Below are 72,089 nucleotides of genomic sequence, written 5' to 3' on the forward strand. Positions count from 1 at the left end.
AATAAAGGGTATTCTGTGTTCGGCTATTAATGAAGATAAATGAACGACTCTGGCTGTACTCTGTTGAACATGAACAGGCAAAGAAGAGCATTTGATAGTCATTGATAAATTGGCAGAAGTTAATGTTCAAAAACAGAAATTGTAATTTTATTCTTTCCTGTGACAAAGCAGTATGGTTATAACTTTCATGCATTATGCCACTTATGCATATCCCAGATCAATATACATTATTGTTTTGTATATTTTAAAGCTTTCTATAACTTGCGTCACACCATATATATTATTCTGCAACTATGTTTGTTCATTCAATGTTGTTTGTGAGTCATCCACTGTTGATATATATAGCGCTAGTTCATTTAGTTTCACTGTTGTATCATGTTCCATGGCATAAATACAGTATTTTTTTTTACACAAGCCCCCGTGGATGAATATTTTTTGTTGTTGCCAGATTGTTGCAGCTGTGAACATTCTTGCTTGTGTCTCCCTAGGATCATTCTCATATACCTATGAGTGGAGTGACTCAATTAGAAGATACGCATTTCTTACACTTTACTAAATATGCCATATTGTTCTTCAGAATACTTGACACAGATTTATAATCCCACACGCAATGACTCAAAGTTCCTGTTGCAATCCTCAACAATAATCGTTCCTCTCAGAGTTTTGAATTTTTTCAAATATGAGTGCAGAGTGTCTCATTACTGGGGTTTGGTTTTTAGCTTCCCGATTACTAGTGAGGTTGAATATCATTTCATGCTTCTGTGAATTCAGCTTTTTAAGCCCTTGTTCTATACATCTCACTGCTACTTCTCCAACCCCGTAGAAACCATTCCATTCTTGATAGTGTAATTGTACAAACTGATATTTACTTATTTGGTGGCTGTTCTGCAATCAGTGACCAATAACACTTAAAAATAAGAATAATTCATTCAAAGTTAGTTATATATTAATTAATCATGAGGTTATTAATTTTATAATTGGCCATACAGATTTTTACCATAAGATTTAATATACATTTTTAAATTATTTTTCCTTTATTGAGAGTGATTTAGTGTGTTACAATTTCTCATTAAGGCAAAATAATTGAGAAATATCCATCTTTGCCATATTCTTCAATGATACAGAGAGAACTACTATCCTGGGGTATAAAATAACTCAACAACAAAAAATCTAAACAATTTAAACATACGTGAGGATTTGTGAAAAATACAAGTCAATGTGCAGATCTGTGTTCTGTGTTCTACAAAATCCTAAGTTCTGATCCTGGATCAGGTCTTACTTTTTGGACCTCATTTCCTTCCAAGATCCCTTCCTCACATGGAGGAAGCAGTCAGTCTGAGTGTGCCTCTCTTTAGAACTACCCAGCGCATGCATGTCTGCCCCCATGGGACTCCAGGTACTCCCCCGGGGCCTCCCTTTTCCTGAAATCCTCACCTGGCATTCCTTGATCAAATTAACCCCAAACTGACTAACCTCTCCCTATCACATTCATGTAATTTTCTTCATAATACTTTTTCATCATCTGGTACTGTCACTTTTTCCTTTTTCTGGCCTGTGTCACCATACAAGACATCACTCCAGGAGACCAGGGCCTCTGGCTATCCCTGGTGCCTAGAAGAGCACCTGGTATGCCACACATGGTAAATGTACTTAAATGTACTTATTAGTTCAAGGTCATATTAGAGAGCACGCACTTCTTATGTTAGTATATTATAACCCATCCAGAGTTAGGGGTATGTACCAGTGACGATCACAGTATTGTGACGTTGGCTTTTGTGACTAACAATGCAATTCTCTTCCTATATTTGGAGTGCCGGGATTGGCTCTTAAATTGAAGAATGGTGCTATGGGACTTGACTAATTGAAGGGTATTTGAATTACAGACACACGACTATGGTCTTTGTATGCGGTAAAGAAACGCGTATGGAGATAACACTGTCTGAACCTGAGATTAGATCTTTCAGAGGTCTCCTTATCTGATGATGATGCCTCCGTGGTAGCGGCTCAGGCACGGCCCGCAGGAAAGAGAGCCCAAAGTCACAATTATTCAACAAATAATATTCAACTATTATTCTAGCTAGTCTAGAATGTGGATGCTGCAGATACTCTGGGAACAAAATCATCCCTGAGGTGGTTTTCTATTCACATGTCAAAGAAATAATTCAACAGAGAGGCTTGGGAGATGGTCAGTGGATTTGGACTTTGCGGGTATTTTTTGAGTGATAAAAATAAATTAAATAAAAATTGCCATCAGAGATTGATTGTTTATTTGGATGCCGTTCAGAATATGTAAGTGTCTCTTGCTTTAAATGGTACACATTAAGGCATTACTAATATGAACATAACTTGCTATAGGATCAAACCGTGTTTTTTAGATCTACTAATTCAAAAAAAAAAAACACCTCATAATTTGGAGAACTGTATGTTGACTCTTATCTTTGCAAACACTTTATTCCAGATGTGACTAATTAGGAGTATAAACAAGTTTGCTCAGGGAATGTTTATATTACTCAGAAAAATCATAATTAGGAAAGAAGCTACAAAGGACGTGTCTCTGGGAAAAGTTGCAGATTTGTGTGATTAACATCTTATTCTGAACATCCCCCCCTAAAGACCTTTTGTGGGGATTATCTATTATCACCATTTTTTTTTTTACATTCTTAGTGTTAATATACAAGTATCTCTATAGTATTTTGCCTTTATTTATATATGTATATAAAATGATATATAGTATTTGTTTAATGTCACCAATAACACCACACATTTATCAACAAGTTCACTGAGCCTCTGAGAAGTTAAGTAACTCAAGAAGGGCATGTTTTCTATTAAACCAACTAACTAGAAGTCATGACTTCAAACTCTAAAACCTGAAATATTTTTATACATATTTCTGAAGGCCCTTGCCTGTATGTAGATTTTGTTGTCCATCTAAACTCATGAGAAATTGGAATCTCTTGGTATTTTCATTATTATTATAAAAAGAAAGCATAAAATTAATAGTTTAATCATGTCCAATATTGTCAATGTCAGTTGAATATAGGGATGCTCATAGGCTATATCTAATTAAAGAATTATTCAGACCAAGTCGTTGCTGCCTAGTTGGCAGCATCTCATCTATATTTTGGAAACCTCACTAAATACAATCAATTTTGTAATGGTAAATTGGTGGTAATTATCTATTAGAGCATCTCTAGGTATAATGGAGGTAGATGTTTAATCTTCTAACCTGAATTCATTAGGGCTTTCGTCTCTCTATCCCATGAGTCAGATAGCTCAACCCATGAATTGTAACTGATGGAGTAGTTGAAGGAACAAAGTCTTCAGGAAGAACTGATCATTCACCAAAGAAAGTACTGTTGTCCAAACACTTGATGGAGAACAAACTTAGCTGTATAATTAAGTAAGGCAAACTTTGCTTCTGATTAACGGTAATACATATTTTAGATTTTGGATTATGCACGGAAATGACTAAAAGGAAAACAAAAACGAAAACCCTTTTGTTATGTTTTACACACACACCCCAAAGACAAGTATATCCCACATGTAATCCTTATCTTTAGCCAGGGCTTCAGAATTTGTTTTTGTTTTTGTTTTTTGCTTTTTGTTTTCAGTTCAAAGCCACTTTCATTTTTCATGCTAAGAATTTGGTAAAATTTTGAACAAGCTTCCTACATTACTTATTCCAAAATTTCAAATGAATAAACCAAAGACACTTAGTATGTTGTTTCAGCCAATTGTGTGTTTGAAGAAAAGAAAAACAAAGCCACCCCAGGGAGACATAGTAAAATTAAGGGAGACAGATATTATATTATTTAAATGTGCAGTTTAAAACTACATATTGAAAGTCACGGCCCATTTGTGTAAATTATTTTGCAGTGGAACTATCTAATTATCTTTTCCAGATAACAGAGATAAATGAAAATGTTTCAACCTAATCATAACAACCTGCCGCGAGAGAGGCTGCATGATTAGAAATCCAGAAGGTGCCCCAAAGTTGAATTGTCTATGAAACTCACCCTTGGTGTGTCTTGTGTGCTGTTCCTGGGCTCCTCTTCTATAAAACAAGGAAATAAAAATATGTTTGATTTTTTGTTTGTTGAAATTACATATTTTATAAAAACAATTATTTGGTGTGATTAATGACGGCAGTATTTTTTACCCTGCAACTATCATGGTTCTCAGTAAAACGCATCCCCCAAAGTGAATATATGCCACTTAGTTTCAAGGATTTTTTTCATCCACTGACTTCATGTCAGAATTGTTAACCTTTGTGCAGTCAAAGGCAAACAGAGTATTTCAAGGCTCAGACCTAAAATATATACTGAATAAGATAATTTCATAATACAAATAAGAATTAAACATTGTTTAAAGGTTGTGACTTGCCCATGTTCATTTGTAGATATTTCAGACTAAATTTATTTATTTTTGTGTATTTATTTTGCTGTATTTATTTTTCTACTTAGACATGTCTGAACTCTATTGTCAACATCACAGCAGCAAAACAGACTACCAAGAAGGCAAGTCCTGGACAGGGAGCCGTGATCTCAAGAGCAAGGTTTGGTTAGAACATTTTTTACTGTTACCAGATGAGGAGCCTGAAAACTAAGGGTTTTATATATGAGAGTAGAAAAACTTCCTCTGTAGGTGGAAGAAATTGAGTATATTGTTTGCCCTCCCCTGCCCCATTCTAGGACACACTCTTTTGTTTAATTTATTGAAAAACACAAAGTTAACATGTATTTTTCAATACTGTGCTTTAGAATTTTTCCAATGTCTTCATGTTAACGTGAAGACTATGGACAGACCCGTGCCAGGCACTTAAACTATTGGAGTTCCTTCAGGCAACAAGACCCAGGGCCCTTCTAGAGTGACCAAAAGAAAGGATTTCATAGTAAAGATTAATGATGAAAAACAACAACTTCATGTGCGCAGCTGAGATAATAGGAAAGGCACACTGCCTGCTCTCATGAACACTAGAATATCACCGGGAGAATTGCATGGTGGCTCAAGACAGAGCACAGCTATAGTAAATACATTGTTGTTACTCCTGGCTCTAATTTCTGCCATTATGATAATTTAACTCTTCCCTCTTTTCTTACTACTCCATCTGCTACTTAGTAGTTGATTCCCCCTCTGGAGTACTGATCTGACAGGTATGACAAGTGACCATCCTGCATATGGGTATCCGTGGGAGAGAGGTTTTGTCCCAGCTTGTCTTCCAATCAGAAGCCCATCTCATGTCCATTTGACCATGGCCAATTGGATCACAAGTGGGCTCAGAGCATGTGGATCCATAGGTCATAATTCTTCAGAACAGGGCTATACAAAATCTTCCCCAAATAGTACTGAAATTTTAAAGTATTCATATATTTGGCATGCTTAGACTTCTCCAAAAAATTACTCAACATCTGGGGTTCCTGGGTGGCTCAGTCGACCTTTGGCTCAGGTCTTGATCCCAGTGTCCTGAGATCGAGCCCCGCATCGGGCTCCCTGCTCAGTGGGAAACCTGTTTCTCCCTCTCCTTCTGCTGCTCCCCCTGCTTATGCTCTCTCTTCTGTCTGTCTCTCTCTGTCAAATAAAAAAAAAATTACTCAACATGAAAGTACTTGACAGCTCATCATGATTTGACTAAACACCTCTGGTCTTTTAACTTGCTATCTACCCACCCACATGTTTCTTACCATATTGAAATAATTTTGAAAAGTACCTGAAGGTGCCATCTTTTTTGATAGCTCTGTTTTTACTTATCTACCACTTTTGCCTGGAATGGTTTTCATTAACCCTTCTATTGGCTAACTTCTATTAATCTTTCAAGATCCAGCTCTAGCCCTAGAACAAATATATTTTCTTTCCTTCCTATTTAACACTTCTTCCTCCTTCTTTTGGCAATTATTCCTTGGGGAACCACTTTTGTCTTACATCCAGCCTGCACTGTTCTAGTGAAGCTTACCCCATGCTTTAACACTAAGGTTGGGAGGATGACATGGATCAAGCAGTACTTTGTATTCTCTTGGCCAAGTGTTTGGGTCAAGATTAGATGTGCAACCCAAGCAAGGCCAAGAACTCTCAATAACCTGGAACCATTTTATAGGATTATTAGGAAAGAAGTTTTGTTTGTTTTTATAAAATTGATTAACTAGGACAATGTAAGCCTGGAGATTCTAATGTCAGTACTTGTCACCAAATGGGAAAGGCTGGTTATGGGAAAGCCAACACAAACATCAGTGACGTTAAGAGGGGAAAAGCTAGATCTGGCAACAGTATCAGAGTGCCTGGATAAAACTATAACTGGATGTGAACTGTTCCTGAAATGTTCCTTTATGTGTGACAGTAAGTTTCTTCTCCCTGCCCCTCCCACCTTGGCTCAAATGAGATTGGTCTGGGTTTCCTACTCCCTGCCATGTAAAGAGGCCTAATACAAGTTGGTTAAGCCCAGCAGCTTCTCATAGCACCTGCCACATGGTGTTATATATCTTCTTTTGTCTTTTCCTGCCACAGATTGAGCTCAGGGAAGGCTGCAACTGTTTCTCATCTTAGTGTGGCAGTGTCTGAGGATTTGTGTGTTACATTGCTGGCATCTATTAAATGTTTTCTGAGCCAATGAAAGAAAGATGGATACACTTTTTAGTTGTTTGATTAATAGCAATATTTTCCAAATTGCTAAATGTGTTCATTTCAGTTAAAAAAAAAAAAATCAGATTCCCACAATAACTAACAAAAGTTTGTTTCTTAATCAAACCTAAGATTTTTCTCACTTTAATGTGTTTCTTTAGAACAATCCAACAAATTTAGCACTCTTTTCTCAGTAGAATATAAGCACCGTTTATAAAACTTCAGTCTATAGACCCCATTTCGGTGGTTCAATAACAGTGAACAATTTAATAGAGAAGTGAGGTTGATGAGGGAATCAAGGTCCGGATCATGGAGGGTCTCAATTTCTATGCTAAGCAGTTTGGATTTTATTGTGTAGGCAATTTGGAGCCACTGAGGAGTAACCCTGCAAAATTCGCATTTTAGAAAGATCATCTTGGCAGGTTCAGGATGTGGGGAAAGCGCCAAGAGATCCCCTGATCTAGAGAAGACACAGAGCCCCTCTGAGCATATTTATCAAACCAGAGCAGTGGTGGTGAGACCCGGAAGAGGTGGAGGCCGGAATTAGGGGCCAGAGGTAGGGGACGGGAAGAGAGGTTAAAGGTGATCCCAGTTTTCTGGTTGGATGATGGCTGTTCATTAGGATTCAAAAATAAATAAATAAATAAATAAATAAATAAATAAATAAATAAATAAATAAATAAGACAAGTAGATCTGGAAAAGAAACTAATTCAATTTTGGCCATATTAATTTAAAAAAAAAAAAGGGGGAAAGACCTTCTAAAAAAATATCTGTGGGCTTTTTGTAATCTTTGTCTTTTCTGCCAGGAGCTCTTTATTGGGAAGCTGGCTTGGGGCAGCTGACTCTTCTGCCTTATGCATCCTGTCTGCTCAGCCGCATCCTATCCTGGCTTGAGGGCAAGGGGTCACCTGGTTCCCCCCGGCCCCGGACTTACAACACTCCCTTTGAGCAGGATGCACATCACAAACATCTCGAAGGTTCTCCTATGCCAGAGCTTTATGGAAGCTCTTATTTGGCAAATGTGGATTGCAGAAATTGGGCCATGGAAAACCACATTTCACTTTAAGGTATTCTTGTATGGGTTTTAAAAGAAGTTGAAAGAACGTCGAAAAGTGTTTTATTTATGAGGCTCCGCACTGAAATTTCCTTCGTTCCCAACAAACATCTCTCATTGTAACATTTTCCCTTCAGTGTTTAGTCCCAGCCACTCAGCACCTAGTGGGATGCTACGGACAAGTGAAAAGCACGTGTTCCACAAGGATGGGCATAGGCTGGGGGCAGACCCCAGATTGCACTTGATTGCTTGTATCTGATTTCTTCCCCTTTTGCCGATAGATGTCCCTGTAGCAAATGAAAGAATTTTGAAAAGAGTCCAGGGATGTAATTAAGTGAGACAATACAGATGCCAGAATTTAAACACTGCCAGTTTTATGTAATTTAATTAATACTGTGGAGAGGAAAAAATGCTTGCCTGTGCAGTATTTCATGAAGTGAGGAGCTGCTGATGGAAGGCAGTGATTCTGACAGAAATAAGGAAGGAGCTGCCCCATAGATGGCTCTATTTGATTAGAAAGAACAACCACATCCAGAGTTTTGTTTATTATTTTATGTCTGACATTTTACAAGTCTGTGTAAGGTAATTATCTATAGAAATTCCAACAGCTTGCCCATTGTGCCTTACAGGTGCACCTGTCTCTTCAGACAACCTTCCTAGCCATCGATGACTTATAGCACCTGATTCCTTGGTACGCAGCTGGGCACTGTGAGGGGGCCTCCCTCACATGGGAACCGTGGGAGGAAATTTTGCAGGGAAAGAATGATTTTCTTGCTTAAAAACTCCAATATGTCGGTATTGTTATTACTAGCTTTTACTTAATCTTTTATTCAGCCAGGACATTTTGATAAATATATATTCCATCTTCCTCAGAGAAGTAGCGGGTAATGCTTCAGATGTAGACTCAAAATCAATTTTGGTAATAACTGTGGGGATAGCTCACAGCTCCCTCAATGAAAACCAGGTAACGTGAAAAGAGAAAGAAAGTCTATGATCAGCAAAACACTCAGATAAGATCTTGGTGTCTCAGGTGGCTCCTCATTTACAGCTTACGGATTGTGAATAAGGGAAAACTATCTGAAATTTCACTTTGCGGTGTGAGATTTGTCTTTGCTTAGAATGTTTCCTTTTTCCTCTGTACCTTATAGCCCTTCCCAAAACTTCCATCTGCAGCACATGGTAAACACTGTGTTCTGTAAATGAAAAACAGGATGATGAATAAAAAGAGAGATGGTGGTGTCAGTGAAGGTCAGAGCGTTGCCATCCCTTCTGTGGTGTGAACCATATTTCTGCCTTGGGACACACCATCCTAAGATTGTTTCTTCTTGGCTATTTGTCTATTATCATCATATATGTTCATAGTTAATGTGAGTGTTATAGCCAGATGAATGGATTTTGTTAAAATACAGATTCAATAGGACCAAGATAACATATGGGGGAAATGGATCAGTTCTTGATAGTTCAATATATGTATGCCAAAAATTCAAGTTTAATTACATTAAAACATGTTCCCTCTATTTTAATTAAGTGAATTTAAAATCTACCCTTTGATCATGTTCAGTATGCCAGACGTTTCAGAAAATGTAGTCACCTGAGAGGGGCCATGACCAAGGTGTGAGCAAAGCCCACTGGAGGTTGTCTTGTTTAAGTGTCTGTTTGATTTACCCACCGCTGAGTGACAAACTACTCCCAAAACTTTGTGGCTTCCCAGTTCTGTGCATCAAGATTCAGGTAAGGCTCAGCCTGGCATTTCTTCTGCTCAGCAAGATGCTGGCTGGGATCATAGAATTCCAGTCAGAGGGCTTCCACCCACATGTGTCTCCTTGGAGGGGGCACTGCAAAGCAGGGACCCCACTCTCTCCCTCCTCTTAGCCAGCTCGGGCATGAGAGGGTTCTGGGAAGAGCTACAGCAGAAGCTTCAGATAATGGCCCAATTGTGAAAGTTACACAGCATCTTCCTACTTCATTCTCTTGGCCTGGCCAGATTCAAGGGGAGGAAAATAGACTCTGTTTCTCAATCACAGGAGTAGCAAGAATTTGCAGCCATCTGTTGTCTAGCAGAAACCCTCCCCTGGCCACAAATTATTTATATTCTCTGATATGCAAAATATGCTTACCCCTCCCAGGGCCCCATAACCTCATCCCATTATGACATCAGGCTCTAATACAAAGACCATGATCTTGTCATCTGTGTCAGACATGGTGTCAATAAGACTTCTCCCAGAGGGCTCCCCAGGTAGGGAGACCCATGATTACAAAGACAAGTCATAGAGAAGACACAAAATGCTTAAGGAGACAGGAACAGAGTAACTACAATACACTCCAAATCGAAAAGAGGAAAATGGAAAGCATATATACTGTGACTCTGAAATCTAGCAACGCATGTCATCAATTTCCCTTGCTCATTGAAGAGGACCTAGATCTTCTCATGAGTATTTCTATTTAGCATTTGGCTTCTCCCTCTGAATGACCCTTCCTTTTCTATAGGAAATGGTCTATGCTTGCAACAGAGTAGCTTTATGATTGCCCTCAAAATAGGAGGGGGAAACGGGCACCTCTTTCCATTTTGTACTTTGGCCCAAACTGATACAGCTACCTAAACAATTTGGTGGGATTCCAGTGTACACAATTATTAATTCAATCCATTGGCCAAACATCGTGCTCATATTTTTTTGAGGCTGGACACTCTCTACATGGGTTGTGAGTCAGGGAGCTGTTGGGCAAAAGTCCTTAAGTTTCTTAGAAGAAATTTGTCCAGCTCAGAAGGAGAAATAAGCCCCTGTTAACATTTTCCGAGATCTTAACAATGGGTTCCACATTCACATCTTTGACTTGACCTTAACCTGGAGGCCATGTGCTCCTAGCAGCCTCAGTCTTCGACCTTTGCCTGAGTCACCTTTTACCTTGAGAAACATTTGCCAACTGGACAAGTTAGAAATGAGAAAATTTTTTATTTTCCAACCTACCAAGACTGTAGTTGGAATATTTCCTTTGAATTCTGTTTAAAAACCAAATATTTTATTTTCAAATCCCTCTTTCCCCACATGTTATCCTTGAGAGTTAAAAGGAGGCTTCCATTACTTCCAACATTCTGCCTGGACCTCTCGTGTTCTACCTCCTCTGTTTCTCAAACACCAGTTTGCCAAAAGCTCCACAAGCAGAGCACAGATCACTTTTCCAGGCTTGAATGGCAGTTTTCTCACTACCTTTCCAGTCTACACCAACAAATTTTTCAATACTCTTCAGGTTTCTACCCATTAGAGCCAACACCATCTGAAGCATTCCACTGCTAATATTATATTCTATTTCAATGTTTCTCTTGCTGTTTGACAAAGCACTTCAAAAGGCAATTGCTTAAACAATATCAATTTATTAAGCTACAATTCTTTGTGTGACCAAATAGTTCTGCTTTACATGGTGTCACAGGGAGTGATGGGATGGCTAAGTTTCCAAAATGTTCTCGCTCGAATGGCTGGTCATTGACATTGATCTCTGGCTTCAGTTCAGCAAGGGCTATGGGCTGGGGCTTTGGTGCTCTTTCATGATGGTTTCTCCCTGTAGGATCTTGAGCTTCATGGTGCCATGGGGGCTGGGTTCCAATAAAGGACATTCTAGGAGGTGAAAACAGAAGCTCTAGATCTCATAAGACAGCCTCAGAAGTTACAAAGCATCATTCCAACCACATTCTCTTGACTGGAACAAATTGGGAGCAGCCCAGAATCAAAGGAGTTAAGCTAGAGTCCACCTCTTAATGGAGAAATGACAAGGGCAAATTACTAAATTATGCACACTGGAAGATATGGCATGGCCATTTTAGTAACACATGGGGATTTTCGGAGGGGGTGATGGATTTGTCATGGAAGAAGACATGAACCTTGAGGGGCAAAGTGTTATGGGTTGAACTGTGTCCCTCCCTAAATTCACAACCTTCAGTAACTCAGAAAGTGGCCTTATTTGTGAATAGGGTCATTGCAGATATAATTAGCAAAACAAAGTCATATTGAAGGAGAGTGGGCTCTGTTCTTATAAAAAGGGGACGTTTGGACACAGACATGCTCCAGGGGGAATGCCATGTTCAGATGAAGACAGACATCAGAGCAAAAGAACAGAAGCCAAGAAATGCCAAAGACGTCAGCAAACCACCAGAAGATAGGAGAGGGGCCCAGCCCAGGCTGTCCCTCACAGACTCAGAAGGAACCAAGCCTGCTGACACCTTGATCTTAGACTTCTGGTCTCCATAACTAGAAGAATAAATTTCTGTTTAAGCCACCCAGTCTGTGTACTTTTCCTGGCAGCCCCAGGAAACTAACACGAGCAGCCCTGGGCCCTTTGTTGAGCCTCTACCCTGGTAGGTAAAACAAGAATAGCAGAATTCCCTTCAGTTGGAATCCTTTGAATGCTTCAAGGATCCAGGCTAGAAGTAGCAGTATTTGCGCAGAAAAGCAAACACTCAAATACTTTCTTTTCTGAGGCAGTTTCTGCCACCTTTTATTCCAAAATTTCATGTAGTGTTATCAGGAAACAGGGGTGTGTGTGTGTGTGTGTGTGTGTGTGTGTGTAGTGTTTTCCCTCCAGATCACAAAACATAGCCATTCTCAGTGACCCACATTGGAAAGACTTTTTTCCTTGGCACTACCGGTATTTTTGTTTTAATGCTGTATGTTGCGGGACTAGTAATCAGATCTCAGTGACCTCTTCTATAGAGAAAACTCCGGAAAGCTGGGATTAACCAAGCAGATGCCATTCACACCCAAATCTCTAGGTACACAGGTAACTGTGGTCAATGTCAATTTTGCAAAGAACAGGAATTTCAGGACTGTTTTATTCTGGGTTCCCAGGTAGCTGCTTCGCTAGTTTACCAAAGTGCTGTAGCTACCTTGCACCAGTTCAACGGCTCAGACTCCAGTATAGATGCTGGAATGCCTACGAGGAGATGACGAAGACAGATCTGTCTATGGAGGATTGAAATGCGAGCGTCTGCTCTAATGGCACTAAGAAGAATTAGACTCATCAACTGTAGTGATTCATAACGACGGCTGTGTTTGCTCTTAGAATATTAAGGGAATCAACCACCCACTTAATGGCCAAAAAGGACTCTTTTTTTTTTTTTTTTTTACACCATACAAGTCTTTCTCGTTCTCTCGATATATAGATTTTTATATAGATAGATATATCCCCAAATGGTCTCACTGGCTCAAACATAAATGTAGCAAAGAAAAATTAAAATGAGCTAATATCTTTGATTAATGCTAGTTTCTTTGTCTGAACTTAGGAGCATAAATATCCCTTTATAAGTAATACTGTCTGCAAATAAGATCAAATTAAATTTCAAGGCACTTTGTTAATGAAAAGTATCGATTTTTATTGTGTTTGGGTGAAACCATTGCCAATTTTCCATCTAGTTGACATCCTTTTTAGCAAGCAGTGCTTTGTCCTTGAATACACAGATGTCTCCTCTTCCTCCTTCGCTGGCTTCTCTCTGCCTCTTCTCACGCTCTGGGCCTCTTCTCTTTTCCCTTTCCGTTCCCTTCCCTCTTGATCTAATTCATTCCTACACTGTCAGTCGTCACTTCGAGACAGATGACTCCTAAATCATCTCGATTAAGTTGAGGCCACCCTTTCCAAAGTCCTTGCTCAGACAATCTACCCTTTCCAATCAAACTCTTTCCAGAGTGGGCTTCTTTCACTTTTTTTTCTCTTTCTGTTCTGACAGCTTGCAGCCTCCCTTCCCCGAGCAAATGTTACCATCCTTAATGGAACAGAAGATTCAGGTCATCTCTCCTGAATCCTCCCAGTCCATTCTGACTCACATGCTTTCTTCCTCTTGCACACCAGAAGAGGTCTGCTCTTCATACAGACTGGCCCTGCTCTGTCCTGGGCAGGAAAGTTCAGTGACTGGACGTGATATTTTGAGGGGGTGCATGAGGTGAGGCAGGGTAAGTGAGGGCGTGGGAGGGGAAGCAGACGTGGCCCACCCAGTATGACCCATCAAATCAACTCTAGCAATGATTGGGGTGACACGTGTCTCTGAAAGATCACACAGATGCATTAGATTTAGCTTCACCATTCAATTAAATACTAATCATACACCACCATGTGACACCTCATGTCTTATTGAAAATTTCCATTTAAATCTTGTGCTCTTACTTAGCTTCTATGGGTTTATATTTGGTCTTTCCAGCTACACTGTAATTCTCTAAAGATAAGATGATATCAAAGTTTTCGAATACCCCTAAGAGGGTCTAGATCTGTGGGACCAGTGAAACAAAGAAATTCACCCGGAAGATATTTTAAACAGTTGCTACTTTGATTTCATCAACCACTAGAACCTTTTAATTGATTTGCAATCATAACTGAAACACAAATAGTACCTTAGACTAAATGAGTAATGGAGGTGAGCAAAAAAGAATGAACTGGAAAAACGACCATTTGTGAATTTTGAGCCCAATAGTTAAATGAGTGTGCAGAAACCAGGAATTTCTTTATGGTCATAAAAAAAAAAAAAGTGTCTAGAAATAGCTCAGATTCTCCTCTTGAGGTACCCCTCAGGAAATGCCCTTGGCAACATGTGACGAAGATAGTGGTTTAACCTCATTTCCCAAGTAGAATATGATTTCTAAAGAAAGCACCTTCAAAAATGTAATTTGTATTTGAAAATAAAGCACAGAAGTAACTTGCTTGACAAATAGCAGAGCCCTTGTGTGCTCTGGCCGCTGATGTCCAGAAACAAAGAAACAAAAAAGTTTTTAATCAGCTCAAAATGGAGACATTGTATCCTTTGAAAAACCTTCCTCTAGAGATCATTGTACTAGGTTACAACTTCCGTTGCTCTCCCAGAGGACAGGGAGCCTTTGAAAAATAGACATGAGAGTGAATTTCACCGTTTCTGCATATTCTCTTTTTCCATTTTGTTATAATATAACTCATTTTGTTAAACTGACCCCATCACATGGTCAGTTTAATAAAATGAGTTATATTATATAGTCAGCATAATAATAGCCTACTTGAAATTAATTATTATTGACCTACCTTGACTAAATAATTTAGAAACAGGGGCCCAGCGAGGGACAGTGACTAAAATCAAAGGCTTTTTCAAGAAAACAGAGAGAATGGGAGTGAACCAGGAGGTGCTAACCAAATCGAAGTCCCTGGGGTTGGTTCCTAAAGCTGAGAGCGGCCCTGCTTCTGTTTCTCCTCTGCTGGCCTCCTGGCCTCCGGGCCTCCTGGACGGACGAGGCCAGGCTGGGGCCGCGCCTCTGACGCCTCCCTCAGCCCATACTCTTAATACAGCTGCCAGCACTTCTGAGGTCATTTCCTGTTTTTGTTACTTGAGAACATGAAGGATTGCTGAGTAATTATGCAATGAACATGTACAACTTGGCTCTTTTATTATTATTATTTTTTTTTTACTTTGACCATCTGTTGGGCTGGAATTCCTGCTGTAATCACAGGTTCAGTGGGCGGTGCCACAGGCCAGAGAGTCACGCCCCATCTCAGAGGCTCGCTGCATATCAGGGAAGCCTGCCTGGAGGAGAACCCCACAGACCGGCCTGTAGGCAGCCTGAGGCCCAGGGACTGGATCTTCCATTTGAAGTCTCATAAAACGTGTTTTGGGACCTGGACAGTTTTGATGCATAAATCTCTGGCACTGAAAGTTCAATCTTATTCTCTTGACTCTGGAGTTATTTCAGGCCATATACCACTGCTAATATTCTCAGTATGACAGATGACGTGAGTGAGGGGCGAAGGAGGGGAGGACAGCAGTGAGTTCACACGTATGAAAAAATTGTAATTCTACCTTAAGTTGCTACGCTTTCACCTCAGGGGTTAATTACTCTAACAACCAAAGAACATGCCCAGAGACCGAAACCACATCAGTGGATCGTGAAATCATCGCTGGAAACAACCAATGCTGGAGCGCTCTCCACGCCAGTACTCGGGGCTCTTGTTGCTGGAACCTCTGCTGGAAAACCTCCAGAAATAAGGAACTTACCACCTCCCAGACCAGCTTATTCCCACTGAAGACAACACTCCGCCTTCTAAAAATGTTCTTCTTGTGTGAAAACAAAACCTCTCCCCTCTTCAAATTTCACTCCTCCACGAGACAGGGATAAATTCTTTATTTTTTTTTATTTTTTTTTATTGTAATGTTAATCCCCATACATTACATCATTAGTTTTTGATGTAGTGTTCCATGATTCATTGTTTGTGCATAACACCCAGTGCTCCATGCAGAACGTGCCCTCCTCAGCACCCATCACCAGGCTAACCCATCCTCCCACCCCCTCCCCTCTAGAACCCTCAGTTTGTTTTTCAGAGTCTGTCATCTCTCATGGTTCGTCTCAACAGGGATAAATTCTTAATGAGAACATGAAACTTTCTTGAAAACACAAAAAATAAAATTTGGTGATAAGAGAATGAGTAAATGGCTACCGTAAAGGAACTCAATACCTTGCTGTTTTAACTGGAAATAGCATTCCCAATGAACATCAATATCTCCTAATGAGGATTTATAATTTTTTTCAAAAGACTGGTGTCAGAAATAAAGGCGGGTGAAAGAAACATCTCATATCACGCATGTTTTATGGAAGACTTAAGTGCCCCTGCTCATGTATCATACCCACAAATTTAGGAAAAGTGCATGAGGAGATTTTTACTCTCTCACACAGGGCTTATTAGCTAGTCCTTGCAGAAATTGCTTTCCTTGATTTACATATTAGAATAATACTGTTTCAATATTATTGAAATTCACCTGAAAATGTGTTCTTCCTCCCGGCTCCTTTAAAATGTCTATCTTCACTCTCCTGGCCATGAACTCTCCCTTTTACGGTTCCCACTCCAAAGGGGCAAAGTCAGTATCTATAAAGACATCCTCAAGGGTCCCCGCCACCAATACAAATACCCACAAAAACCCACTGTAAAGGGAATAAAGACAAGAGGTAGGGTCTAGCAAATTTCTTTTATTCCAGCTGTCTAATTTTCATGAGTTCTGCCAAGATTCCGGCTAAGTGTGGCCCCTTTATGGCAACTGCACATCTTCAGAACTCTGTGAAAGTATGATCCAAATGAACTCTTGTTGCCCTCCTTCTAAGAACATCCTGTGCTTAATGGTTCAGTCTTTTAAGTACACCCTAAAGAGCACATCTTAGGTTTACAATTACAAAGGTGGGAAATAGGTTTGTGAGTAAGTGAGGTTACTGTAAGCCGGTAACCTCCATACCAGCATCAGCAGCACATGGAAACGCAGGAGAGATGCAGAATCCAAGAACCTACTCTGGACCTCTCACGTCAGAAACTGGGTGCAGCCCAGCTGTCTGAGTTTAAACAGACTCCCCAACCCCCCCAAGACTCTGATACACCCTGTCTGGGCCACAGGGAGATTGCAAAAAAAGGCTTTTCAAATGAAGTCTGAACCACCCTTTCCCCAAAAGGTAGGAGTCATGAAACTCACAAAAGCGCAGGATTCTCCATGGAGGGTGCTAAAATTGAAAGTTGCAAACCTCACCGCCAATTGCCGAACTTTAAATTTAAATTCTCAATCTTAACTTTATGATAACAAAGCTTGCTTTCTGTGGGAATAATAGGATGTAGTTAACTGCCCTCAGTGACAATACTTCATCCAGGCTTGATGGGGCAATTTGAAAATATCATTAAAGAGACAAGTTGCACAATAGAGATGGCAAAAGTGTGATTATCTTTGGAGATTAAATCCCCAAACACCGTGTGGCTTCTAAATGTGTGTCTCTTATTGATTTAAAACTCTTGACTAATAGCTGAGTTTCCCAAATACTGTTCAGATACACAGTTGTCTATTTCCACACACACTTTGTAAAGAGTTTTAAAGGCATCTCAAAATCTTGAATATTCTTAAAAACTGCTGTCTGATTCAATTCTCTTCCAAAATGAATACAGCTCTTTTCCTTTCTCACTTTAACACAAACTAACAGCAGCCGCAGAAGAAAAAGAAGACAGAAGAAGAGAAGCAGAGACAGGAGGAGGAGGAGAAGGAAAGCCAAGAAGGAAGCGGTCTAAAAAATATAAAAGTACAAAGAAGGTAAAATTTACCTGAATTCCCATAGTTTAGAGAAAAGCACTGTTTCTTGTTTTCACAGCTTCCACACAGAGAACTAGATGAATAAATTAGTGATAAATGAGTAACACAACAAGTGCTCAAAATTGGAGTCATCTTATACACGCTGTTCTCGAATCTGCTTTTGCTTTTCAATACATGTCAGAGACATACTTTAAGTTAATAACTGTATCTACATTATCATTTTTAATTGTTACACAGTGCTCCATTTTCTACATATGACATATATGCCAAGATGTATTGACTAAATTTTATAATTGTTTTGCTGATGTAAACAACACTGCCAGGACTGTGCCCAGCTACTTCGGTGTACCTCTGCACTGTCCGTGGGAAACGTCACTAGAAATGTGACTTCTAGGTCAAATGATACGTTACCTTTAAATTCCCATGTATGTTGCCAAACAAATTTTCAGAAAAGCATACAATATCCACTCCTTCAAAAATACAAAAGCATACACATTTTTCTAAGCGCTCAGTTACATTTGGTTCTGTCAATGTTTTAAATTTTTAGCAATTGAATGAGCAAAATTATCTACTTTCTTGTTTTTTGGATGATTACTAATGCAATAGAAAATATTTTTCACCCATTTGCAGATCCTCTTCTGTGTTCAGGTGTTCAGTCTTTAGTTATTAATTTGTCAAATCTCTTTGTTCATGAAGGCAATTATTCTTTGTTACGTGTCCAAAATATTATTATGGTAGTTGTCTTTCTATTAACTTAGTTTAGGGTATATTCTGTATTAGAAAAATTTAAAGTATTTACATACATTAAATTTTAAATATCATTATTTTCACTTTATGGTTTCAGACTTCTATGTTTTTTTTTTAAGTTTTTTTTTCCTAATTCACAGTTTCTTTCCTTTTCTTTTTTCTTTTCTTTTCTTTTCTTTTTTCTTAAGTCTAAAGCTTTGACCACCTATGGTATAATTTTATTATAATGATGCTGTGAGCTTCTAGCTTTAAAAAAATAAAATTTAGGGGCACCTGGGTGGCTCAGTCATTAAGCGTCTGCCTTCAGCTCAGGTCATGATCCCAGGGTCCTGGGATCAAGCCCCGCATCGGGCTCCCTGCTCCGCGGGAAGCCTGCTTCTCCCTCTCCCACTCCCCCTGCTTGTGTTCCTTCTCGCTGTGTCTCTCTCTGTCAAATAAATAAAATCTTTCAAAAAAATAAAATAAAATAAAATTTACTCTGTTGTATCAATACCATTTGTCAAATAATCTGTTCTTTTCCCCCATAACTTGAAACAATATGTGTTTGACCATCTTCTCTATCTATGTGGAGATTAATGAAACTGTATCCGGAAAACCACCTATCAATTCCTATGTGAGAACCACACAGTTTTAAATACTCTGTATGTCTTATGTAAATAACTACAGAATATATTTTATATATGCCCAGATTCCCACTCACTATTACTCTTTTTTTTTTTTTTTTTTAGAAACAGCCAGGTTTTATTATATGTTTATTTTTCAGATGAAATTGAGAATTGCTTCATCAATAACAACAAGAAGAAGAACAACAACAACAACAAAAAGATTGATCTTTTGATTTGGCTATAACTGAATGTCCTACAGTAGAGCTTAGTTATCAGAGTGGTATTACATAATTTTATTTTAAAATATTCCTATGTTCTCAGGTTTTTTTAAGTTGAAATTTATAAATGGGGTATTTTCTTCCATAATGTTCTATAACTGGTTATATGTATATAGGAAAGCTGTTGGCTTTTTAATATTAATTTTCTAACTCCCTATCTTATACTGAAATTCTTACTTCTTCTTTATGGTAGTTTGTCTGTTGATTTCTTATTTCCCAGCTACACAATCATATAATCTACAAGTAAAGATAAAGAAGCCTACATCTTCTGTCATCTGTGCATCTTAGTTTTATTTTTCCTCTAATTGCCTTAGTTACTTTCCTTATTCTTGACTTTAATGGGAAAGCTGCTAGTGCTTTAAAACTCTGTGTGATGCTGGCTTTCAGTTCAGATGTGCGGTTTTTATCACATGCTATCATCGACTCCTTTTATCATCTGAAAAAGATGATTGTTTTAAAACATGGAGTGTGTTTTTGAAAAACATGGAATAGATACAGAATTTCATCAAATACTATTTAGCACTTATTAGAATGAGCATATAACTTCTAAAGTTAATTTTATAAATGTGAATTCACTGTTAGTGAAAGAGCCATTCTTTCTTGCAGTGACTCATATTTGATCATCCATTTACTACCAATTTCTTTAAAAATATTAACTAGGGATTTTATTTCATGTTTTATGTGAAATTGTCTATATTTTTCTTTTGGGTACTGACTTTGTAAAGATTTTGAGTTTGATATTTTGTTGAATTCATAAAAAATAAATGAGATTTTTTTTTCTGCCAATGCGTATGTAGGAGATATTTATTATTTGGAAATCTGAAAAAAAAAATCACTTGTGAAACGATCTGAGCACAGCACATTTTTCTGGAATGTAAGCTCCTGGGAAGTGTTTTTAATTTCTTGGATGTGTTTTGACTTATTTGGATTTTGCATTTCTTTTTAAGTCAATTTTGATCATTTGTATTTTCTGAAAGAGTTTTATATTTTATCCAGATTTTAGCTTAGAATCTTATAGACCTTTTTTCTGCCCCGCCTCCCATTTTCTAGGTATCTTATCATTTAGTATTTTTTGTTGTTTTGTTTCCCCTAAGGAACCAAATTTTGTATGTGTATATCCATTTTTCTATCCCTCTACATTTCAACTCATCCATTTCCCCTTTTATCATTATAAATCACTTGTTTTTCTACTGAGGTCCCCTGAGTACAGCTGTGAGGCTATTCTCTAACTTTTATATTTATTTTTTCTCATTTTAATTATTTTTTACATAATCTGTTATTGCAGTTGTATTTCCTTGTCTGATCTAATTTTGTTTTTTTGTTCTTGTTTTTTCGAAGGGGGAGAATTTCAACACGTTCAAAGCGTTGAGGACATTTCGTTTCTTCTTTTGATAATTATTTACAGACTTACGACACTGCGGTCCGTACCCTACACCTTGTTCAGGCAGGAGAGAGCCTAGGTTTCCCCTCCTCATTCCCTGTGATAACTCCACCGCCTCCACGGTGTCACTCAAAGCTCCTGTCCTGGGGTCCCTGGCCAAGAAGGGGCCCTGGGCACGTCAGACAAACTGCCCCTCTGCCTCCAGGGCTGGACCTGGAACTGGGAGTGCTATGGGTCCGGGAGGAGAAGTGGGAACAGCCGCAGCCCAGCTGGGGAACCCCAAGGAGACAGTCCTGAGCCCCGCCCACAGCCCCGAGCCCCGCCCACAGCCCTGAACCCCGCCCACAGCCTTCGGCCCCGCCCACAGCCCTGAGCCCCGCCCACAGCCCCTGCGCCCCTGACATCTGTCTCCCGAGGACCATCAGCTCCTTCCAGGGGCGGTTCCATGCTTCACGGTGCTCACCCATTTTCCCTCCCCTCACTCTTGCTTCACCCTCCAGCTGGACTACTGTACCTAGTACTCCACCAGAATGGCTTGTTTTTGCCTGGTTTGTCTTTACCTATGTGTTTTTAATATTCAAAGTATCCCAGGCATCATGACTCAGATTATTGATGGGAGCTGGGTGGAGGAGGATAAAGTTACCTATATTTTACTCTTAAATTTGTGGATATTTCTCATTCTTTTTAGAATTTAAATTTGTTCAGAAGTTTATGGTTAGGCTATTTTTTTTTTTTTTTTTAACATTTGTAGCTAATCTGCATCGTTTGTCTGGTGGCTTTTGGAATTCTTTCTGTAATCTTCAAGTTCAAAAGCTTCACCAGAGCTAGTCTTGGTATTGAAGAACTTTCTCATATTATTTGGGAATGTAATAAGTCCCTTTGACATACATATGTTCATGTCTCTATTTCAGAAGAATTTGTTTTCTAATATATGTTGGAATTCTCTCATCAGTGGATTTGATTATTGATCACTGGAAAGACCACTCTTTAATTCTGTATTGTCTGTATTCTGCAGGCGCCTGGGTGGCTCATTTGGTTGAGTATCTGACTCTTGATTTCTGCTCAAGTCGTGATCTTGGGGTCATAAGATCAAGCCCCACATCAGGATCTGTGCTCAGTGGGGAGTCTGCTTGAGATTCCCTCTGCCCCTCCCCCCTGCTCTCTATTTTTCTAAAATAAGTAAATAAATCTCTAAAAAAATAAATAAATCTCTATTGCCTATATTCTAATGATCATCCTTCTTTGCATCTCCTGTGATTTCATCAGGAGAACTCCCCTCTTTTCTCTTGGTTTCACTACTTGCCATTTGTAATTCATTTTTAAATCCCATAATATTGTTATTTTTCTGCATAATTTCTTAACTCAATTATGCCAGACTTTGTAAAAATATTATTCTGTTGTCATCTAAACTCTTTAAGAATCTGTTATAAGTGAATGTTTTTCTTAAAAAGGCATTTCTTCAGCTCTCATTTTAGATCTTACTCATTTGTGTCTTTTTAATGTAGAGTTTTTTAACCTATCCTATACTCTTTTATTTTATTTTTTGTTTTGCTTACTTACCTTTGATGGGAGAGCTCCACTGGTCCTGCTATTTACCTAAACAAAATGTAAGTAAAAGTTCCTGGGTCCTCCTCCTGCTTTTCTCTAAGCACCATGTGGGTCTTCCTCTGAGCTGCGGATGCAGAGGACTAGTCACCCATGTTGGTGGTTTTCTCTCCAGTGGACCTGCCTGAGGCGACTGGAGAGCAGGAGGGCCAGGGTCAACAGGGGCTTTGTTTTGCAGGTTTTCTCAGAATCATTAGAAACCCTGCTCCACAGGTCAGCTCCCAGGTGAGAGGAGTGGCCTCTCCCATGGAAAGCGGACCCCCCACCCCACATATGAATGAGTGGCCCTACTTCTGTGATGCAAAGCTGATGACAATAAAACAAATCATGGTGATGCCCAAACTTGTGGGCATTTGCAGCTGTGAGTCAGTGTGCCCTTTTCTGAGTTCTTTGCCTGAGGACCTAAACCCCTTCATTGGGAAGCCAAGTCAGAGGAAACACATTCTGTGCTATTTGGCTATTGTTATTTTCTTCCTCCTCTGTCTTTGCTGCCAATGTGTACAGGGAAGTCAGCGGTGCCAGGTGCCCCTATCCCATGATCCACACATCTCTCCATTCTAGCCAGGGATCCATCAGGTTCTTTAGACCTACACTGCAATCCCCACCTGTGTGTCCAGAACACTCTCCATTTCATCCTGATTTTATGCTCTAGAGGTTTTCAGTGTGAGAGTGAGAAATTTTGCTCTATTCTTAGTTCTTTGTATTAATTTCTGAAGACATTATTTTCGTGGGCTGAAGAGAAGAGCCAGAGGAGTTTGTAAACATATAATTTAGCTGACATCTTTCCCAGAAGTTCTTGTCATATTCATTTAAATTAACTCAGGGTAAGCAGATTTGACTCCATAATACGTAATCTGAATATATGCATGACCATACTAATGACATGTCCTCAGGGTCCTTTAACATAAATATATGACAACTTCTCTAAAGTCATTTTAGAAAGAACTGGAAAAGAAATTCATTTGGCTGAAAGTCTAAAATTTAACAGGTGAAAACGAACGTTGCTTACTTTTTCTTAATCATGCAGTCACAGACATTACTCTCATGTTTATCAAATAATGTCTAACAATTATATTCAGATAATTGGATTTTCTTTCAGCATTTGGGTAGAAGAATTGAAACATGTGCTTATGAAAATAATTGGAATTTTTAATGCAGGATTTAGCCTTAATTATGTACATATATTTACATTGGCCTTATTATTACGAACAGCACAAGATCCTATCACTTCTACCTGTGCACAAAGATGCAGAACAAAGAAGAGAAGATTCGCCCATGATTTTTCACTCTCTGTGCTTCAAGGCAGAACTACCAACTTAACAGGTGATTGGGTAGCTTATGTTCGATATCATCCTTTTTAGTCACTATTTGGATATATGCCTATGCTTCAAACATGTAAAATAAATACCCAATTGCACAGGGCATCGAAGAGATATCTTTGCCTCGTTTTTGGCAAATTGTTGAACAAATGGTTTCCCAAGGACCCAGTTGGCTTTCCAAATCTTCTCTCCAAGTTTCTTCCACAACCCCCATGTATGACAAATTCAAGAAAATGAACAAACTGATGCCTTATCTCTGTCTCTAAATGTTGGGATTGAAATAGGCAGACTTTAATAGCAGCATTAATTTGATATGCTCCGGGAGGGTAATGTAAATGCACCTGCTTCACAAGGACCACGGCAATTAGGTAAAGAGTGCGGGAGTAGCACGGTCCAGGTGAGAATGACTCTCAGAAGAGTGGCCTGCTATCGTTCCCCCCCGGGCACAACAACTGCAGATGCTGTCCTCCCCCTGGTCTGGAATTCAGATACCAGACCAACCCTCTAGCCCATGTGTGGGTTTCTCAAATGTGGAGGAGATACCACTTACCTCATAGAAATGATAGGACTATCAACTATATGAGCTATAGAAAAGATGTTTAAAGTCTTGGATTAAAGCAAAACCTAGAAGGCAGTTAGGTGGTGTTTGACTGCCGGCCTCGTGTATGCATCACATCAAGGACAGAAGCAGTTCTGTGTAGGAGCTGCCACATTGACGTGTGGTACGCGCTCAGGTCTCTACTAAGCAATGTAAGCAATATAATGGATTGCAATCCATGAAACTGTGTACAAACATTTCTCCTTTCTCTTCTGAGCCCTCCATTGGGTTTTGAAATCAGTGGATTCTGCATGCACTGAGAACATCAATGAATGCAGAAGTCATCATTTTCGTCTCATGTAACTTCCTGAATGGGTGCGTCCAGATGAAAACAGATTTCAAAAACAAAACCGTACACGCATCTCTCTTTAGGAGTTTTATTGGCGGGACCAAGATGTTTTGTACTGTCGTTACAATGCTGTTCCACATCTGTGTGTGTGCACGTCCTGATTCCATCTGGGGCTGGGCAGGGCTGGCTTTCTTGCTTCGATGCACAGAGGAAGCACCCGACACAAGACCTCCTGGCTAAGTAAATGGGAAGCTGCCAAAAACCAGAGGTTCTCTGGATGAAACTTCATGCCTCATTCCACCAAACCTCAGGATCTTCCCCGGCTTGACTGCCCACATCTATAAAACCTCCCCAAAGAGCTTCTCAGCACTGCGGGAAAACATAATCTATACTCTCTCTCTTGTGATCTCGTGTAATACTCTTCTTTAAATACCAAGGTATTAGCAGATAAACCATGTGGGAATGGGTGAGTAGATGAGTTGCTTTTCATACTGCATTACACGATGGATTGGAATGGATTAAAATTTCATCATTCATCCCCCTTGGCCCCCAAACCCCAGTGTTATTTTTACCATTTTAAGCCAAGTGGATATGCTTACATGACTTATGCTCTTCGGCTATGAAATCTATTTGTTTTATCCATTATACTTTCAGAATGATTGATGCAGGGCAAATACATAATAAAAACTAGTTATTACACACAAAAAAGTCTCTGGACTAGTTACGGCTAACTTAAAGTGGAATATGGGACTCATATTTTAAGAGTCTTACTCATACATTTTTTGATTAATATGTTAGAGTCTTCAGGGCTTTTCCAAGACCAATGCGTGATCTGACTGGCTGACTGAATTGCATGCTCACCCTTGAACAAGGCCATCTGTGCTCATGCTGAGCTCCACACTGACTTCTCTCCCCTGTCTTTCCATTGAATAAGTAATGTGTTGGGGTATGGGTGGGGAGGGAGTATCCTTAGGAGTCCTTTAGGCAAAATGACTTCTCCACTGTATCAAAGAGAAAGCGTGGACAGTTACCTCTGATACTACTAGAATAAAGATAATATGAAGAGATCAATGAGCATCACACAACTGAATATATGTGCATTTTTTTTAGATTTTCAGAAATCATTTTCAGGTTTGGAAGTGGAGAAAAAACAGGTGTTGCTTTATATCTTTCAGTGCTTTCTTTTAAAATAACCCCCAAAGATTAATGACTCATGCAAGTGAAAATATGTTTTTTTTCCTAAGAAGAACAAAAGTGAAGGATAGCAAATGGTATTTCTCATTTATACTGATGAGAAAATGATTTTAAGTAAACTCTCCATTTTCAGACAATATTACGTGCAGATAAGAATGCAACCGAATGTAGATGCAAGTGAGGTGGAATTATGGAGTCACTGCACTAAGAAGGCAGGTAGAAAAGTCCCTCTTGCTTTGTCACTGTTATGTTATTTCTCTCCAAATTCACTTGCATTTAGGCATTCCTAAATGTCTTGAGAAAATTACTTCCAATTTCTAAAATTCTTGAGAAACCACTCCTAAGGTAAAAAAAAAAAAAAAAAAAAAAAAGCTTTCTTCCTCTTCCTTCCTAAGTGCAATTTGCTTTCAAGTATTTCATAGTTTGGTAGCCTTGCCACTTGATCTGCAGTCTGTCTTTTTCGTAAATGTTAATTTCAAGTATTCGCGAAAGTTGTGTATTTGGGAAAGCGCTCATACATTTTTAAAGCAGCTGACAACAAGAAGGAAATCACCTGCGTCTATAAATATAGCTTCTGTTGCTGTCACAGCTTCGGCAACAAAAAAGAAGAAAATAATAACTCCTTTTTATTCCTGCCGGAAGAGTTGCAAGGCTTGAGCATTTCTTTATGAACATTATAATGAGTTGCAGTAGCTGTCCTTGTGCCCAGACATTGGGTCTCCATGGCACCTAGGAATGAAGGCACCCCACAACAATCCTCCGAAAGTACCCAGAGATCTGCTTTGAGTTCTTTGTGAGAAAGAGCTCCACTGTCTCTTTCCTTCTCTTACCCTGAATGCTGGGGAAGCAGAGGGATTGAAGATAGGACACGGTTAATTGGTAGAAACCAAAGATCCAGATACCATCTCCTTTGCTAGAGTTAAAATATAAGAAGTGGAGTTATGTGCTCACAAAAGCATTAGCCTCCGGCCTTGAATTTGCAAAGGCACTAAAAAGAGAAGTTACTATTTTACTGCCATTGATCCAGTGCACTGCTGAGATTCAGAGTTATTGCCAGATTTATTATAAGGGGTAAACTCACTAGTAGCTAAATTGAGAGAGCTTTCTTGCACTAATTTAGCATTTATGACCTGTCACAAATATACTTTGTTCATCTCTTAATGCTTCACCCGGAAATATAACTTCTCATTAAAAAATTTATTTATATCACTACATAGTAAGATAGTTGAAACAGAACAAATACGAAGTATGTATAAAGTGCTGGGGAGCTGTCTCCCATTGAAATACCCCTGACATTACTATTGTTTTCCAAGTCAGCGTCTCTGCCGTTAGGTAGGTTTGCTGGGGCTGCTTTTAAGGATGACTACTCTTTTGCCTTGGTAACTTTATCTTTTAATTCACCAGTCTTTAGACTCCAATAAAATAAATATTACCGCATATTAAGTGTGGGGCCACATGATGAGGTAGGAGGACTCTTTTAACTTGAAGACCAAAGGAAGTTAACACCATTAGTTCCCCTATCAAGGCCTAGCAACTGCAAAAAGTAAAGTAAGTGCTCAATAGCAAGTAAATATAAATATTATGCAGCTATTTAAAATGAAAATAATGAAATCATTGTTAGTTAACATCAGGGATTTTTTTAAAAAGATGCTATCATCAGGGTGCCTGGGTGGCTCAGTCGGTTAGGTGTCTGCCTTCGGCTCAGGTCATGGTCCCAGGGTCCTGGGATCAAGCTCCGTGTCAGACTCTCTGCTCAGCAGAGAGTCTGCTTCTCCTTCTCACTCTCCCTCTATGCTCTCCCTCTCTCTCTCTCAAATAAATAAATAAAAATAAAATCTTAAAAAAAAATAAAGATACTATCATCATTTGGGTGAGAAAGCCAGCTGCTGGGAAGGAGGTGTAATGCATCCCATTTTGGCGGGGCACTGGTCCTCACCTTGGATGTGCATTTGTACACCTGCATGTGAGGATGTGAGCAGGTGCAGGTGCAGAGACAAGGAGTTCACAGGGGTGTACTGGAGGGGATGTGCTGGGCAGGGAGCTGAGTGAGGAGAACAAGGAACACAAAGAAACCACACAGGAAAAAGAAGGTACGAAGGACAAAGGAACATGCATGATGCAGTGTTATTTGTGTAAAATTGTGTATTTATGCACATTTGCATAAAAAGGTGTATGAAAACGTATTTGCCAAAATAGTAACAGTAGCTGTCTTAAGGTGGTAAATACCCAGGTGATGGTCCTTTCTTTTTACGTGTTTCTATATTTTTTACATGAGTACATATTATGTATTTTAAAAATAAGGTAATTTCACCATGCTAAAAATAATCACTGTAATAAATATTCCCTTTTAGCAAAATTCTGTTGATTGAGCATCTTTATAGATGTAATACATGACCAAACACATGAAAATAGAATATGGTTCTATAGCCCCAAATATCCACATCTTTAGCAAAAATATGCAGAAGTCTTCAAACTATTATAGCACAAGGGCTTTTCCTTGAAATGTACCTGGGGGCACCTGGGTGGCTCAGTGGGTTATTCGTCTGCCTTTGGCTCAGGTCATGATCTCAGAGTCCTGAGATCGAACCCCCGTTGGGCTCCCAGCTCAGCAGGGAGTCTGCTTCTCCCTTTGCCCCTCCCCCTGCTCATGCTCTCTCAAATAAATAAATAAAAATCTTTAAAAAAAAAATGTACTTTAAGTATATAGTTAGTATCTGATTATTTTGATCATTAAGAGGTCAAACTGTTGTTTAAGCAAAATAAAAATATGTAAGGTAGAACAAGTGTTTGTGCATATACATTTTTTTGTAAAAGAAACAGCAAAATACACACGTGCACAGACAAGCACACACACGTGCATTCATACACATATGCATGAAAACATTGGCACACATGCATACACACACAGGCAGCCGTGTATGCATGCATTCCCAGACACACATACAAATGCAAGAGCATGTACATACATGAATCTGTACTTGCACACAGAGACATGTCTAGACCCATGTACACACCAACTTGCATGTACAAAAAGACAGTCATTTCTGCAGACATATGCATGCATACATATCTGCAGGCATACGTACATGCATGCATACGTGTGTGCGCATGAGAAACGCTGGTCCAAAAACTAGGACCACTGGACTCTACGTCTTCATATCTCAGATGTGTATGTGAGCTTTTACAGGCCTGAGTTGCCTGATCGATAAGCTTGCAGGTGAGACCAAGGTCAATGACTTTCACACCCAGCAGTTTCATACAGGTGCTTAAGGAGTTTTAAAGATGTCTCATATGAAGAAAGTTTGACTTTTCAAAAACAGAAATAATAAACATGATATATACAAAATGTTTTATTTCCTATAATTTGACATGCTGAAGGCTGCTAATACCTTAATTTGTACTGGTCAATCCACGCAATTCTTACAGGAATCAGAAGCACAGTTTTTCCAAATATTTTCCTGTGAATACATCTGAAGTTCTTGTAATCATATCCTTGTTAGAAAGCCTAGAGCCCCACACTAGTCCTTTTCTCCCCTCCATTATTACAGGCTTCAAACAAAAATGTGTAAGAGTGCGTTACACATGCCAGGGAGTCAGGCGCTAGGGGATGGTGGGTGCTGGTCCACACTCTCCATGGAACAGCGATGGATTGTGTAATAACCATCAAATACAACATGTGCACTGTGATCAAAATTTTAGAACTTAGAATAAATGTGGACACTTGAAATATGAATTTTAATAAACCAAATTGCATATACCCAATTTATTAAATTATTAGCACTCTTGGAAATTCAGTTCAAGTATTAATAATGAAACTAAAACTTGCATAACAAATACAATAAACGTGAATGATTTAAAGTATCAATCAGTACTACAAAATAAGCACAAAAGTGTCTGCGATTTTTTAAAAAAAGAACACTAAACGTCTCTAAATGTTGTGATATACTTTGAAAGCTATTCTCTGCCAAGTAATACGAATATTTTAAGTGGTTAGAGAATGTAGCCGCTGACTTTGTGCAGTGAACACTTTACAGTTAAGGAACGCAAAAATTGTTTTCAAACACTGTGTTCGTTATGCCAAGGTACACTTCTCCTTTTCACACTTGAAGATCTTTGTCAGCAAGCTGTGTCTCACCAGTGATGGCATGAAGACATAGCTGTCAGCCTGATGTGGGTTGTGACAACCTCCAATGCCCGTCGGTGCTGCACGTGAGTTTGCTGGAGTGCATCTCACTGGTGATCACTAACGTTTCCAACAATTCCACTCAACCCCTTCTTAGAAAGTAGGAGTGGCCGTGAGACTCACTCTGTCCAGTGGGATGTGAAATGAAGCAGCATGTGCCAGTTTCAGGTAGAAGCCCATAATCATGCTTTTCCAGCACAAACTGCATTTGCTCGGCAGCCAGCGTCATGCATGCAGAGGAGGTCCATAGCGTTTGGGTGACTTTGAAGAGGAATGGCTTCATTTGATGACCAAATCCCAGAATTCACTCTCCACAAAGCTTATGGGGTTAATCTATCAGACGTATAGGTTCAAAATTAGTTAATATTACTGCCTTATTAAAGTTAATAACAAGACAAATATGACTGTCTTGGAAAGAGAAGGGGTGAAAAAGTAGGGGATAATGACAGAGCCACGGTTTTTCCGAGTGAACTTGGATACTGAAGGTATGTCATACTATTTCCCTAGATAAAATGCAGTTTCAGATTCAGCAAGTGTATTGGTGAAGTTCCTACTATGTGCCAGGCACTGGATTGGAATATAGTGGTAAGAGAGATAAACAGTGGGTTTCCCTACAGAGCAGAGAGCTTATCCTCTGCTGGGAAGGGGGTGCCATGGGGTGAGTCCTGGGGGAAGTGGCAGTTAAGACCTGTAGGAAGAGTGCTCTACCATGAAAGAGGAACAGATTATTTCCCTCAGCAGGAACTGGACATATGAATGCCCAAGGAAAAGAGAGCACAGCACATTTAGGAACAGACTGCGGGAGCCTAGAATGTAGAGGAGATGGGGAGGGTGTGTTCAGTGGCGCAAAGACAAATCTGGTTTAGATGCAAATGACCCAGGTGTATTTATGCTATATTTTCTAAAACTACCCATGAGCTTCAGATTTCAAAGGGAAAAGTTTGTGAATCATATTTTAAAAGAAGAAAAATGTATCTCTCTAGGGAATTTCTCAAAGACTAGTGAGCATTAAAGTTTCTTATAACCCACAAAGAATGAAAGTATATCATTTCCAAAGCTGGAGTTGAAGGTAGGGTTTTTTAATAACTTGCAATCAAAAGTAAGTCACGCTGGAACAGCATCGACCTGCCTACTTTAGTGCCAATTATCTTAAAATTCAGAAACAGGTGGACACCATAATTCTAGGAAACTTTTAAAAGATAAGATGTAGCAACTGAGTAGTGGAACCCTATTTTCTAAAACCAATTAAAAACAACTGCAACTACTAGGAATCCGAACTGCTCCGTGGATGGTCGTGAGTTAACTATTGAGGACACATACCTCTCCCACACGAGTCTGTGAATATGCCAGACCCTGGACAGCATCACCTTAAAAATAGGAAAGGTGACTTCTTCTCTATGTCTTTTGTGTCACTGTCAAAATGTCCTTAAAATCATTAACTACTAGAAAGTGTGAACCAACTCAACATAATTCCTTTTGTAGATTTTGATATGATATTACACACTTAATGATTACCTTTTAAGAGCAGATGATGAAATTAAATGCTAAAATCATAACAGATCTGAGGAGAAGCTACTCAAAATAAGCTGCATCCATCAAATAATAAGTGTAAAGGGATCGACAGATGTGTGGGGAGCTGGGTAATAACATAAGTAGCAAGTGATATTGACAACTGTCAGTTTCAAACTTCTGCCAGCAGAAGTATATTTTTGCGTACTCCACAGGGGTGGACATCAGCTCAGCAACATTCAGTAGGACTCAAACTGCTTTATTTAGCTTTTCCCATACTTGTCTTTTATCTATGGTGTAATGCAATCAAGTAGATTGAAGGGTCTCCAAAGCCAGAAGTCCATCTGAAAACACAGATTAAAAACAAACAAACAAACAAACATTAAAACATTTCAAATAGATCCATATATCAATAATGGACCAGAAATTGGGGTATTATCTAGTCATTATAAGTAGCCAAGCTCAAACTGAGAAAGAACAGAAGTCTTCCTGTGGATCTTCCCATGGAAACCCCAGAGAAACTCCAAGTTCAGACAGAGCCAACAATATAAAGGAGAGGTGGACTGTCAGGCAATCATATTTCCATGAAGAAACTCCATTCCCTCATGTATCTCTCTCTTCCTGTGTGAAGTGAACAGCTGGTGTCAGGAGCTTTTGATACCAATCCCAAAAATGACTCCATAAATAAAGTCGTCTCTGTCTGAGGAGCGCTTCCAAAGGGCCAGAGAGGGATGAAGAGTAGCGTCTGAAGCACAATAATGCTCTCGTTCTCAAGTAAAGCTGCCTTGCATTGGTCAGTTTGGAAATTTTGGGGTGAAATTCCATCCAGAGGAACAGAGCTTTTGGGTCAAAGTTTAAGCCTTGCAACCAGTATAAAGGAAAGATGATAAACCAAATACCAAACACTACCTGAAGTAGAATTCATGGAACAGACACATCAAGAATTTAAAATAAGATAATAAGTATCCTCAAAGGCCTAAGGGAAGGCAGTAATAGTATAAAGCAGAAATAAGAGACCATGTGGGAAAATAATTGGTATGAACAAATATAATAATTTAGATAGAGAGGGCATCGATGTGGAAAGCAGCAGATGGATAGAACCAAGAATGAGCTGGCGCGCTGGAAAACCAGATGGAGAAACTGTCCCAGGATGCAGTAGGATAGACTAGAGCAGACGCCATGGAGAAAAGTGAAGGCACGTGGGACATGGAAATAGATTTGCCACATCAAGATAATAAGAGCTTGAGAAGGAGAGAAAAATAGGGGACGAAACTATATGAAGACGTTGTGGCAAAAACTTTTCCCAGAATTTGAAATGAAATTTCAGATTTCAAGACTTCTTAAATTCCAAAAAGGATGATATACCTCAGTGAAGTTTAGAGCAGCAAGGATTTAAAAAATCCAAGGCTTTCCACACGAAAAGCTGATAGGTGAATAGAAAGACAGATTGATAGACACATGATGATAGATACATAAAGATGATAGGTGATCGACAGATGGATAGACACAAAATCCGTACACACATGCATGCATACATAAATTTACAAAAAACAGAAACCTGTTTGACATCAAACTGCCCTCATCCACACTAGATGCAAGAAAACAATAAAAGAGTATTTTTTAAAAATTGCAGGAAAAAAAATTTTGAAACAATTTTGAGCAACAGTGAGGACACATGTTCCCAAAGTCTCGTTCCCTCCTTCACCCCCACATTCAATATCCAATCCCTTGTCAAATCTCCTGATTCTGCCTCTAGGAAATATCTCAAACGTAATTCCCCTGTTCTATTTCCAGTGCTTGCACCCTATTTTATACCCAGATAATGAATCCTCTAACCAATCAATTGCAAAGGTCTCCTAGCTCATTCTCCTGCATCCAGCCTCCCACCCTTCCAGTAAGTCTCCTGAGTTGTTCTCAGAATTATCTTTCTCTCAAACAATTCCAAGAGACTTCCTTATTATCCTTCAGTATGCTATTTAACCCCTCTTCCCCACTCTAAGGGGTCTCCCAGAGCCCTCTAGTAGCAATTTATCTCTTCCTCTCTTCCTCTCAGTAAGCTTTCTACTTCTGGTTAATACTGAGCATAATGACCTTGTATTATAATACTTGATCCCCAACTAGATTGTGAACCCCAAATGGGCAATATGAAGGTTCATTTATTTTGGATTTACTAAAGTGAATGAATCCCCTCTGTATTATAGCACAGTTGGTTCTCAATAAATTTATGGAAATGCTGTTGAATGGCAACACATCCAAGAAAGATGCCAGGATTTTCCCACTTGGGCACCTATCTCCATTAAGTCTTGAGCAAAGATAAGAGTATTTCTGTAATAAACAAGGCCCAGTGCATTTGAAACAGGAAGATCTGCTGGGGTGGTCACTCATTTGCATGCAGGGGACATGAGAACATGGCAAAGGAGCTGCTGTAAATCACCCGAGAGCTTGGTGACGGGGCCTCTAGGAACGCCTGGCTCAGAATTATTAATTAAAGCTTCCTCAAGGCTGGTTTGTTTGCACATCAGTTGAGCTAAGCCACACTGGTATCCCTGTAAATAATAAGACAGCCCGATTAGGCCTAGTCATTAATTAAGTGTCTTTGCTGTGGATAAACAGTGAAATCTTTCAGTCTGAGAAGGCCTATGGCACAGTGATAAATATGCAGCTGTTGACACTCGTGGAGCACAGTCTGAAATCTTCATCAGTTAACGGAGCTCCCTCCCCAGGGACACAAGCCTCATGTCACAGGGAAGATGACACATGCTACACTTGGCCCCTAAAGTTATATCATATGCAATTTTAAAAATAATCTGAATCAGGAATAAGCAAAGGGGGAGGGTTTCCACCCTTAACTGTGACCCTTAGCTGTCACATTTAATTGTCTGAGGCTTTGGCTTGCTTGTGGTACACAAATTTGGACAGAAATAATCTAATGCTCTTACTTGTATGAGATTGTACCACACTGTATTGAAAAACAAGAATCAAAACCTCACTTGGGGTCCAAACTCTTCCAAAACTGTTGGGTTTTTTTTTACTTTTTTTTTTTTTAGAGTTCAGCAAATGCCCTCAAACTGATGAAGAAGGGAAGTAATGTGTACATGTTTATACCACTTGAAAAGACAGTCATCGCTACAACAAATGCTCATAGATTTCCTTCCATTCTTCTGTCTGTGGCAGTGCTTTGTAAACTGTGAAATGCATGCAATATGGAAGGAATCGACTCTTCTTCATTCTGATTTCCTCATGAAACTCTGCTTTGTAATCAGGGTTAGATTATAGTGTGGGTGCATCTAGCCAGCCTTCGAGAACTGAGGAATTCTCAAATTCTGCTATAATCACTTGTATCTCAAGATTGCCAAGGAAGTTATAAGCAGGAGCCAACACAATGTGGGATAAGCACTGTTGCATTAGTACTTACTCAGCGGACTGTTGTTCCAAGTGGACCCATTGAAAGCCTTTGCTAGGGCAGCGGGCCTCACTTGCAAAGATTGCATGGCCTTCTCCTCCCTGGCCCCCAGAGCCTAAATCTCAAATAAAGTCTCTGGGCTTCGGTGTGGAGAAAGTGGGCAGAGGCAAATGGGGGGTGCAAAGGACACACACTCCATTTTTGGCAAAGAAATGGAGAAATGAGAAGATGACCGACCAACCAGGCCTCTGAGGGTTTGTCTACCAGATGGGACCAGAGCAGGAAGTTCAAGGACAGGAGATCTGAATCTTCCTGATTCTCTAAATTCTTGGACTTGGCACAGTCTGCCTCTAAGATTCTGCCCAACCAGATTAGCAGCTCTTCCTGGCTTAGGAAGAAGACGATTCTGGGTAGGTAAGCTGGGTCTGATATGGCCAGCCTTGCTGAGAGCGATTTGCATGAATAAATCTCCTCACCCTTCCCAAACTCTAAGTCCCTTGAGAACAAACTATATCCTATTCATCCTGTATCCCCTGTGGAACTTTCCATGGGCTTTGCCCATGATGATGCTCAGTGCACACCACATGAGTGGGTGAAGTCAGGTCAGGATATAGTGTTCTTTGTGGGGACACTGAGCAAATAGCTGGCCATGGGGACAGCTGAAAGGAACTTCCTCAGGGTCACCAAAAACTGCCTTTGAGGCTCACTTACCGTACTGTAATTGGGAAGTCTTGCTTCTAACTGAAGACACATAATGAAAAAGTAAAAGGACAACATATTGAATCAGGAGACTTTATTACTGAATAGTTGCATAACTTTGGGAGAGGCTGTTACTGCCCTGGGCAATGAAGAGCCCCCACCGTGAGCCAGGAACTCAGCTAGTCCTTGCTGAAAATTCAACCATGGCACACTTTTCTGCTCTCAAGGTCGTCTACAGGTTAGCCAGGGAAAGGCTTCTATGATACATAAGAACCCAAGGATTCATCCGAGAGCACGTACTGAGACAGTTAGGAGCAGAGGCAGCACGGTTTCTTGGCCTGAAGTGGCCTGAGATATTTATGGTGTTACTCGTTGGAAATGTAGGGATTCTGTCACACTGGGAAGGGGGGTGGAATTCTGCCTGGGGTCAGAAGTAATGTAAGTATTGAACAGAATATGGATGTCACATTAGGGAAAGAAAGAGAGAAAAAAAAATTGCCAGCCTCACTTAGTGCAGAATAAAGGATCAGATAAAGGTGTACAGAGTCTAAAGGATCAGATAAAGGTGTACTGAGGTCAGAGGGACAGAACCTCAGATACCAGGTTAAGGTGTCTGGATTTACAAGTTAGTAATAAAGTGTCATCACTGATGGGTTTACTCGAGGGGAATGATACAATCAAAATTAGCTGTGGTGTGCAAAGTAAAGCAGGAGGGAGAAAGACTGGCACCAAGGAGACGAAAACAAGTCACTACAATGACCCAAGTGTGACTTGATTACAGCAAAAACCAAGCTCACGGCAACAAAGTTTAAAGGAAATTATGAAGTCGGAGCCATGAAAAAGAAAGCATCCTTGGCTGGGAGAGTGAGGAGTGAAGCCTGGACGGAGGGGCTCACGTCAGCTGCTGATGAAGGGAAGAGCGCGTGGATCAAGGTCAGCACGCTCAAGAGTCTGCATTGCTGAAGCAGCATCTGAGCAGTGCACAGAGTGCCCTGCCGATGCTTGCTTGGCGGGTGTCGGGATGGAATCCAGGAAAATGTATTCTAACAAAAATTCCCGAGTGGCACTTGGACCTCACTTTGAGAAATTTTAGCTTAAACTGTGAGTTACAAACCAATAAATTATATCCTCAAGAATCCTAAGACTGTGTCTGGTTGACACATGGTGCCCACAGGCAGTGGTGTGGACTCCAGACTTTTCAACCCCCTCCATCTAAATTCAATGCCCCTGTATCTCATCCTGATCATGGCCATCCTTGTCCTGATTTCAAAGTGGCAACCCAGAGGCTAGTCTCTCCTGACAAGCATTGCGTCCTAGCCCCTCCTGAGAAACCCATGCACTGTCTTGCCTTTTCTTCTCCACTTCCCTGAGACAGCCTTATCTTTGTAGACAATGATACAGAGGAATACAGAAGGCTTTTCACTTCAGATTCCTTACACTTGCTGCCCAAATGTGTTAGCAAGAAGAGTAATCATCTGGACAGGGGCTTTCTAAAGAAAACAGCCCCGTTTCCTGACCCAGGGGTTCTGCCCTGATGGTGGCAGAGACCGGAGGTATGCGGAGCCTCGCGGCGCCCTTCCCCTGGCCATCCTGTGGGGCCCAGAAGGCCATCACGCTCGAGCTGTTGCATGCGAGCCCTCCTTCCCTGCAAATATCTAAAGCAAAGAGAGCAGCTGGGAGAGCTCAGCTTTCAAGGCTCCAATTTAACTGAAATTCAGAGTGAAGAAATATGAATGAACAAACAACACAGAAAAAGAGACACCTGCTAGGTGAGGTGGACTGAAGGGGCTCGTCATGTGGAGAACGGATGACTTCTCATCTTCTCCTACCTGCTCTCTCAAGGTCCCCCTTCATCCCAAACCTCAACCTCATCCTACAGAATATTGGCTGGAGCCTATATGCACTTTGGTTAGATTAAGGACATTCCCCCCTTTTCTGTAGTAAACCACATTATCTTAATGATCAATAAAAATGATAGTAGCTCTTATTTATTGAGCATTTAATATTGTCCGGGTCATTTGCTAAGTGCTTGCAATCTCTCTGCGTTGGGGGGGCTAGAGTTGGGGGGGCGGCAAGGATGAGGTTGGTAGTTTATCCTTTTTATAAGTGAATAAACTCAGAGGTTACAGTTGTTCCTTGATCTCAAGAGCAGGACTGGAGTCCAGGCCGTTCGACTGCACAGCCCGCCTGCCTGCTTACACAGCACACATTACACAGGAGCTGAACAAGTTGAATGACTTTATTTTAATTTCTTGGACAATAGAAATGAATTAGAAGCATGAATGCTTGGCGTTTGATTTTGAGTTTGAATTTTGGATTCCACCCAAAAATGGGATGGTAATTCAATTGCATATGGAAGCTTTATTCATACTTTCTTTTTGTCCATAATTCTTTATAATGACCTGATAACTTACTGTAATTCATGGAATTGAACTAAAAAAATTTGAGTTTATGTCCTGTGTCACATTCCGCTGCAATGACAATTGCTCCTTGACTCAAGGTTGTGAGCAGGAGCCCTTCACCGCAGGTGCAGAGGGCACGTCAGGAAGGACATAGCTCCCTGATTTCACTAACCCAGTATCCTTTCTTTGCTAAATACTTCAGGACAGCCGCACTGCATTTTTGCCATAAAAATCTTCTCATTGGTAGGATCATGGAGTCCAAGACCAAAATTTCAGTCACCATTCCAGACATCTGGAAGTCTACCACTCAGTATATCCCCTCTCTGGTTCTTCTTGGCAAACTTCCTTCTGTCCCACTGGGGCTGTGCTCTACCCTTTTTGTATTTTGCCCTCCTAGTGGTTAGATAAGGGCTTCTTAGCACTCTTCTATAATTACAAGGATCTTAAAAAAATATTTTTTACTGTGGTAAACCCATATGAGGGGATGAAATTCCTTTTCCTTAAAGCAGAACATCTCTGCTGCAGAGATTCCTGAAGTCTCCATCTAAAGATGTGACCTAACTTTTCAAGCACTGTGTCATGTTGGCAGAAAAAAAAAAGTCACCAGTTTTTTTTTCTTTATTTTATATTTTTCCCATGTACATGGATGTCCATTCTCTTCTGGACAAATGTCTGTGTGTGTGTGTACTGCCTGTGAATCACAGGGCTGAAGCAGAAGCTATGACCAGCAAAAACCTCACAAGGAAAGGGCACACACTTCAAGAGGAAAACAGAGACTGGCCCCCAAGTGCTGTCATTTGTTTGCACTAATAGGATTCTCCTTTACATGGCCCTTTGAGAGCCAGTAGCCCCAGACACTAAAAATATCTCCACTTCCTAAACACTGTGACTCCCAGATTTTATTCTTCATGCAGCATCCTAGCCATGTACCACCAGCCTGTTACAGTCTGCAATATTTAATCTGCAGATTTTTCCATTTACAGAATGGATATTGGAAGAAATTGGATCTCACAGCAAAGTCAGACAGTTTATGAACTCTTTTTAAGAGACAAAATTTCTTCCCATAGAACCTAGAAAGAATAGAATAGGAGCTGGGCTTCTTTTACCATTTAGTTTGGGTTTGCATTTCACATCTCAAAATGCAGGAAGAAAGGGGTTCCAATGTTATTTGACCCAATCCTTCCTTCAATTCTCCTGGCATTTATCTCTCTTGTGTATGAAAAGCTTCTTTTGAAGTCAGAACTCCAGGCATGGAGGAAGGAGAAATTCGTCAAGAGAATTGAACTCAGAAAGATTAAAATGTAGTTTTAATATAGCTGTAGCTGACACATGTCAAGGAGATAAAAGGAAGATTCTGGATTCTAAGAACAGTGCCAGAACTATGAACCACTGCTTTAAAAATACATATTATTTTGATTGAAATTTGTAGGGAAAAAAATCAATATAATCAACCACTCTAGCAAATGGATGCATTGAGAAAATGTACTTGTCCCTATAGAGTTCATTTTTTAAATGGAAAAAAAAAGGCAAGCTTTCACTGAACACATTTCTGATATGTTTTCTAACAGGTGATATTTCTAAGTGTACTCAACCTAGAGAATCTTCTCTTTCCAATTTTATCCAGAACTACTCCCACACAAACCACCTTATTAACTCTAAATGAAAGTTGATAAATTATACCCGTATCCTAACAGAGCTGCAATAGGATATCAGAGTCTATTTAAAAATGATCAGTTAATCTCTCTTCAAAAAAGGACAATTATACTAAAAATTCACCCTTATGTAGAAAAAAGGAAAAAATTCTGAGAGATTCATTTCAACATGTACCCCTTCTCATTAGTATTGTCTCTCACACTCAACGGTGTAAACCACAGAATGCATTTGTATGACTTTTGCCATCAAACAAAAATTCCCTTATGAGGATCCTAGAAAATGGTTGCCAACAACACAGGTCAGTCTGTGTCTCCCAAATTCTAAGATAATCCCATGGTGTTTCGTGACAGGTTTGCCCTAAATTTTCTGATTTCTGTATATGTAAGGGAAGGTCAAATTCTAGAAAGAAAATTTTTACATTGCAAGTGAAATGTTTATTATGACTATTATTAACTATAAAAGAGCTGTTGGAAGCATGAAGTTCAGGCTAAGTAAATATGTTTTAGTTGCTTCATCAGCTCCCTGCTTCATAAATTATGATTGCCAGAAAAAAATCCCAAGGTTGAAATTTTGCTTGATTTAGTCTCAGGAAAAAAAAAAAAAACAGGGACAAAGATTTAAGTCGCTCTCTTCTTTGCTCATTATATCTGTATGTAAAGGACGCCAAGGGAGAAATGCTTTGGCGAAGACATGATGGATTCTCTTTTGCCAGACAGAGTTCAGGATGCTTTGGAGGCATTCAAGTAGACAGAGGCACTTACTTGGTGATCTGCAGGTCTGGTCGGAAGCTCCGAGGGGCAGTGCCGGGTAGGTGTGTGGACTCAGGAGACCCGGGCACTGAAACCATGAGAGTGCATAGGATCGCCCAGCAAATAGGTAGACTCGAGGACCTGAGCAATAGCACCATTGTTGAGATGGTCAGAGGGGAGAAGCCAGAAAAGGAGAATGATGGGGAAGCAGGTGGCAAATAGGAAAGAATATCTCATTGTGTTGAAAGCTACTGGGAAGTCAAATAAGGAACAGTGAAGACTGACCGCTGAAATCAAGAAGAGATCATCTGTGGCAAATGATTTGGTGAAAGCAAAGCCAAATTCTCTGATGTAGGTAGAAATTGGGAAGAAAGGAAGTGGAAACAAGAAGTATAAATAACTCTTTTGAGATTTTTGGCTATGAAGAGGAAGAGATAGATGGAGCAGGTGTTTGAGAGGATATGGTGACTAAGGGAGTTCAAGGCTGTTTGCTATAAGGCTTGAGGGACATAGGATGATCCAAAGACAGATCTTTCAGGAAGCCACAAGAGATGGGATCCAAACATGGAGGGGATGGCCATGCAATTTGCAAAATGGGAGTGCAGTTATTATCCCTACTTTACAGGAAAAACAAAAAAAAATAACAATAAAAGAATCTGAAGATTCAGAGCTAGTCAAACACACATTCAATTCCTAATTCTACCTCCCTCTAACTATATCTTTGGGCAAATTTCTGCATTTAAGGCACAATAATTATATCCCCTGTAAAGAGATGGGGTGAGACATGTATTGGGCAAGTATGAAGTGCCAATAGCACATGCTTGGCACACAGTGAGCACTCTGGTGTTGTCATAGTACTGATGGGGCTGTGGTTTGGGACGTGTGGTTGTGATAATTGTGGTTGTGGGTAGAGCTATAGAGTTAGTAAGTCAAAGAGCCAACCTTCACACCCGTGTCCTGACTCCAGATTCAGTATTTGATACCACCCTGCCTTCAAGAGAAACTAAAAACTATTTTGAAGTAAATGAAAATGAAAATTATCATGTCAAAATTTGTGGGATGCAGCAAACACAATGCTTAGAGGGACACTAATAGCATTGCCTGCATACATTGGAAAAGAAAAAAAAAAATCTAAAATCAATCTTAGGAAACCAGAAAAAGGAGAGCAAATTAGATCCAAAGTAAGCAAAAAAAAATTGTAAACATTTTATTATGGAAATAAAAGTGGAAATCAATACAATTGAAAACAGGGAAACAATAGAAGAAAATCAATGAAACCAAAAGGTGTTTCTTGAAAAAGATCAATAAAATTATAAGCTTCTACCCAGGCTAACAAAGGAAAAAAGAGAGAAGACACAAATTAGTAATCTCAGAAATGAAAGATGAGACATCGCTATAGACCCTATGGACATTAAAAGGATAATGAAGGAATGTTAAGAACATCTCCAGACCCACAGATTTTATAACTTAGATGAAATGGACCAGTATCTTGAAAGATGCCACACTACAGCTGATACAGTGATACCATGCTGTATCTTTTCCTCTGTGGTTTTTCCTTACTCTTCGGGCTGGATCCTCTTCCTTACCCTATGTTTAAGAAACATAGATTTTTCTAATACTTAGCTGAGCACTTACCACTTAGGAGGTATGTTTACATGTTTCTCCGATGAATGAGTTTCCCCAAGTTTCCATTCTCCGTCCTTAACTTTTCTCTTTGAAATTGATCTTATTTCACTATCAGAATTTTAACTGTCAGCTCTATGGAAAGAATGTGTCTTCATATATCTATGTCTCCAGTCACCAAAACTGCAAGTTCATATTTCCCAACTGCCTGAAAGATACTTCTACCAAAATGATCCACAGCAATACCAGTTTAAGAATCTATTAACTGAACTCATTATCCTTCTTTCCTTCAGTTCTTGGGGACATCCTCAGGATATTCCAATTCTGTTAATGTGCTAGTGTTCTCATCATTTAAGATAATATCACTCTTCCTTTTCTCTTGATTTTAAGTCCTGGACGTTGGTTGTTTCTAATGATCCTTGACTCCATCTCACTTTGTCTCTATTGCTCCTGGCTTAGGATTTTATCTCTCATTGGATTAATTCAACAGTGTCCTAGATACCTTCCTGTTTTGTGGTTCTCTTTGCACAAAATCATCCAGCACACAAATCTCAGAGCTAGAGAGAAGTTTTCAGAAACTGAAGTGAGTTCGGTATGGCTGGATTATATCATTCAGCCTTCTTTTTTTTTTAGGTCATGCCTGTATCCTGGTATCTGCTTTCTGACATACTCATTTTTTTTTTTAACTTAGAAAAAGTTTCAGAGTTTACCTTTGAGTGTCCAGTTTTCTATGACTCTCCTATGTAATGAAAGTTGGTGATAGGCAATTTTCTCTCAAATGAACTGATTTGGGTGGGAGAAAGGCATTAAAATTCTAGTGACATACCCATTGTCATTAAAATTGGCACATCCCACTGATTCTAATGCACTAAATGCCTTTGACTCCAATGACCAAACAGTCGTTAATTTTATTTTCACTTTGAGCTCTTTGTTTTCCCTTAACTTACGATAGCGCTGCCCAGAGAGTTTTATATGTGCCCAATGAATTCCATTTATCTTTTCCTCCGCCAATACCCTGAAGGGCCAAGTCGTTTTTATTTCCTTGTAAGTCACAAGGAGAGGTTTAATATTATTTTTTGCCAGTTGAATCCCAAATAATATCTGTGCCTTTGGCTTACCCTGGGGTTCAGTCATTGAGCATACTGGTTAGGGGTCTGTTGGAGGGAAGAGAAAGAGGTTAGGATATTCATTCTTCTGGGTCCTCACAGAGTGGCAGTGCTGCCTGTGTTCTGGCTGTGTTTCTCCTTTGAAGAGGACAGTTCCTCTTTAGTCCCCTACTTCCCCTCAACATCACCACCCTCCTCCAGCTTCCAGTAACCACTCACTCCCTGTGCTTCCCCATCCTGGAGTGATCATGATTTTGCCCACTATCACTAGTCCTGGGGAACTACACTACCCCTTGTGATTTTCCAACATGCTCTCCACACCTTTGAAAAGAGTCCCTTTATTAAACATTTCTCAGATACCAACTTTGACTATATGCTTCTTGTGGGGACCCAGATGGACTCAACCACTTACCATGTGACTTATGCCACTTGTTTGACTTGTATCAACCTCAGGCTCCTCATCGGTAGAATATGTTGTCTATCTTTCAGAATTTTTATGAAAAACAAGAGATAACAAACTTTTCTAAAAGTAAGAGTCTCAAATTTTATGTAATAAAAATGTAAGTATACTATCATAAAAGTAAATTTTTGCATAGATGAAACAGAAAAGATAAAACGCAAATTGGAGAACGTTTGCCATATATAATAAACAAATTTTTAAATTTATAATGAGCTCTCACAAGTCTATGTAAAAAACTAGAAAATGAATCCGATAAATGGTTAAATGTAGTCAGTAAGAGGGAATAAAATACAAATGGGTTTAACATTTTTTTTAAATTTTTTAAATTTTTTTAATTTATTTATTTGACAGAGAGAGAGCACAAGTAGGCAGAGTGGTAGACAGAGGGAGAGGGAGAAGCAGACTCCCCGCTGAGCAGGGAGCCCGATGTGGGGCTCGATCCCAGGCCTCCGGGATCATGACCTGAGCCGAAGGCAGACGCTTAACGACTGAGCCACCCAGGCGCCCCGGGTTTAACATTTTTAAAAGGTGTTCAACCACACATCTAATAAAAAGAAATGCAAATTAAAACCACAATGAAATTTTTTTTACCTATCAAAATGAAAAAGATCAAAAAGCAGGATAATGCATTCCATTGATGAGGATGTCAGGAAATCTGAACTCTCATACATCAGTGACAGGAATGTAAATTGGTACAACCTCTTTGGAATGAAATTTAACAATATCTAATAAAATAAAAAATGCACACATTCTCTCGGCCAGCAATTCCACTTTCAGAAATTAATTTCTAGCTGTGCTTACACAAGTGAACAAAGATGCAAGTACAGAGTTATTCATTACAGCATCACTTACAGACTCAAAAGATGGGAAACACCCTCAGTTTCCATCAGTGTGGGACTACAGTAGAGCTTTGACCTCTGAACCCAGTGAAGCTGGGACTAGTTTTCCTGATTCCCTCCCTTGTAAGTTTCTGGGTTAGGGCTCACCAAGAGAAACGTGTAAGGTGAGCAGAGCATACCGCTCTTATGGCATTTCCTCTTGCAGGTTCTCTGCATCCGGGCCAGGTGCAAGTTCAGCTCTGTGGTAAAGGGTACCAGCTATCTTGCAGGTGCCATGAGTGGTCGACAAGAGGTGGTGAGACACATGGTTTTACTTTACCCTCATAGTTCCAGTTTGTCCTTGGTCCCTCACTTCATGCCCAACTGCCCACTCTCATTACTTCAGTCTGAGTACCATTTATGGGGTCCACAGGCATACATAGGCTGCTCAACCAGCCCCCAGACTGTGGAAGGTCTAATTCTTCTAAATCACTCAGACTGTCCCTATTTCCCTGATCAAACACCAACTGATACAATTAATTAAAATAAATCATGAGGATTCTATAGCCATCGGAAATAATGAAGTAGTTCTATATATGAACATAAAGCAATGTCCAAGTCAGTCTTATTAAATGAAAAGACTGAGGTTCAGAAAACTGTATATCATATGCTACCTTTGGTTTTTAAAAAAAAGTCGGGGCAGGCCCACACCTGTACTCCACACTAACAGGTAATCAGCTTGCCTGTCACGAGCTCTCACAGGAAGGACACATACAAAATAGCAACTGTCCTCTGGGGAAAAGAGCTGGGGGTGGCGGGGTGACCTTCTGTGGTACATCTTTGGTACTGCTTGATTTTTTCCCATGAACTTGTATTAATTTTTTAAATAATAATATTTTAAAAATGAAATGACTCACTGAAATCTTGCTACATGAATCTCCTGAGCATAAGGGTGTCCAGGAGCAAGAATTCCTGTCTACTTCAAGGTCCTTCTAGCTGGAATCAAGTTGACATGAGACAGATTAACAGGAGAAAATCAGATTTAATAGCATACATACGGGGAATCCACACAGATATGGAAATTCCAGAGACTGTCAAAATGAGGTGTATGTGTCATTCTGAACTAAGAAGGGGGCAGAGGTCTGGGACTTCCAGGAAAGGAATGCACTTCCCAGGGTGATAAGAAGGGCAGAGGTTTAGTAATCAAATGTTTGTCCTGCCGTATAAATGGGTCACTCACGGTTTCAATTGCCTTCAGTTCAAAATAATCTGCATGCCAAAGTGGCACCTTTTGGAGATACCTTCCTGAAATCCTTCAAGGGGGGCTCAGGAAACATCAAGTTCCTCGCCTTCCTCAAGGCATGCCTCTTACCCCCCCATCTTTGTAGTTCATCCGTGTTTCTCCCCTCTGCAAGACAGGATGGTACTGTGAGTCATGTTATAGACACGGTGGATAGAACAGACCAGGAAGTGAGGGGGTGTTCATGTACGTTACCCAACCTCAGAGCCAATGACACAGCTTTTTTTTTATAAGGGCATTGGGCCACGACTCTAGTTGCTGGAATAGGAAGGAAAGAGATAGTCAACAGCTTGTTGTTGAAGCAGGAAAGAAGGGGAAGGCCTTGGAAATTTAACAAGGGTGCAGGGTGGAAAGAGATATTACCTATGGCTGCTGGCTTTCAATATTTTACTTATGTTCCCCTGAAAAGGGGGTGTATGGACTCACTATGTAAAAAATTTGAAATGCCTATAATGCAATAAAAGTCTCAAGTGCTGAATTCTGATTTATTTATAGTTAAAAAGTTTAAGAATTAAATATGTATGTGTATGTATTGTGTATGTGTGTTTGTACTCAGAGAGCCTTAGGAATGCATTTTTTTTTTTAATTTACCAAAATGAAAAGTTTCCTGTGAAGTCACAGTGAGGAGGACGTGCAATCTGGCTGAATGTATACTGGCAAAAATATTTATGGCAGATTATCAATTTTAAGAAATAGTCACACACAAATAGAAAAGACTCTGGTAAAAAATATAACTTAACAAACTTCATTGTCTCGAACAAGGCATATTTTTGGCTAACTGGTTGTGGGACTAAGTCCCACGTCATTGGCTGTAGGCAGACGGAGCTAAACTCTGCTCTGTGTCACCCCACAGCATCAGGAACGTGTTCCTTTCACATCACTTCCTCAGAGTAACTCCCATGAGACTGCACACACCAGGGCCCTTCCTCCTGCCTCGCAAGGCCTATACCCAGCAAAGAGAGTGGGCTTATGTTTGAAGGGAGACAATAAATCGGTACATGGACTCCAAAGATTGTACCAGAAAGAAGGAAGGACAGAATTAAAGGTTGGCATATTACCAAAGATCACCATAGCCTGCCACGTTGCGGTCCTAGCTGCTTTCCAAGCCTGCAATTTAGTCTGGCCGTGACCCACGGCTACACAGGGAAGCAAAGTGAGTAGCAGAGATGGGTGGTTTCAGAAATGAAGCACAATCCTTTAAAAATGTCTGTAATATGATCATACTCTGTAAGACCAAAGAACACAAGGGGCTTTTTTTCCGGAACATCTAAACAGAACTGTACGTCACTTTTAGGATGGAATCAGCACACACTCCAAACTCACATGCATGGCCATTAGATCAAGTAGCTAACTTAAAACGAACCGTTAAATCTCACAGATACATAATTGTAACATAACTGTAATCCCTTTCAGGCCGGTGTGGTTTTCCTTTGCTGATTAGTCCTGGCAAGTCAGACATCAAGCTTTTTGGAGGGAGTCTTCTTTTTTAAATGTCAGTTGGTCAAAGAGCATCCAAGAAAAGGAAGAAACATCTGTGAGTAGGCAGCGTTTGCCCCGCTGTGATGCCTACTTATCTTTCATCACTCATAAGCATCGCGATCATTATTATTACCGGGCATTTATAGACCACCTTTCCTCCCGATCAGCTCATAAACGGTTTTACAAATGGATTAGAAATAGCATAGACATGGATCGGTTCACACTGCACAAAGTGCAGTCTCCTCAAGGGGAAATGCAGGAGCTTCTATATAAATCAGGATAACATTAGGTGAAGGTTTAAGACCGACCATGAAGAATGGCTTATTTGCTTGAAGCCATAGGGAATATTAGGTAAGCAAAGGGCATTTCCTTCCCCTGGTTCCAAGGTCAACGTGGCCTCCCCGGCTGAGGTTTGAGGTTAATGGATGGAGCTTCCAGATTGCAGTGCTTCCAAGGGCTAGCACACCACACTTTTATCTTCTGGAGGGAGACTAATCACGTCATAGAAAGACTTCCCAGTGTCTCAGCATCTCGCCAGCAATGCTGCCCCGGCCTCGGACAAGGGATCCTGAGCTCTGATGACACCTTTAAATGACCTTCCAATGCTCACAAATCCATCGGGACCCAGGGTTCTGCATGCTGGTGTCCTCTTCTGTAAAGGCAATATTGGTACTTTCCTACAGGATCCAACAGCACAAACCATTTTGTTTTTGCTCAGAACCTCACCATGCTCATCAGCTGGGGCTGCTTCACATGGGCGCTCACCAGCGGTAACTTGGAAAGGATTTGTGATTCTTATCAAAATTGCCTCTTCAGATGCTGTCGGGAGATGCACTACTGAGCCCCTCATTCTCAGCGAGTCCCACCAAGCCCCCTCAAGCAGCACTTGCTTCGAGCTAACAACCCCGTCAGTCCTATGGGGAGACAGAGAATCGATCTACTTTATCTCGTCCTCGGCTATTAGAAGTGAATTTCCTCAGGGCAGTTATGAGAGATGCCAATTTTTAATGAGACTTATACTTGATATTTACTATATTTAGATGTAGACCTCTCCTCCGTGGGATTCAGTGAAGTCTGCTAGCAAACTTCGGTTTTCCACAACCTGTCTGTAATGATAACATGGATAGTGGCACCCACACGCAAAGGAAACACGTACTTTAAAAATATTCTGGAAGTTCTAAAGATCGCTGGGTTCTTCCCCAGCTGCTAGTGAAGAGGGGCTCCCCGCTCGTCACATTTAACGTGCGTAGACTCTCGTTGCTGTGCAGCTTCTGACTCAGTCTGTCTGGGGTAAGGCCCTTGGTTCTGCATTCCTAATAAGCATCTGGGGTCTGCCCGCTGCAGGTTGGTGGACCACCCCCAAAGGGGCAGCTAGGTTATTTGCACCTTTCAAGTCCCACATCTGAACTTTTCCCAGCCAACACACTTGCATGAAAATTCTCTGTGCAGGAGGAACTCCTTACGGTTCATGATCAGATGGGATCAGAGCAGAAATACTCCATGACAGCCCCACCACTCAGGGAGCACCAGAGTGAGAGGTTTTCACTGAAGAAGGGAAATTTGTGAGAAGAAAGGTGTCATGAAGCAAGAGACCCATGTTGCCTTCCCTACACACTCCTGCAGTCTGCGTGGGTCATTTGGCCTGGCTCCAAACAGAATGCAAAGTTAGAATCTATTGTAAAACCCGAAAACTAATTCTCCCGATTTTAGGGACAACTAAGAAGCAAAAGCCAAGGGAGCCCGGCTCCCTGCCCTGAGCCCAGCTTAGTTGGCCTGGGTACCAACTGAGAGCATTGGCATCAAGAGAGCACACATGGAGTGGGACCAGGCTCTGGGGTCTGGAGACCTCACCTCGGAGCCTGTGCAGATTAGGTGCAGGGGCTCACGGTCTCCTGGGGAGAGGGTGAGGGATGCTGGGAGGAAAAGGCAGGCAACTGTTAGTCCTTATGAGAAATGAGTGCATACAGAATGGGCTGAGCAATCCAGCACTGACTTTCACTGGGGAATATATTCCCAAGTAGCAATAAATCAGGTTTGGTATTGAAAGAATAGAAAGAGGAACAGAAACATCTACAAAGTGGAACCGCTCAGAAGACCCAACAGAGGGGTTGATGGTCCTTTATTTTATAGTTTGTTCACAGCTCACCACTGCTAGCCTACAGACTATGTTGGCAGAAGAAAGGACGTTGTATTCCAATCTGGGATAAGCCATGTCAGCTCCGATCACGTTATTCAGGTGGGGTGGGGAGTTCTCAAGGAGGGCACCAGAATCCTGCAGTTGGTAGAGATGTCTGGGTCTGGCGTGCATAAGTGAGTGACAGTGACTCATGCATCCCTTCACCTTATACAGTTTACGTACCTTCTGGGACAGGAGACGTGTTCAATGCTGAGACAGAAATCAAGGTAGGAGCTCCTCATAGGTGGTCACGTGACTTTCCTTTCTATTTCTCCAGTGTGTAGTGGAGTCTGTGGGACACAGTGGGATCAAAAAACATTCACCAAATGAAAAAATAGTAGTTAACACTGACGTGTTTACTAAGTGCCAGGCACTACACTAAAATGTTTTGTATGCATTATCCAAGGGCAAACACAGAGGATAGAGCTATTCTTCCTGAGGGGATTATTAACTCACTGGTCAGGGCCTATCACGAAATCTCTTGCAAGAATTTCTTCAGCAACCAGGGAGCACAGAGGACAGCATAGGTTTCCAGACAGGGATGAACTAGATTTCCAAATAGGTCTGGTGTTCCCCGAACAAGACGATTTGCCTCAGTTCCCACTCTGGGAGGTATTGATTGGATGTTTATTTTGGGGTGTGAGCATCACATCCGCCTTGAAGCCAGGAGAGTGGTTGTTGTCATTTGAAGACATTCTGCTTTCTGGATATGACACTACTAAGTTTGAGATGGAAGGGGCAAAACGTGCAAAACTTGCATTTCCAATAAAGTAGGTCTGTGGTCTTTGGGAGGTCACGGTGCCTTCCTCTCTCCATAGAAATGCCTGTATGTACAAGCATGTACGTTAAGAGCGCTTAAACCGGAAGCCAGCTCTTGAGATTGGAATCCAGACATAATACCTACAATTAGTTTTCCCTGAAGTTGCAGCTTTAGGGTTGAGCTCATTGCCATCTTCCTCCTTGGCTCTTGGGTCCCACGGCAGGAGCCTTTCACTGAGGTGCGAGCCTCCAAGAACAATCAGAGAAAGTCTCATTGACTGTCTCAGAGGCTCCGAGCACCACCTTTGTCCAAGATCTCAAAGAGAGAACTAAACAGCCATGTAGTTTATGTGTACGAATGAAATTACCCTAAAATATTTCCTTAATGGGGAGGAAATGGGAAGTTAAAGCTCTTTCCTGCTGTAGCAAACCAAAGTGTGGGGTGAGAAACAGCCTTTTTTCCACAATTTACTTTGCTTAAATTCAAAGTTGTTTTGTTTCAGCCCAACATTCCCCAGAGGAATTCTGTAGTTTTGCAGCAAATAACATTTGCATTTGCTCATTGAATCACTCTCAAGTTTCCTGTAGGAGAGCTCCAAAAGATCCTTGCATGGTGCGGGAGCGGATGACTGCACTCCCCAGGAGTCTGCTCAGAAAACCATTTCCCTACAATGACTTGCAAAACTCACAGCCTACCTCCTGGAAAAGTCTCAAATATGATAATTAGAGCAATAGACATTTTCATATTTCAGTGATGGGTGTTCCAAATTCTTGGATTTCAGCAGGCAAAATACAATGCAGTCATGGGAAAACACTCCTTTGCATAATCCAAGGCCAAAGTGGAATTTAAGGGGGAAATAAAACAGGTTCCTAGAGTACCCAGACAAAGTTTGGAACTCAGGTCTTTCTGGCTCATTGTGTTTGGGTGGGGCAGCACAACACAAAGAAACAATGTTTTCTATTGCAATTAGAGATCAGAGTTTAAATGTACCCCTGGTCTCTCCTTTTCAGCACCGCATCCTTGCAAACCATGCGACCTCTCTCAGTCCCTGGGACTTCTTTTGTAAAGTGGGGATTGTAATATCTACACTACCTATTTTGCTAAGAGGATTAAATGAAAGACAAAATAAAAGTTTCATAAACAGTGTAGTCTGTCAGAGGACATCCATTGTCTTTACTCGCCACTACTGGACCTCTCCATAATCATTTTTTAATTCTAAAAAAAACAAGAAGATAAGAGAGAAAAATGAAGTAATATCTTATTGATCTAGAGGCAATGGAAGCATGAGAGAGAGAAACAATCTGCCTTTGCCTCGTGGTATAAATGGTAGAGAATTAGAGAGAAAAACCGGTGAGACAGTCTTGGAGAGCTTAATGTGCGTGTTTGTTTTGTTAAAGATAAACTGAGGCTTATTAAACATTTTAAGAGTTTACCTGAGCAAAGCTGGGTTTGAATGGGACGTGCCAAATGGGAATTGGTTAGAGTCCTGGGACGGGAGCCCGGGAGAAGGTAAAGAGACAAAACAAGGAGATTGTTCCACTGGCCGCTGCCTAAAGACCAGTTGGCTGTTTTCGATTGGTTGTCCTTAACAGTTGTGATTTTGTGACCTTGAGGCATTTACTGGCTTCAGTTTTGGTTTGCTTAGGGTAGGCTGCCAGGGCATGAAAGCCACCTCAGTCCAATGGCCTCCGTGTTTAATTAATTTAACAGTTTGCATGTTTGTTTTGGTTTGGTTTGACTTTTTACAGCCAGAAATTCTCATAGCAATGACCTAGCACAAATGTCTCATTTTACTGAAGGGAAGACTTAAACTCTGTGTGATCCCTGTGTAGTCCTACATCTAAGATAGTAACAGAGCATGGAAGGAGTCCAGTTTTTCTGATTCACATGCAGTGTTATTTCTACCATAGCTTCTTCTGTTCCCTGACTCCCCCAGGACATGGAGAGCACCTGATCCTACGATTCCCCTGAAGCTCTGGGCAGATCACTGTCCTTACTCTGCACTACTACATTATACTGTGACTTTGGCAATTTTCTTGATGTCTTTGGATCAGCTTTCTCATCAATTTCCTTTTAGGTCATCCAGGCTCTTAAATTAACCCAAAACAAGGCCTTGTGTGAGATTAGGAAAAGCTGCCCATGACAGACAGACTCTGCTGTCTCATCACAGCACAGTCCTGTTGACCTCAGAGTCTTCCAACCCAGAGCTCGACAGACTCTACCAATAATGACCGTGCAGAAAGAGACCTATTTGCCATCCATAGATTAAATGAGCTCAAATTCTCAAATGATATGACTTACTTCTACGGCCATCCTGGAGAATGAACTGTCCCTGGTATTTTGTTCCTTGTTATCTGTTCCCAATCATGGTTTCCCTCTAGGGCTGCCCTCATATGGATGGCTGTGACCTGATTAATACGGTAATGAAGTATTCTAGAAAATGCCATGGAAGAAGGTTGAAAAAGAAGGCTCTCCCTGGGGCTGGTGATGGAACCACAGTGGAGCTGGGAAGAGAAATCAGATACAACTACAACACTGGTCGATACGTGAAGTAGAGTCAAACTGTACTGAGCAGCATCCTAGAACACTTGTGTTCCAGCTGAGTTGCGCTTTACCAGATAAAGCCTACAGTGGAGATGTGCCGCAAAGACAAAGAAGGTGACCTACAAGCCTTTGGATCTGGTGTCACCAGACAACACCCACCACTTCTGTGACTGTCGTCTGTCACACTGCGGGGACACTCCCTCTCTTTCCTCGAAGACATGGCTCCTGGCCCCTCTGCTCTCCTGACGCTGTTCCTACTGTGATTTTTGCTGATCTTGATTTTCACCAAGACGACCTTCCACTAGCCTGGCCTCTCCGTTCCTTGACCTCTTCTGTCATGATTGTCATTTCCACACTCCAGCCGACTCGTTCCCTTTGCCAAGTCTCAGATATTTTCATGACAGCAACAGCAAGCATTCTACAATCTAAATTTCAAGCATCCTTCTCTCCACTCCCCACCACCTCATTTTCCAGATCACTGTCTACAAGAGAGGGCATACTAGGCGGTGTGTTAGTTAAGACTGATAGTCTGCCAATCCAGTCTTTCCTCTGTCTCTCACTTCCCTCGTCTCCTTTCTTTTTTTGACAGCTTTAATTCTAATAGCAATTATTGCAATCACTCTCTCGAATTTGCCCTCAATCCTTCCACTCCAGGTGAAGTGAAAACCATGGTTAAGCTCAATTTGTCCCCTACTGTCCCTGGATATCTGCAATTGAACACAGCAGGAGAAAAATACATCTCCATGTGGACTGAAATTTGAAGTCTTGAGCATTCACCTCAGGTGGGCCCTTGATAATGGCTGGCCATAAAATTGTATTCCCTATCCATTTCTTCTCCCTCTCTTCCAGGCTAATATCTCATACCTCATTCTCTCTCCTCAAACCTTGTGTACCTACTCTTCCATCCTCCCTTTTGTCCAATGGCCTTAATTCCTATTTCAGCTACAATAGGAGTCCCTAGAGGAAGACCTCACTGCTCCCAGAGTCACCTGTGCACCCCTCTGCCCATGTCTGCATGCCACAGACTGGCGCCAAACTGCGTGTTCAGCACCGCCTCCCCTGGATGCAGGATGATGTACTCAGTCTGTGCCTAACTTCCCATTTGTAAAATAGGGGCAATAATATTGTCTACCTTTTTAGGTAGTTTCAGTTGTGAAGCCCATAAGTAGCCCCTGGCCCAGAGCACACACACTACGCGTTTTTGCCGTGATTGCATTTTCTATGCATATATGCTCTGTCTCCTATGCTGTTCTTGCGGATGAGCCACCACCCTCCTCCTAGCAAAGGGCAACCCCTCTACCTGGGCACTGGGCACTGGTCTCATCCCCTCTCACCTAAGCAAGGACAGCGCTCCAGCAAGCCCCTCTCCCCATAAGATTTTTCCCCCCAAAATATAAAATATATAAGATGCAGCTCTTTTTCCTATCTCTAAGAACTTCTCTTGACTCCAACATCTCCAGCTATTGCACTGGTTTTTCCCTCTCACGGCCAGACTACCTGCAAGACTTGCCTCTCTCCCATCTTGAATTTCTCTGCTCAGCAGTACCCACCCCAAGCAGATTTAGCCCTCACCATGCCACCAGAACTGCTTTGTCAGGGGCACCAGAGTCCCTTGAAATGATTTCTTCACTTGGCTTCTAGGATGCCATAACTGCATGCATCTGTTCCTACGATATTGTTTGCTTTTCCTTGGACTCCTTTTCTAGCTCAGCCCCATTTCCCCACACTTGAAATGTGGGGACCCTGAGGCTTGGCGCCTGGCTGTCTTCTACAGACCCTAAGTCCCTGGCTGGTCTTCTCCTATCATGTGGCTTTCTGTGCCACCTTGGGGGCATTCCCCCACATGGATGTCTTTGGTGTGGCTTCTTTCCAGTTTTCTAAACTCGAACGGCTCACTGCCCTACAGCTCCCTTTGAACGTAACCAGCGCTGGACACAGCTCCTCACCATCCCCTCCAAACCCACATTTCCACCACATGGCACCTCAGCCCACAGCAATTCTTTCTTTCAGTTTCTCAGGCAGAAAACACAAAAGCCAACTTCCCCACTCTCTGTCATATCCCTCATCTTACTCATCAGAAAATCCTGACAGTTTTACATTCAAACGACCGTCAAAATCTGGCCAGCTCTCAGCCCTTTCACTTCTTCCTTCTTAGTCCAAGCTCTGAGAATCCCTCACCTGAGGATTGCAATGTCCTCTTCCTTGGGCCCTGGGCCCCTTGTGCCTCCTGTCACTCTATTTTCAATAGAGTTCCAAAGGGATCATGAGCCATTCCAGTTTGGAGTATGTCACTTCTGAAAGCCCTCTGGTGGTGTCCTTATCACTGAGGCCAAAGGCCTGACACTGGCCCACAGGGTCCCCCAATGTCTGCTTCCACACACACCACACTCCTTCCTTGGCCTCATTTTCCATGGTGCTGGCTCGTTTCTGCCATGCTTCTTCTGGAACACTCTGGCACACTTCTGACTCAGCGCCTTTGTACTCGCTATCCTTCGCCTGTAACGTTCTTCCTCCAAATCCTGATGTCCCCCTGGCCCTCTCCCTCACCCCCTCTGGTGTTTGTTCAGACGCATCCTCATTGATGCCTGTCTTGGACGCTAAATCTAAAATGTCGCCGATCACTGCTTCCAGGCTGTCTCCTCTCCCTGGTCTGTTTTTCTCCTTTCCCCCTCATGTATCCAGGTGTACAGTATCTTTTTCCTATTTGATTTAGTCACCGTGTGTCTCCGGTCCAGAGGATGAACCATATGTGGGCTGGGACTTTGATTTTGTTTACTGCTGTCTCCTCAGCTGTGTGGTGAGGACTTTGGCCCAAAGAGAGGTCTGGCTTTCCTCCCTGGCCCTTTGGAAGTAACCTCTAAACTTATCTAATTTCTTCAGTGACAGGAGTGTCTTAGTCATTCCTGGTGGGCCCCTTGGACCACATCTGATAGTTTATGCTAATGAGGGGACTCGTGGCCTCTCAGCCTACCTCCAGGGAAGGGAGATGCTGGAAATGGCATTTAACTTTGCGGGCAATCAATCAGCCAGTCAAGCAGGCCTACCTGCTGAAGCCCCATTGAAATCCCGGGACCAAAACAGAGGTGACCTTCCTGGTTGGCAATACCACACGTTTGTTGTCACACATCTATGCCAGAAGGGACGTGCATCCAGAGGTCAGCAGAAGCTTTGCATTTGAAGCTTCCCCGACTCAGCCTCCTGTGTCCTTTCTTCTGGCTGATTTCAGTTACCTGTTCCCTGTAATAAATGTCACCATGAATAGAACAGGTTCTAGTGAGTTCTGTGAGTCTTTCTAGTGAATCATTGAATCTGAAAGTGGTTTGCGGAAACCACAAATTAGCCATGGGTGCAGAAGTGAGGGTGGTTTTCTGTGGACTCTTCCCTTTGCAGATGGACTGTAACTGCACTGGGGTCAGAAGCCCTGGATGGACATGGCTTTCTGGAGGCCGTGCCCTTCACCTTGCATGTTGGCTAACTCTGGGTACCAGCTCTGGGACCTGCACTTGGCCTCTGAGGGCATCCCTAAGTGGGTGTTGGATGAAGATATTAATGAATGAGTAAAAGATAAGCCCTAACCCAGCTTTACATTTGGAAATATTCAAAATAGCAGTTACTAAGCTCAGCCGATATTCAGCGCATTTTTCCCGGGTTCCATTTGCTTCTGACCTTCGGGGGACTGGCAGGACGTGTGAGGCCAAGGACTAACCATCATCTTTGCATGAGCCATTCCTGAACTTACCTAAAAGGCCTTCTGTGAACATTTCATATACAAAACTAATAACGACATCCTTTTTATTCAAAATCGTCATATTGTTATTGGCAAATTTTGGAGTAAGCTGTCTCAGGTAGAAAACTATTAATATGTGCTGAGTGTAAAAAGAATAAACCTAAGGATTATAACAGTATTTTATTCTGTAAGCAAAATGCATAATAAAACAAATGTGTGACTCATTTAAGACACTACTAATACTAATGTTAAAATATCTGTTTTAAGTTATAATTTTTAATTTTCTCTTTAAACCCAAACTATTCTAATCCATTCAGATTAAATATTCTATTTATAGTTTTTAAAACCACTGCCTTTCAGTTTTATCTGCTAGAACATTATATTCTTAGGAAATAGTAAGCCCTAACTTCAAACAGAGGAGAATGCAAGAGGATGACAATTAATACTAATAATAAAACCCTCTTCTCATGGGGAAAGCCTGCAGGAACCGCTAAGACCCTCCACTGGGAAGACACCCTTGGCAATTTTAAAAATGCTACAAAATGCTCATCTGAGATGAAAGGAAGAAAATAGGGTGATATAATTTCCTTTCAAATTAATAGTAAATGAAGGCTTCCTTCTTTCATACAGATTTGACTTTTTCTTGAAAATCCCTAACAAAACTAGCAAGGAAACAAGGGAGTAGAAATTACAGACGACCCAATTTGATAGTCAGCGCAAGCCAAGGTTTGCAGGAAATTTCTGGAAGAACCTGAAACACCATTTATCCCATTTTTCCCAGGCACACGTGTCACTGGAAGCATAATGCCAGTAATCAACGGTGAAATGTTCAATTATGGCTCGGGGCTAAATAGGGAGGGACTCTTACCAATTTTATTACTTTGGGAAATGTACACACACCCATTAATATTTTCCAGGTCCTTTTCTAAAACTGCCCAGTGATGAGAAATACATGAGATCAAAAATAACTTTGACACGGGATATTTTTGGGTGACAGACTCAACTGAATCTTTTCTAACCTGCCATTAAGGTCTGGGTGATTCATCTACACTAGAAATATGAGCTTGGATAATGAGACCTTCTTCCAATGAGATGTGAACTGAGTAAATCTCATTCAAGATGTAATTTGAATTTAATGCCTTGTCCGTAAAATAAACAAAGTATCATAAAAAGTTTAATGGTACACAGTGAATCAAAAAAATGCAAAAAGTGCCCAAAACTGTGTAATCCCAACATGAGCATTCCTCTATTTACTGCAACATGTTCTCAGAAGAGCTGAGCTCATCACGATATTTTCGTGGATCATCACAACACAGACTTTCTCTGAACTCGCTGAGCTGCTTATGATTGCTCTTCTTGTCAGTTTTTAAATCATTTTACCAAGTATCCATGCTTCAAAGTCGACACTTCCACGTTTATTAGGGATCTATGCACTCTCTGCACAAAGCTTGGGATTTCAAAAGAAGGGGGTCTATTGCCCAAGACAGAGATTCCCCAAGAACAGTTCTGGTGCCATGATTTGTACAGAAAAAATCCTCACTCCTCCTGTTTGCTCAGGTGAACCACGTGGCCCACTGCATCACTTAATCATTGTCCAGGAATTGGGCTCTTGTGCCAACCTAGAGATGCATCTTGTTTTATATTGCAGTATCAGCAGTAAAAAGAACATTGTGGACTTTTAAAATTGTTCCTGCCATCATGAACCTCTATCTACCCCTCACAGAGACAAGCTGTGTAAAGTACTGGGTACCAACGAGGTTCGGGAATTCTCACTATAAGCACAGTATGGTGAGTAAGGGGACAAGTTTGAAATCTTAGGGTTTGAATCTCAGAACCCCCACTTCTTGTATGAACATGGATAGGGCTTATAAACTTTAAGGACTTCCATTTTCTTACCTATAAAATGAGGATTATATGCCTGCCTCCTAGGAGTGCTATATAGATGAAAGGACAGAGTGCATTTAAAGGACTAACCCTGTGCCTAAAATATGGTTGTCAATAAGTGGCTAATAATTATTATTATTAAAACTCACATAGAGTCAATTTACATGTTTTCAATCATAACTTGGAAGCCAAGTGTTTATATATATATACACACACACACACACATATACATCTGTATGTATATTTTGAACAACTCATCTTTCAGAATTCAGATTATAATAAATTTGTATGGATACTGTTGGTTCCCTTTCCTAAGTGGAAAACCAAAAGTACAAAGAAAGGACTTGTCCAATGTCACAAAAGAAAGTTTTCTTCCAAAAGTTCTGCTAATAAAATGAAGTCCAAGGCTGAAGTTAGAGAGGATGTAACTTACAAGACGACAGAGCAGATGCCCTGGGGATGCTGCTTCGCTCTAAAGGGGCCTTCAGCCTCCCTTTTGATGACAGGGTATCCCGATTTGCTGAGACCCAGAACCAGTCAAGCACACTCCTTCGCCAAAGAAAGTGGAGCCCTGAGCTGCAGATTGTGAAGACGGGGAAAATCACCTGGAGCAAGCCGACCTGTCCCAGTGACATTACAAAGGCCCACCGTGAACCGTTAGCTGAGAAAGCCTCTCCTCTCCTCACATGCGAATGACTACGGCTGCGTCATCACAGCCTCCTCTCTGTAATTGCAAGTCGCCACGGAGAATGTCCCCAGTGTTGGCAGCAAGGATTTCTGTGTGGCGCGTGTTCTTTCTCGCAGCTTCCTTCCCGGCTGGGCACCCTGGGACTCTTGGAGGGGCATCCTGGCTGTGTCCCATTTCCCCTCCCCCAGTGTCGATGTTTCTGCTAAAATCCCTCTATTTAAAGGTGAGATAATCAGCTTTTGTTCCATTGGCTTGGATCAAAGACAATCTCTGAGCGGAAAAACAAAGCCACCCTCCACTGGGGGCAGCCGGCCTCTGTACTTTGCTAGCAGAGAAAAGGACAGGGTGTTTTATTCCTTTTCCAGGACTGGAAATTCTCATGCCCTGGAAACCCCAGCAGCAGAACTGAAGTGTTTCCCAAAGACAAACATCCCTATTATGAAGGGGACAGGACTTTGGCAGCCATCTCCAAACTGTGGTGGGCAATTTGGCATCGGGCCGCCCCGCCTCGTAGAGGGAGAGCAAGCAATTCCTTTGTCTGCAGTCCATGGGGCCCGGATTGGGCGCCACAGTCAGGAAGTTCTCTTTGAGGCCCACGGCCCCTCCGTCAAAGCCTGCTTTCTCCATTTAGTGTTTTCCTAATTGTATTATCTGACTCCTCCAGAGAAACAGCCTGCCTTCCCTGTCAACTGTGGTTCTGCCCACCACGAATGGCTTCTTTTTGACTCCCAGGGAGAAGGGGCTCGCCCACCCTTGGGGTGTGGGTTGAGAAGGCCTCCTTGGCCGAAAGCAACTTAGTACCAAACATGCGGATGGGAGAGTAGAGCTATTGATTCTAATTAAAAAAGAGACTTCACTTTACACAAAGCCCCTGCAAATGCTGTGGTTATAAAATCTCTGGAGTTTTTACGTGTTCTCTAGAAATGTCAAATGGGAAGACTGGTGACGTGATTTGGCGGCGTCCCGCTTTCCAGATCATCTCTGGTTTGTCATCTCTGTCCTTAAATGGGAACTGCATTGCACTCCCTCCTTTCTAGTGAAAAGGGGCCTGGAAGCCCCTTTTATTTTCCTGGAGGGTGACCTCCGAGAGACACCTGGTTGCCAGGCCCACCACCAGGGACCCTGTGCTTCCCCTGGAAAGAGAGCTCAGAAATGTGCAGGGCTGGTTTTCTTGATTTCCTCTGTCCTGTCACAGGGAAAGAGGGAGAAGGGTCTATAAAAAAGGAGCATGTAGGTATTTCCATGTCGTAAACAGTATTCCGCAAGTCTACTCTCTGCTGATTAGCACTCAAGGTGAGATTTTCCGAAATCATTTTTGCCACCAGGTCCTCCTTATCAAGGGAAGCGTGGCACTGCTGATTACCGAACCGACTAAAGACCCTGATTAAGAAGCCCCCCTCCCTGCCCAGGCAAGGGTCTCCAGTCCCTCCGAAGCTCCCTGATGGCGGCCTCCCCTCCTGTACCACTCCACTCACCCTCAGCCTTTATGTTCCTAAAGGAAACAAGTGCTCCATTCTGTGCTGTGCCTCATTTAAAAATAAGATTTACAGGCTTCCTCTTCCGCTCAGCCCTGCACACCTCATTCAGCCTCCCTGGCATCTGCTTCTCAGTCCAAACCAGGAATACAAAGATTCTCCTTAGCTGTCTTAGAAGACTTGAACATTCTCCAGCTCCGCCGGAAACACCCAACGTATGTATCAGTTACATGTACGTACACACAGACACACAGAGAGGGAGAGACAGACAGAGAGGGAAGGACAGAGACGAGACAGAGAGAGCCCAGGGACATGGTATATGTTTCTACAGAAAATAATGATCCTAACAGCTTACCTTCCCATTTTACCAAATGATTATTATGGTTGCCAAGTAATCATAGCTACCGTACCTAATTAAATCTAAACAACGGGCCCATAGGCTATAGAGTAAGAATCCTACGGCTTTAAGTTTTTTAAAATAAAAATAAATCGCTTTATTAAAATACCATTTTAAAGCCATATAATGTAGACCCATTAGAATTTCATGTCCTAAACTTCATAGAGAAAGTTCTAAGATTTCTCCTCCTCAATTTCTATATTTATTTACTTATATTTATTTTGTCAAACAAAGCAGATGACAAATAATGCCTTCACCAGGGACATTAAGTCAAGATGAACATTTTGGAAGAAATTTTTAGCAGTTTGTAAAAGACGTTTATGGGCTTTTAGAATGCCCAGAGTGATATATGGTTAGGAAATCAACCCAGATCTTTTGATTTTACTTCCTTCTTTTCGCCTATAGCAAACACAGACCCTGGATGTTCTGGTTTTGACTTTTTGCTGCAGTCAAAATTGGTAGACATTTGCTAAAATTTAACCAGAGCACATGTTCTTTTGGTCATTGTTCTCCATCAGTTAGATGAATGACACCATCTTACTGCCTGGAAATATAAGAAACCGATGTAATCTGAGGACAAGTCATACTCGCCTCCTGGGATGTTACCAGTTATCTTCCAAAATAAATAGGCAGACAGACAAATGATGCACACTTTTACCTAACTTTTTTTTTTTTTCTGACCTTGTCACCAGAGTCTCGGGAGTGAAAATTAGCAACATTCCTTAAAACTATTTTTTTTTTCATTTTCTCAGAATATACAAAGCATCACCAATAAACCATCAATTAAATTCAATTCTTTCTCAATTTCAGAAAATCCCTCTTTCCCCACAAACTGGTCTATGTGTGATGAACAGAGGGACAACAAAGAGAAATCCATTCTTAATTGGAAGGGTCAGGATAGACAAACCAACCAATGGAACAGACGAGAGTTTGGAGACAGGCGCCAGGCACAGGAGTCCGCTTTCAAACAAAACTCTTCAGTAGTGCAGTGAGGACAGGGATGTCCTCCCCAGCACATTTGCCAGGTCAATTGTCTTTTCCACACGGGAGACAAAATGTATTGGAACGCCATACACAAAAATCAATTCCTGATAGATTTCAGATCTCATTGGCAAAGGTAAACAATAAAGCTTTGAGAGGAAAACAGAGAGAGAGGTCTTTGTGACCTTGAACTAGGAAAAGATTTCTTAAACAGTACACAAATAAGTACTAACAATATAGGAAAAATTTGATACATCATTCTATGTTAAAATTAAAAAGCTCTGTTTATCAAAAGACACCATGAAGACAGTGAAGAGACAAGGCATGTTCGGGATCCACATGTCTGACAAAGGACTCACATCCAGAATATGCAAAGAACTACTACAAATCAATTTTTAAAAATAAAAATACAGGCAGCCCCAAGGATAAATGCCTAAGAGAACTGAGCAAACTCAATTCCACATGATCAATAAGCAAATGAAAGGTCTTCAACTTTGTCAGTCATCATGAAAATGCAGATTAATGCCATGACGCCATACACAGGGAATGGTCAAAATGACAAAGATGAAAACGGCAGTGCCAGCCAAGATGTGGAGTGACTGGAACCCTCAGATGGCACTTGTTGGAAAACCACTCTGGAAAACCCTCTAGCACTTTTGTGTGCAGTGAACTCACAACCTCACGATCACTCAGCAAGTCCATTCTCAGCGTCCAGACCCACCAGAGATGCACGCACACATCCACTGAGTCATGAACTAGCCCGTGCACAGCAATGTCTCTCAGGATCACCCCAAACTGTCAACAACCCAAATGGTCATCAAGCCTAGAAGAGGTAAAGAAATTGTGATATGTACACTTATTGGAACATCATGCAGGATGGGAAATAAACAATATTCGACCGTATGCAACCATATTAATAAAACATAGGTTACACAAAGACGCTGGACACAAAAGATGGCATACTGTGTTGATTATTTACATGAAGTCATAAATTAGGGACGACTAATCTTTTTTTGTAAAAAGTAAGAATTGAGCTAGTTGCCCTTGGTGGGGGAGGGTAGCTAGAGTCTGGAAGGCGGACAGAAAAGTTTCTGGAAGTTTCTGGAATCACTTTCCTCATCTGAATGTTAGTTACACAGGTGTGTTTAATTTATGGAAATTCATTGGTATTTGCACTTTTCCTTATGCATATGATGCTTTGTAAAATGTTAAATAAATAAATAAAATGTAAAATATTCTCAGTGGGAAATACAGTGGAGAGTAACTTAGCCACAACATCAGTAATGAAGCCCATTATTTTCAGAGTTAAATATAGTTATAGCCATATTTCCTTGTTGTTTTTTTTTTTTAATGTCATAATATACTTGAAGAAAGGGGCAGCAGTTCCAGAGAAATATATTGTGGGCCCCGTTGGGAGAGTTTTCTTTCCTATGATGGTTGCAGCAGACAGCATCCTGCCCCCCGCTCCCTTCCCCTGTCAGCTCCTGCAGCATGCACTCACCTCCCAAGCAGCATGGACATTTCTCTGCTTGGGCATCCATCTGATGCCGCCGTCACTATGCCCATCCCCGTGACGGTCCAAAGTGCAGGGATACTAACCTGTCCCAGGAGCAGGTCGCAAGATGCCTGACCCAGCTCGTTCGCTCCTCATGTAACCTTAAGGGGCATGTGTATGGCTGGGCAGAGCTGCCCACGGGGCTGCGTGCCCCTATGCTTCTCCCTGCCCCACGTCACCACCCAGGGAGTGGTCTCCTCCCACATGCACTGCCAGCACACCAGCCCTCGTCTCAGGATCTGCTTCTGGAGGGAGCTCAAATTAATACAGTGTGATTGAAAACAAAAAGTTCATTTATTGACACTCAAAACCTAACCAGATGTCAAAACAGGAGGGAATCAGACCCGAGATGAAGTGGGAAAGAGATAAGAAACCAAAGTGTGAACTTGGGTCCAGATACAAAGCAGTTGGGAGCAATACAGACTTTGGAAAAGCCAGCTGATGTTCCAGGAAAAAGAGAAAGGAGGTTCCATGTAAGGAGTAGAGGTTTTCCCAAGGAATTCAGAGCAACCTGGACAAGAGCAATAATTACGTAAGTTGTGGTTCAGAGCTGGAAAAAATGCAAGAGAAATGGAGATGGGGTTCAGTCTTGGTCTGAACTGAACGGAGAGCTGTTTCCTCCCATTCTGGCATATTTTTTATTTGCAAGGACAAAGAAAAAAAGTGTCACAAAGACCCAGGGAAAAACAAAAAGCAAACAAACTAAAAATGAGTTTCTCTCCAAACAGAAAAGAAGAAGATGGACATCATACTTCTTTAGAAGATGACATGCCGTACGGGAGGTGAAGGAGAGACTGTTACCTACTCGAGTTACTCTGTGTGAGAAGGTGACAGAAAACTTTCCTCGGGTATGCATGGAGTCAGAAATCTTCAATGAATATGCCATTCCTGGATAATCTATTGAAGATAAACTCCAGATAACAAGTGAAAAATGTAAACACTGAGAACACAAATTGGAGAAGTCATTGGATGAAAGGAATGGCTGACTTCCCTTTGAAGTATTAATGCATAATGAGCAAGTCATCATGCACATTTAGAGTAGAAATCCCCTCAGTAAACCAGGAAATGCTGCAGGAAGGGGGGTGGGCTCCCACGGTGTTGGCATCTGGATAGACTTTGAGTGTAAATTCTCTACCTGGGGAAAAAGAGTGTGGCTGCCGCTGGGAGCTGCCCTCCTGAGGATGATGGGTGAAGGGAGTAAGTAGCAGGGGGAGCATTGACATTAGTGTGACAGTCATAGAGTAAAATCTAGTCCCGCCACCTCCAACTTCCAGGACCTCAGAAAAAATCACTGAAACATTCTAAGCCTCAGGATTTATTTTAATCCACAAAATGGAAATAATATCTGCATCAATATGGCCGCATTGTTACAAGCGTGACCTGAAATAATTCAATTAAAATATGTAGTTATTATTATTAGAGCGTCAGCCTTTCAGGTTGCTGGTTGGTGCTAAGGCTTTCCTGCTGATGTGTGCCTGGAAGAAAGATGAAGCTCTCAGGATCTGTCCTAAGTACGTGTGCACCAGTCAGCCAGGGATGACATTCGTTGGTGAGGTGTCGGCAGCCCCCCATTTGTAGGGAATCTTCCTGGATTCTGGTAGCACGCTGACTGTGTCTCAGTTCCGTTGCCACTGTGAGTTTTCCCCATGTTTCCATAGATAGTTTCACAGGTAAGTCACAGGCTACATGACAACTGGCTGCCAGACACCATTTTAAACCATTCACAGCAGAAATATCGAACAGAAGTAGAAAACCAGAAGCAAAGTAGAATCACAGAAAAGGGGAAGGTACATGGGAAGGCAGATTACTAAGACAGGCACCCACCAATTGTGAAAATTGCTTTCAAGGGATAATTAACATGAGGAAAATCAAAATATTATATTTGACATGAAATCCCTGATATTATCTTGGTGACATTTTTTAAAACTTTGAAGAACAAGATAGAATCTCATTTTTCAGAAGCAAATGCCAAACTGCACACCCTCTGAAATGAAAATATATTACTAAAAAAAAAAAGGAAAGTCTATGGAAAATAAAAAGCATATCAGAAAAAGATGTGCCAATTTAATAGAAATCGCATGAATCAATTTCAATCTAGATATCCCAGTATTTCCTGTAAGTCTATTATTCATGATAGATTCTCACCAATTAAGCATATTATACATCTAGACCATTTTTGCTGTGAAATATATGATAAATCCTAAAATGGTGTTCAATTATATAGTAACATGAATGACCTTTATGAAATCTGCTATTTTATTATCTGGTATGTTATTTATTTATTATGTTATTTATTTATTTACCTGGTATATTACATTTTATATTACATAATTTCATTTCTCCTCAATCCTTTAATATTTAAGTCAATGCTGTACACCCTTGGAACAAGTTATTCCAAAATGTCTTTTAATGTTCTGTGAACCTTTAGAAATATGATTCAACTCCTGGGGTGCCTGAGTGGCTCAGTCGGTTAAGTGACTGACTCTTGATTTTGGTTCAGGTCATGATCTCAGGGTCCTGAGATGGAGCTCCAGCTGGGCTCTGTGCTCAGCTGGGGGGCGGGAGGTGTCCATTGGTGATTCTCGCCCCCAGCCCGCCTACCCTCCTGCTTGTGTGCAAGTGCGCACTTCTCTCTAAAAGATAAATAAATAAATATTTTTTTAAAAAAAGAAATATTATTCAACTCCTAATTAAATGAAAGTTTTCATTCATGGTTTTTAACAATGGTTATGTTGGAAAAAAATTGGAATTAAACTAGTTTTGAGTTTTTAAATATATTGTTTTAAAATTATTCTTGGAATGTGGCTGAGGAATATAAATAGTTCACTTTCATTGTCATACGTGCCCTCTGAAGGGCTTAGCAATTAAGAGTGACCCTGGCAAGACTGCTGAATTTAAGGGCACCATGGATAATTCTGCACCATTTAAGGTCACAGAGTTACAAGGGTTCCACGTGAAATCTGCTTCATGACATTCTTCTCAGTGAGGGCTGTTGGCGGAGGGATGGATGACTAGCTTTTCTGAGCACTTCTATTGACATTTTACATTTGGAGATAAAAAAATTCATTTATTCATTCATATATATTTATGTTCAGTGTTTTGTATGTTGAGATATATCTTTACAAAATATTGTGTTAGTGCTGGAAAATGGAGATAAATTTGAAGAGGCTGAGAGAGTTGATAGAAATTTGGGGATTCCAGATAAGGTCTAAAGTGAACCTTGGAATGCTTGAAGAAGGTAAATGCTAGGCTTTTAAGAAATTTTTAATGAACTAATATTGGCAAGATCGGAAAGAATCAAGATTTGGTTGAAAGACCTCACAGGAAGTGCCAAGTCTAATGAGAGAAGAGGCACTTCATTCTCGCAGACCCAGCCCACTGGCCTTAGGGTCACCTTGCCCTTCCCCTCCACTCCACTGTCAAGCCACCTCTAGACAGTCCTTGCAAACACCTGGAGGAGGCGCCTTGTCTTCAGGGCACTCCCACTTTCCCTTGCAGGGTTTTTGATTTATTATGATTTTTAAGCCGGAGTAGACTAATACAAATGCCCTCTTAGAGCTTCAAAGCACTTGCTGGACTAGGAACGTGCAAAATATTGACATTGTCTCACTTATTCTTACCACGTCACTATTGGTCTGGGTTGTTATCAATGATGATTTTTCCAACCTTCTCCCATCGAATTCGGTTTTGCTCCCTCCGATCACACCTGCGGTCTTACACCGTGGTACTTTGGAAAGACACTGGGGTAGTCACTTTTGCACTCTGGTGTCATGTGCCTTCACGTCCTCTGAGCACCAGCAGGTGACAAATTTTGACCCTTGGCAGCATAAATCGGTGCCAGTCTTCCTCTTCGGATCTGTGTATCTAAAGAAAATTAATTCTTTATTGTTTAAATTTGATTCCCATGACTAATTCTCAATCATTACCAAGACTTAAAATATAATTCAGAGACATTTTTTTGAAATATCCTTAAATACCAATCTCAAATAGGAGCAGTTGGTTTTATAACACTTTAATACGCTTTCTGAGCTTCTGTCAGAGAATAGCTTTGACTTAAAATAAAATTGCTTTTCTTATCTGAAGCCTTCTGTGAAGCTTGAACACAGTATGGCAGGGTCTACTTCTACCTGTAATGAAGACTTTGCAGTTGGCCTTGGCATCGGTCCCATATCAAAACTCATAGCCTCTCTTGGCATGGAATTCACTTAGAAGGTATCTGAATGGAGCTACTCCTGTCTGCTGCAATCATTGATACAAGCCAGACCCCCTGCTTCTGATCTTCACTTACTAGTCATGTTATCTACCATCCTCACACCCATAATACAATTTACCTCATTCAGTGTGGGGAAGAATTAAATAAATAACACATGTAAAATACCTGTAAATAATACATGTAAAACTTTTCACCTGCATATAGTAAGCCCTCAATGACCTCCTGTTATAAATACTATTATTAATGTTTTACTACTCTATATATTAAAAAAATCCCATGCCAAGAGACGGAGGGAATAAAATGGAATTTAGACAAAGATAAGATCTGTAGGTTGACTTTAGCACTAAAATAGTAAAATACCGATTTTGTGTTGTTTTTAACTTCTATGAAAACTTTTCTTTCTCCCACCCCGCCCCCTTCACAGACAGGAAGAGAAACTGTCAAAGCTGAAATAGCCTAATGACCCTTCATTTTAGCATTTGATAGACAATAATTGGGCAATAATTGTTTTGATTTTAAGAAGCTGGGACATCTTTCTTTGACTTTTAAAGTGCACACCAGCTCTGCCTGCATTCTGTCTTCCTTCTGGTTCTTCCTCCGTCATACCCAGGCTGCCATACCTCTTCTTAGCGCACCAAAGAAACAAGCCACAGTGTAGAAAATTTCAAATTCTATCTAGATCCAATTTGATATTTTCCAAAAGTTACTTTTTATCACTTTAAATAATAGTCAGAATATCTCTGTAGCATTCATCAGTCTGCCAAGATGTGAAGAGACGGAGTTTACTGGCTCAGCGTGAAGGCTGAGCAGTGCATCATGGCAGCGGGCTTCATCATCACCCAGGCTCCTGGCAGTATCAATGGGTATTAAAGAGGGCACGTACTGAATGGAGCACTGGGTGTTATACGCAAACAATGAATCATGGAACACTACATCAAAAAACTAATGATGTAATGTATGACAATTAACATAACATAATAAAATAAAATTTAAAAAAAAGAACACTGTTTTGGCCAAACAAAGTCCAGTTTCAAATGTCATAATGAAAGGCTATGTCCATGTCTCTTTTGCATTTAACTTAAGCCTGGATAATTTCACTCAATTTGGGCTGATTTTATGCTTGTCTGTTCTCCTTGACAATGTAAACATTAAGGTTCTGCTTATGTTAAAGACAAGGTTTTTATAAGGATGAAATAGACTTTGAGTAGTCATCCAGTGGAGGAGATATTTACTATCAAGCAGATTCCTCAAGCCAATGTGCTAAGACCAAAATCCTTGAATGTAGGACTTTGTTTTTGTGTAAGGTAAAGGATGTTAAAAATTCCTATCAGGAGGCAGAACCAGGGCATGGTGGTTAAAAATGCAGAACTTCGTACCAGCCTGCTCAATTTATTAGGGAGTAACTTTGTGCAAGTGATAAACTCTCTGTGCCTCAGTTTCCTCCCCTATGAAATGACAATAGCATTGTTACCTACCTCGTGGGTTCGGGGGAGGATTAAATGAATTAAAATATGGAAGGTACTTAGAAGAGTGCCTGGCACATAATAAGTATTATAGTAAGTGGCAGCCGTTATTATTACTTGAAAGAGTACATACTGTGCCAACGACTGATGTTGACATAAAAAGAATCCCACCTTTGAGTCTGTTACAATGAATAGGCAAGTATATTAAAACACCTCCGTCAGTAAGCAATATTATTTAACTTTGGAAATATGGTAACTCTGTGCTTCTGTTCATGGCACAGAACTCCAGTACCTTGTCAGATGTCTCAGTAGAGGCAAATTTATTTTCTGAATAAAATGTTGGTCCTCTTACAGGCTGCCTGATGGCACACCTCTAGGCGAAGTTAGGACTGACTTCCATCTGAGCTATATCTGTGTTTTGGAGAACGCCAGAATCTACAGATCTATCTATGGAAGTGACAACAATACTGGATCTTCAAATACATGAATGTGGCATCATTTGTCACTCTTGTCCCTCATTCTTCTTAATTCCTTCATTCCTTCTTAGTTTCTCCCAATAATATTTTGTAGCTTTCTCTGTAGAGCTCTTACATATCTCTTATTAGATATACCCATTTCATTTTTTTTAATTTTAATAATTTTAATTTTAAACATCATGTAAAAATTTTTCTGTGTGCTGATATATACAAAAAATTGATTTTTTTTGTATAGCATGGCATTCTATCTAGCAATCTTATTAAGTTCATTTATTAATTCTAGTAATTCATTTTTTCCATTTTTTTGTAATTTTTGTTTTTGTTTTCTTAGCTTATTCCAATGTCTAGGAACTCCAATGCAATTTAGAATACAAGGGAGCCTGGAGATTTCTTTCTGGGAGATCTCAAATTATATATTCAACTTAATTCAGTCTTGCTGAGTTATGTTTCCTGGGAATTTGTTCATTTCATTTAAATTTTCAAGTGTACTGATAAACTTTATTATATCCTCTTAGCATCTTTTAAAATCTATAGTATCTATAGTGCTAGACCAGACTCGCTCTAGACACCGGTAATTTGTATATTTACTCATTTTACTAAATTTTATAACTAGATGCCTGTCCATTGTTTTAGTCTTTTAAAAGAGCCAACTTTTGGTTTGTTGGTTTTCTCTATTGTGTGCATATTTTTCATTTTGTTAATTCTTCTTATTATTCTCTTCCTTCTATCTTACTTGGTATAACCTGCTACCTTTTCTAATTTTTGAGAATGGATATGTACATCATAAATATTCAGACTTTTTTCTTTTCTAATACATGCTTTTAAGAATATAAAAATCCCTCTCAGGAACATTAGCTGCATCCTACAAGTTCTTATATGTAGTATTTTCTTTAGTATTCCTTTCAAAATTCTTTAAAATTTCCATTGTGTATCTTGCCCATCACTTGCGTAGCACTTTATTGTTTAATTTCAGGATTTTAGGGATGCCTGGGTGGCTCAGCCAGTTAAGCATCTGCTTTCAGCTCAAATCATGATCCCAGAGTCCTGGGACAGAGACCCACGTAAGGCTCCCTGCTCAGCGGGGAGTCTGCTTCTCCCTCACCCTCTCCCCTCCTCACCCCCCACTTGTGCTCTCTCTCTCTCTGTCTCAAATAAATAAATAAAATATTTAAAAATAATATTAATTTCAGGATTTTAATTAGGAATTTTATTTTTTTTATACTATCATTTTCCAGCTTAATTCCACTGTTGTCAGGAACATATTCTGAATTATTTTATTATGTGGAGGTGTTGAACCATGCTTTATGACCCAATAATAAGTCAGTTTTGATAAAACTCTTTTTTTGAAAATTTCTCTCATTTGGAGGCTTGACATTACATACATGTCCCTTTGCAGTTTGTGAATTTGTTGAGCAGTTCTCCTCTATCCTTCCTGACCTTTTGTCCCTTGTACTACCTGCTATGGGAGAGATGTGATAAACCTTCCAATTATGATTATGACTTTATCTTCCCTCTTGGTTCTATCAATTTTTGCTCTATGTATTTTAAAGCTATACTTTGGAGATCGTAGGGGTTTCAAATGCATACCTCTTCCTGATGGACTGACCCCACTGTGATTTGTGATTAGACTTCCTGCCACAGATTTCTCTATCAATGTTCTTCTCTGATATTAGAATAGCTAAATGAGCCTTATTTTGATTAGCTTTAAATGCTATGTTGTTTCCAAACACTTGATTGAAAACTTTTTATTTGCATATTTTAATTTTGTAGCTTATAAACAGAATATAGAGAATTGTGTTTATTTTACTCAATATAACAATCTAGAGTCCTTAGTTCATTTGTTTATTGAAATTACTGAAGTATTTAGCTTGAAATTTGCCATCTTCTTATGTTTTTTAATTGTTTCATTTTATTTGTTCCTTTTCATCTCTGGTCTTCCTTTACATATGTTAAGGTTTTTTTTTTCATTGTATTTTTAACTCTATTAGTGTATATATTGTTTGTACTACTACACATTGTTATTGTTCTAGTTGTCACTGTAGACATTATTGGATTTAATACAGTCCAATGGATTTTATTCTTTTCCATATTCCAGACAATGATAGAGACTTGGAATGGTTTACTTTATTTATTCTTACTCCTACTTAAAAAAAAAAAAAAGACATTCAGTTTAATTATGCATACACATACATCATAAAAGATAAACGGATTTAATATTTGTTATTTAGTTTCATTAGTATTTATTTATATTTATCCACTTATTTACTCTTTGCTCTTTGCTCATTTCTGGATTTATTTCTTTCTCAGATCATTTTCTTTCCTTCTGAAGAATTCTCACAGCTTTTCATTTATTGGTATTTTAATGATGTTTTTATTTTTATTTTTTTAAAGATTGTATTTATTTATTTTGACAGAGAGAGAGACAGCAAGAGAGGGAACACAAGCCAGGGGAGTGGCAGAGGGAGAAGCAGGCTTCCCACCGAGCAGGGAGCCCGATGCAGGGCTTGATCCCAGGACCCTGGGATCATGACCTGAGCCGAAGGCAGACGCTTAACGACTGAGCCACCCAGGCATCCCTTAATGATGTTTTTAAAGAAATATTTGATTTTCTAATTATTTGTTTAAAAAT

General features: G+C 40.6%; 1 long non-coding RNA gene across 2 annotated transcripts; it reads right to left on the minus strand.

Moving 5' to 3' along the window:
* Positions 1 to 29,114: 29,114 nt before the first annotated feature.
* On the minus strand, positions 29,115 to 59,068 carry LOC116634349. Of its 2 annotated transcripts, none has more exons than XR_004299948.1 (3): positions 58,646 to 59,068; positions 49,481 to 49,587; positions 29,115 to 31,773 (listed from the first exon to the last, which is right to left on the minus strand). It is a non-coding gene; the product is annotated as an uncharacterized LOC116634349 (long non-coding RNA). The 2 variants fall into 2 exon arrangements; XR_004299949.1 differs by lacking the exon at positions 29,115 to 31,773 and adding an exon at positions 46,190 to 48,227.
* Positions 59,069 to 72,089: the final 13,021 nt, after the last annotated feature.

This window comes from Phoca vitulina, unplaced genomic scaffold (genome assembly GCF_004348235.1).
Source record: "Phoca vitulina isolate PV1807 unplaced genomic scaffold, GSC_HSeal_1.0 scaffold9, whole genome shotgun sequence".
Classification (NCBI taxonomy): Eukaryota; Metazoa; Chordata; class Mammalia; order Carnivora; family Phocidae; genus Phoca; species Phoca vitulina.